Source organism: Vicia villosa, unplaced genomic scaffold (assembly GCF_029867415.1).
Source record: "Vicia villosa cultivar HV-30 ecotype Madison, WI unplaced genomic scaffold, Vvil1.0 ctg.002494F_1_1, whole genome shotgun sequence".
In the NCBI taxonomy this organism is placed as follows: Eukaryota; Viridiplantae; Streptophyta; class Magnoliopsida; order Fabales; family Fabaceae; genus Vicia; species Vicia villosa.
In genome coordinates, this window is record NW_026705946.1 from 128145 (window position 1) to 200233 (window position 72089).

General features: G+C 36.0%; 2 protein-coding genes and 1 non-coding gene across 3 annotated transcripts; all 3 read left to right on the plus strand.

The window, feature by feature from the left end:
- The first annotated feature begins 29637 nt into the window (after nt 1-29637).
- On the plus strand, nt 29638-29744 carry LOC131638967 (small nucleolar RNA R71). Its single transcript, XR_009294819.1, has one exon. It is a non-coding gene; the product is annotated as a small nucleolar RNA R71 (small nucleolar RNA).
- Nucleotides 29745-51630: 21886 nt separating this feature from the next.
- On the plus strand, nt 51631-53538 carry LOC131638964 (uncharacterized). The gene is made up of 5 exons (XM_058909489.1): nt 51631-52192; nt 52421-52530; nt 52644-52995; nt 53104-53156; nt 53266-53538. The coding sequence occupies exons 1-5, from the start codon at nt 51631-51633 to the stop codon at nt 53536-53538; spliced, it is 1350 nt and encodes a 449-aa protein (XP_058765472.1).
- Nucleotides 53539-54817: 1279 nt separating this feature from the next.
- On the plus strand, nt 54818-55940 carry LOC131638955 (late embryogenesis abundant protein 3-like). The gene is made up of 3 exons (XM_058909480.1): nt 54818-55316; nt 55406-55560; nt 55651-55940. Exons 1-3 carry the CDS (start codon nt 54960-54962, stop codon nt 55661-55663), a joined length of 525 nt encoding a protein of 174 aa, XP_058765463.1. The 5' UTR covers nt 54818-54959; the 3' UTR covers nt 55664-55940.
- Nucleotides 55941-72089: the final 16149 nt, after the last annotated feature.

The window sequence follows — 72089 nt, forward strand, 5'->3', positions numbered from 1 at the left end:
CATGAAATTGAAAGATGAAGAGATTGCATACAAAGCATACATAACATTACCCAATCATGCAATCCTATAAGAATTTGGATTCTAACCCTTACCTCTATTCAAACTCCTCCAATCTTCAAGAATCTCACAGTCCTCTTCTCTTCTCTCTTCTACTCTTTCTCCAAAATGAATGTTATGAGAACTAACCTAATTTCTCTCTTAGTATCTTTATCACATAATTGGGCTTAACCCATCCAACTATTATTTTTAACTAAATTAGGCCCATTAGCTATTATCTTATTATTCTACTAATTACTCAAATAGCTAAATTAACATAATATCACATAATTAATTAATTATCACTCCAAACAATAATTAAATAAAACACACAAACAATTATCAAACATCAAATAATCTTAACTAAATAAAATCTAATAAAAATAGGGTGTTACAACCTGCATGGAAGAACACCTAGCTTGCGATGGGAAACGTTCTCGCCGCGAGCTCGAGGCCCCAACCGCAACCTCGACCTCGTCACGCATCGAGACTTGCTTTTGTTTCCTTGATCTGATCCCTGCACTATCAAATGGCAAATAGTAGTCGAGCAATCCCAAATTTAACATGCATCACATACACGTGCAAAATACTCAACCATGTAATAAGGCATACGAAGTAAAGGCGATTAATAAATACGGACCACAAAGGTTGGTGTTGTCCAAAAATTACAAGTTAAAAGCACGCAGGCCCCAAAAATTTGACGACCATAGCCCCTTGTTCAAACAGAAATAAAATAAAAGGAACGCATGCCAGAAAAAATTTGGCTCACAGGCCAGTCAAAATACAGTCAAGCATCACCATCCTCAGGTTGATCGTCCATAGCTGCCAGCTCTTCAGGGACCACGATTTTCCTATCCATCACCTAATATAAGGGGTCAGCTCCCTCCATGACAAGATCGACATCAGGTTTAACGACCCTAAGCTGCTCCACCGCGATATTGAACCAGCCCCACGATCTCTAGACAATCTTGCTCGAGTTCCCTAATCCTCGAGACCAGCTGGGCACGAGTCGAGAAGGCCCTCCCCCCTTCAGTCTCATCCTCCACAAGAAGTACAAAATACTCCAACTCGACAATCCGATTACGCAGTTGTTACGCTCCTCTGTCACGGTCTTAAGCTCTTTGGTCTTCTTACTCAAGTCATCGACCAACCCGACCTGGATTTTGTACTTACTCTTATAATTTTCAAAGTTCAACTCAATTTGATTAAAATGCTCCCCGAGCTCCTAATACTTAGTCTAAATTAGCTGAAAATCTTTCAAAAGAAAAGTCTTTGCATCATTTAGGGCAAGGGCAGCCCCCATAACCCTCATCATGGCCTTGGCATCTTGTGAAAGCTCCCTCCCCCTAGCTTCCTTGTCAAGACTCAGGATGTTTCTCGCTTCCTCCTCTTGTATAAGAAGGGAATTGTTCCCGATAAAGAGCCCCTACAAAGATGACAAGGGGGAAACACAAAGGTCTCTGCGGAAGCATCCTCCTTACCCTCGGGTTGGCCGACCAGTGAAGTATCCTCGATCCTTTGCTTTTTAGCAGGCTTCCTTTGCAAAACTGGACTAACTTCAGCCGACGACGGAGAATCGTAAGGAGTGACAACCTTGGTGTCAGTAGCAATATGAGAGATAAGATTTTTCTTAGGGATCACGTTGGCCCCCTTTGAGGCCTGCAATTTGACCATACGCTCATGAAGGTCAACCATTTAACCTACAAAAGAATGTGGTTAGCACGACAAAAAGAAAGTCACATACGTGCACATAACAAGCATATATTATACCTAGAAAACACAAAACTTCCCCGTCTAAAGACACTCGAGGAGCGCCTTCGTGCTTATATAACGAAGAGCGTAGACCGGCTGCCCATAAGCATTGTAAATTTTTTTCTCATCAGGAGTCGTGCACCGCGCCGGCGCAAAACCTTGAACATATCGCACTAGCTGCTGATAGGAGACACGGTCCTGGTCATTCAAATCTTCATCTTTAACCCTTTCAAAATGGTCATACTACCGTTCTAGAGGAAACTTGCATTGAAGCCCCCTCTTCAACTCCCGATCCTCCTCGTACTCCACTGACTCCATTATCTCCACATTATATTACTCTCAGGTTTTCAATTAGAGTATACTGAACATGAGCTACTTTTGGCCAGTACTCCCCTATTTGCTTCTGGCATCGCTTCTCTAACTAAGGACAACAAAAAATATGCAAATATATTAGATTGCTAAGGCATTGGATTCTCCCTGGAAGACATGTCAAAGGAGTATAACATGCATAATATTGTATGTTGGAACAAGACTTGTTTTGATCAATATTCTTAGTTTTGATGATAACAAGGATATGAATTTTGTATGAGATAATGTGGTACTCTAATACTATGCAATTTCCGTTTCAGGAATTATATAAAGAGTATGCACAAAATCAGCGCAAGAAGCACTGACTCAGAAGGTTCAGCATGCAACATCAGAACATGGTCTGGCAAGACATCAGAAGATGGTCAAGCGGAATCAGAACATGGTTCTATGGAAGCATCAGAAGAACTTGAGATCAGAAGCAGAAGCACTGAAGTTCTCATGGTATCACGCTCAGAAGCACTTCAAGGTCAGAAGACAAGAAGATGCTCTGCACCAAGCTGTTTGACTTTGATGACATTCAAACGTTGTTTACACAAACATCAGATCAGAAGCAAGTACTAGACTAGCAGGCTACGCTGACTGACAAAAGGAACGTTAGAAGCTATTAAAGGCAACGTCAGTAGACACAGCGGAAACAAGGCTCGAGGTAGTTGACAAAAGAGTGAAACATTAAATGCAATGCTGTACGGAATACGCAAAGCATTAAATGCTCCCAACGGTCATCTTCTCAAACACCTATAAATATGAAGTTCTGATGAGAAGCAAAGGTTAACACACAACTGACGAATTCAAACAACACTTGTGCATTAAACTGAAACGCTGTCAAATTCAAAAGCTCTCAAACTTCATCATCAAGCTCACTACATTGCTGTTGTAATATTTTAGTGAGACTTAAGCTTAAACTTTAAGAGAAATATCACAGTTGTGATTATAGCTTTTCAGAAGCATTGTAATACTCTTAGAATTTGTTTACATTAAGTTGTAAGAACTAGAGTGATCAGGTAGATCAGGATACTCTAGAAGACTTAGCAGTTGGCTAAGTGGAAAACCAGTGTAATCAAGTGTGATTAGTGGATTAAATCCTCAGGTGAGGTAAATAACTCCAAGGGGGTGGACTAGGGTAGTTTAGTTATTAACGAACCAGGATAAAAATCATTGTGCAAATTGTTTTTATCTTACAAGTTTTAAAGCTACACTTATTCAAACCCCCCCTTTCTAAGTGTTTTTCTATCCTTCAATTGGCATCAGAGCGCCGGTTCTAAGGTGCAAGCACTTAACCGTGTTTAGAAAAGATTCAGGAAGAGAAAAACGCTTCAGTAAAAGATGGCTGGTGAAATTCCAACAAACATACCTGCATCTACATCTGGCTCTGCTGAGCAATACAATGGAAATGGTAACAATGGTTATACTAGACCACCAGTATTTGATGGTGAAAACTTTGAATACTGGAAAGATAAACTGGAAAGTTACTTCCTTGGTCTAGATTGTGACTTATGGGATCTTCTGGTGGATGGTTACAAACATCCAGTGAATGCTACTGGCGTAAGGCTTACAAGACAAGAAATGAATGATGATCAAAAGAAGCTTTTCAAAAATCATCATAAATGTAGGACTGTTTTGCTGAATGCTATCTCTCATGCTGAGTATGAGAAGATATCTAACAGGGAAACTGCCCATGATATATATGAGTCATTGAAAATGACCCATGAGGGAAATGCTCAAGTCAAGGAGACTAAAGCTCTTGCTCTAATCCAGAAATATGAAGCCTTCAAGATGGAGGATGATGAAGATATTGAGAAGATGTTCTCAAGATTTCAAACGCTAACTGCTGGATTGAGAGTTCTGGACAAAGGCTACACCAAGGCTGATCATGTAAAGAAAATCATCAGAAGCTTGCCCTGAAGATGGGGCCCAATGGTGAATGCATTCAAGATTGCAAAGAATCTGAATGAAGTCTCATTGGAAGAGCTAATCAGTGCTTTGAGAAGCCATGAGATAGAGCTGGATGAAAATGAGCCTCAGAAGAAAGGTAAGTCTATTGCATTAAAATCTAATATTAAAAAATGCACTAACGCTTTTCAGGCTGAAGAAGTAGATTCGGAAGAATCAGAATCAGAAGAAGAAGATGAACTGTCCATGATCTCCAGAAGGGTAAACCAACTCTGGAAGAGCAAACAAAGGAAGTTCAAAAACTTCAGAAGTTCAAAGAAATTTGAACGAGGAGAATCTTCTGGGGGCAGAAGATCTGACAAGAAAAAAGTTGTCTGCTATGAGTGCAATGAGCCTGGACACTTCAAGAATGAATGTCCAAAACTTCAGAAGAAGAATCCCAAGAAGAAGTTTCATAAGAAGAAAGGGCTTATGGCAACATGGGATGATTCTGAATCAGAATCAGAATCAGACTCTGAAGGAGAGCAAGCCAACTTTGCACTGATGGCCACAGTGGATGATGGATCAGAATCTACATCAGAATCAGATTCTGAAGAGGTATTTTCTGAACTATCTAGAGATGAATTAGTTTCCAGCTTGACTGAACTTCTGGAACTCAAGGCTCACCTTAGTATCAAATACAAAAAGCTGAAAAAGCAATTTGAATTTGAAACTAAGAAGCTGGAAGTGGAAAACTCTGAACTGAAGGAAAAAGTTTTAAAATTATCCAATGATAGTGGATCTCCTTCTAAATCAGAAAAATTCATTCCTAGTCTCAATCATATTCTGAAAGAATATGACTCGAGCTTCAGAAAGTTCCTATCTAGAAGTATTGGCAAAAGTCATCTTGCTTCTATGATATATGGTGTTTCCGGAAACAGAAGGTTTGGCTTTGGCTATGAGGGTGATACCTCACATAAATTTGAACCTGTTAATGATTTGAAAATCACATACAAGCCATTGTATGATCAGTTCAAATATGGCCATACACATGATATTAGGCTCACTTCACATGCACAGAGTTTTAACATTGTACACACCAAGAAGCATGTGACACAACCTAAGAAATATCATGATGTCAAACCTAAAGAATAACATGTTGTTCCTCCTGTTAATTATCATGCTAAACCCAAGTTCAATCAGAACTTGAGGAAAACTAACAAGAAAGGACCCAAGAAATTGTGGGTACCTAAGGAGAAGATAATTTCTGTTGCAGATATCCTTAGCTGCAAAGAGGACAAAGCACAAAATGTCATGGTACCTGGACTCTGGGTGCTCGCGACACATGACGGGAAGAAGGTCTATGTTCCAAGACCTGGTGCTTAAGTATGGTGGAGAAGTCAAGTTTGGAGGAGATCAGAAGGGCAAAATTATTGGCTCTGGAACCATAAGTACTGGTAACTCTCCTTCCATAACTAATGTACTTCTTGTAGAAGGATTAACGCATAACTTATTGTCCATAAGTCAATTAAGTGACAATGGTTATGATATAATCTTCAATCAAAAGTCTTGCAAGGCTGTAAGTCAGAAGGATGGCTCAATCCTATTTACAGGCAAGAGAAAGAACAACATCTATAAGATTGATCTTTCAGATCTTGAGAAGCAGAAGGTGATTTGCCTTATGTCTGTTTCTGAAGAGCAATGGGTCTGGAACAGAATATTAGGACATGCTAGTTTGAGAAAAATTTCTCATATTAACAAACTAAATCTGGTCAGAGGTCTCCCAAATCTGAAATATAAATCAGATGCTCTTTGTGAAGCATGTCAGAAGGGCAAGTTCTCCAAACCTGCATTCAAATCTAAGAATGTTGTCTCTTCCTCAAGGCCATTAGAACTTCTGCATATTGATCTGTTTGGACCAGTCAAAACAGCATCTGTCAGAGGGAAGAAATATGGATTAGTCATCGTAGATGATTATAGCCGCTGGACATGGGTAAAGTTCTTAAAACACAATGATGAGTCTCATTCAGTGTTCTTTGAATTCTGCACTCAGATCCAATCTGAGAAGGAGTGCAAAATCATAAAGTTCAGAAGTGATCATGGTGGCGAATTTGAGAACAGATTCTTTGAGGAGTTCTTCAAAGAAAATGGTATTGCCCATGATTTCTCTTGCCCTAGAACTCCACAGCAAAATGGAGTTGTAGAGCGAAAGAATAGGACTCTGCAAGAAATGGCCAGAACCATGATCAATGAGACCAATATGGCTAAGCACTTCTGGGCAGAAGCAATAAACACTGCATGTTATATTCAGAATAGAATCTCTATAAGACCTATTCTAAATAAGACTCTTTATGAATTGTGGAAGAACAGAAAGCCCAACATTTCATATTTTCATCCTTTCGGATGTGTGTGTTTTATTCTGAATACTAAAGATCATCTTGGTAAGTTTGATTCTATGGCACAAAAATGTTTTCTTTTTGGATATTCTGAACGCTCTAAAGGCTACAGAGTATACAATACTGAAACATTGGTTGTAGAAGAATCAATCAATATCAGGTTTGATGATAAGCTTGGTCTTGAAAAACCAAAGCAGTTTGAGAATTTTGCAGATATAGATATTGACATATCAGAAGCTGTGGAACCAAGAAGTAAAGCTCCAGAAGCTGAAAGTCTCAGAAGCAATGAATCAGAAGATCAAGTTGCTGCATCTTTAGAGAATCTCAGGATTTCTGAAGAGCCAACAGTCAGAAAATCTTCTAGACTCTCCTTAGCTCACTCAGAAGATGTGATCCTTGGAAAGAAAGACGATCCCATCAGAACAAGAGCATTCCTTAAGAACAATGCAGAATGTCAATTAGGTCTTGTTTCTTTGATCGAGCCAACTTCTGTTGATCAAGCTCTAGAAGATCCAGACTGGATAATTGCCATGCAAGAAGAACTAAATCAGTTTACAAGGAATGATGTATGGGATTTGGTTCTTAGACCAAAAGGATTCAACATCATTGGTACTAAGTGGGAGTTCAGAAACAAGCTCAGTGAAAAGGGAGAAGTGGTAAGAAACAAAGCCAGACTGGTGGCTCAGGGATATAGTCAGCAAGAAGGGATTGACTATATAGAAACCTTTGCACCAGTGGCCAGGTTAGAATCTATTCGCTTATTAATTTCCTTTGCCACTCAACATAACATCACTCTGTATCAGATGGATGTTAAGACTACCTTCTTAAATGGTTATATAGATGAAGAAGTCTATGTCCATCAACCTCCTGGTTTTGAAGACTTTAAGTCTCCAGAACATGTTTTCAAACTTAAGAAATCATTGTATGGTTTGAAGCAAGCTCCTAGAGCTTGGTACGAAAGATTAAGTTCTTTCCTTCTAGACAATGGTTTCACTAGAGGACAAGTGGACACGACTCTTTTCTGTAAAACATCTAAGAAGGATATTTTAATTTGTCAAATTTATGTTGATGACATTATATTTGGAACATCTAATGCTTCACTTGGAATGGAATTTGCTAAGTCTATGCAGGCTGAATTTGAAATGAGCATGATGGGTGAACTCAAGTATTTCCTTGGGATTCAAATCAATCAAACTTCTGATGGAACCTATGTTCATCAAACGAAGTATGTGAAAAAACTTCTGAAGAAGTTTAATCTTTCTGAAAGCAAAGAAGCCAAAACTCCTATGCATCCAACATGTGTTTTAGGTAAGGATAAGGTAAGTAAGAAGGTAGATCAGAAGTTGTACAGAGGTATGATTGGATCTCTTCTATACTTAACTTCTTCTAGACCTGACATTCTATTCAATGTGTGTGTGTGTGCTAGATTCCAATCAGATCCTAGAGAATCTCACTTAAAGGTTGTTAAGAGAATTCTAAGGTATCTGAAAGGTACTACTAACGTTGGTTTAGTCTACAGAAGATCTAAAGAATACAACTTAGTAGGATTCTGTGATGCTGACTATGCTGGAGATAGAATTGAAAGAAAGAGTACTTCTAGAAGTTGTCAATTTCTTGGAAGTCATTTGATCTCCTGGTACAGTAAGAAGCAAGCCACCATAGCTCTCTCAACTACAGAAGTAGAATATGTTGTTGCTGCTGGATGTAGCACACAAATGCTATGGATGAAGAGTCAGCTAGAAGATTATCAGATATATGAGAGTAACATTCCTATCTTCTGTGATAATACTTCTGCTATATGTTTATCTAAGAATCCTATCTTACATTCCAAAGCTAAACATATTGAGATTAAACATCATTTTATGAGGGACTATGTTCAGAAGGGTGTTCTTTCTTTGAACTTTGTGGATACAGACCATCAATGGGCTGATATCTTTACAAAACCCCTTGCTGAAGATAGGTTTAAGTACATTCTGAAGAATATCAGTATGGACTTATGCCCAGAATGAGAAGATGAGAAGATCTTTGTATGAATACCTTCTGAAATATGTTAGGACTAGGCAGCTATAAGAAGTTCTGATACTAATCAATTAGAAGTTCTAATTATGTTATTACTAACGTTTCATTATCTAAGTTGATTCAGAAACTCTTTTAAAGCAAAACAGCTGTCACCAGTCTTTCCAGAAAATGAAAACGTGTTCACTATTTTCGGACAAGCATGCGTGCCGTTGAGGAGACGCCGCCCTAGGTAACTGTGCAAATTATTTCACTTTGTCACATTATCTCTCCTAACGTCATTTCTCATTAAATGCATATTGATGTCATTTTCTTTTAAACAGTTTTCTTTTTACTTTATTTTCTTTTTTCTTTTTCAAACCGTTTAAATAACTCGCTTCATCTTCATTTCATCTTTTTCTCTCTCTCTCTCTCTCTCTCTCTCTCTCTCTCTCTCCATTTGTGCATCTCTCTCTTTGCATTCGTCTCTTTCAAACCCTAGTCTGTGATCTTAAACCAAGCAACATCATCATGAATTCTTCCTCTCAACTAGTATACAACAAGTACAGATACGCTCCTCTGAAGACTTGCTCCATTCCTCAGTCAGAACTGGAAGTTCTCTGTGAGTCCTCAGTGGACTTTGAAAATATGAAGGCATATGGTTTCAAAACTGATGCTAAACTCATGGCACAGGGATGGTCAAACTATCTGGCTAGATTGGCTGGACCAATTTGTTAGACGCTGGCCTTAGGATCTAGAGGGGGGTGAATAGATCGTTCACAGTTTTACGGAGTTAAACGACTTTTCAGCGGAAGTGATTCTGAATCGACTCGCGTCTATTCCGAACCACTATCGAAACGATTGTATATGTGTTTAAAAACCAGTCGAAGACTTGAGATAAGTGATAAGAGTATATGTTGCAGAATCAAAGCGTTGCTCTTATTGAGAATCAGATTAACTTTTTGTATGATGGACAATGTTTGCAATGCAGTAAGAGTGATAGAAACAAATATACAAACACTTGGTGATAATGATCAAATTGAAGGTAATTCAATGTGTGGTGGATTGTGATGTTTATGTAAGTTCTTAATTCACAATCTTAACACTCGAATCGTTGATCAATTTGCTATTATAACCAAATATGAACAGAATGTAAATGAAAAAGTAAAAGCGACAAGAACACGATATTTGTTTAGGCAGTTCGTCGATCGTCCTCGCTACGACTACGTCTGCCCCCAATTCCAAATTGAAATTGGGTAATCTTTCATTAATGTTTAAAGTAGTATATACAAAGAAGATAACAAAGCGATAAACGATAAACCAATTATGTCGATCCTTTGAATCTTCTTCCCCCTTAATCTTGAGCAAGATCAAGGTTATCCAAGAGCTTCACTTTGATTCCCTTCTGCAGTGTCTTGATTCCTTGAACTCCCCGTTCCTCAATCGTTACACTCAGCCGAATCCTCAATGAACGCCTCTTGATAAAAACCCCCAAGAACCACCCGTCGTGGAGGACAAAACCCGCAGATTTTATTCACCAACAAACCCCACAAACCTTCACCCACTAGGAATCTTCAATTCCGTTCCATGGACGTTATCGAACTCATCACTAACCCGCAACGCAAGAATGATTATGTGTAATTGTGTTGGAGATGATGAAGAACGAAGATGAGAAGCGTTTGTGTATCTTTCAGTCGTTGGTGTTACATTGAATAATTGAACCTTTGATAATATATATGATAGCATAACAGTTGGAGATGAGAGAAACAGAATTTTTGGCATTCTTGATCAGTTAGGTCGACCTCTTGTAGTGCTTAGGTCGACCTAGCAGAGCTTGCAGAATTTTGCTCCCAGTTAGGTCGACCTGTTTAAGGAGTAGGTCGACCAGAATCTTCTTCAAATGCATTCTGGGGACATTTTCTCAGATTAGGTCGACCTAGTTGTTGTGTAGGTCGACCTAGCAGAGGTATATGGATTTTTCTTCATTTTAGGTCGACCTAGGTTGACAGTAGGTCGACCTAACTGCTGCTTTTCTGCATTCTTCTTGTTTTGCTTGTGTTGAGTCAACCTATAAGCATAATAGATCATCCTGTACTATCATGAGTGATCAATGCTTGCTTTTCTTTGAGTTTTCTGCTTCCGCATTGTTGTTTGAATGCTTATTTGAGTTTGCCATGAATCAAAAACATCTTTGAGTGTAATCTTGTTTTCACATACTCCCCCTTTTTGATGATGGCAAACCATTCGTCGAAGCTTTGGTGATAAGTGATAAGGACTCACCAAAGCTCCCCCGTACATTCAGCATCTATCTCTCAACCAAGCAATCTCTTCACAAAGCTCCCCCGTACACTCAGCATCTATTGCATCTATCTCCCCCTTTGACAACATCAAAAAGAGAAACAAAGAGACAGAATAGGAGAGTAACAAGAGAAATATAAAGAAGATATCGGCATTCATAGTAATAGATAACATGTAGATATTGAACCAATAAGAGCCAATCATGTTTTAAAGAAACACCACAACATACATAGTAGTCCAAGAGATTTATAGAAAATAACACAAAAAGTACTACATCATATAGAATTTTAACATAATGCTTAATGAAATGAAATGCAATGAAATGATGATGTGATGAAGAATCCATCCTAACGCCTGCCCCTTCTTCCTCTTCCTCTTTGAAATGTGTGAGGCCGATCTTCTTCAATTTGTTCCAACAGATCCAGCACAGACATGTTAAGAGTGTTGAAGCTTTGACTTATGTTTGCATGACGATGCAATGCCGTTTCCTCAAAATGATTCTGTCTTAGAGTAGAGTTGGAGGCAAAAGTCTCAAAATCGCTTTTGTGGTCTTGAACCAAACTATATAGCGATTGATATTGACGTTGTTGTTCATCATACCTATCTTGTTGAAGCTGCTGCATGGTTTGGAACTGAAGCTGCTGTGTTTCGAAATGTTGTTGTTGTTGGAGTTGCATAGCTTCAAGCATGGAGATGATGTTGGACTGATCAGGAGGGGGTGGAGCCTTGTATCCCCAAGGAATTTCTTCCTCTTGAGGAGGTACATATTGCCAATTTGAATCCATGTCATTGGCTGCATCTTCCATGTTGTGATCCTCATCATTGGCAATTTCATGATCATTGCCTTCTTCTTCATTCTCAGGAATATGACCAAATTCCGTAGGATCATCGTAATTGTAGATGACTTTTCCCGACCCTTTTTGAATGAGATAATAGGTTTTCCTACTTGGATCCCAATGATATCCCATGAGGGTTAAGGTTGTTTGAGAGAAATCTTGATTCTGTTTCAAGTGAATGTACGGCAATCCATCAAGATTCATGCCAAAGTGGTTCACAATAGTTTGAATAATCGAACCATAACATAAAGTCGTAGTCTTCTGCTTTATTTCCTCAAACTTAGCAGTTAGAAAGTGTGGCCAATGCACACGAGTTCTGTTTTGAATCAGATACATTAACACCACTTCGTTACGTTCAATCCTTGAAAATCCCCCTGCTCGTGGTCGGATTACCCTTGAGATGATCCAGTTGAGAAGCCTAGGATCTCTTCTTAGATGCCCAGCTGTGATTGATTCATTTTGCTTGTCAAGAACAGCAGGATCTTTGAGAATGGATTTCATATAGGCGACATGATCATAATTTCCCGGAATGTCACCGTCTTCAATGCGAACTTCATCTCCCAAAAGTGTAAGCCCGAATATACTTATCCATGCCCGTTTGTCGACAATATGGAATCTTGACCCCATTTTAAATCTGAAATTACAGCCCTCCTCTCTTGTGAAACCAGCATAGAATGCCCTAATTGTATTCTCACAATACGGTGTAGCACATTCCAAAAGTGTATGAATATTTTGATGTTGAACCAAATCGACAACATTTGGAATATGCATGTGCTTGGCAACATGTTGATTATAGATATATTGTTTGACAACCTTCCTTTTCATTTGCCACTTTTCAAAATTATCTTTGCAATCCGGATGAACAAGAGTTAAAGCACTTACCGGTTGAGAAGATGAACTTGATGCAATTTCCTTTCCCTTTCTTGATTTTGGAGCCATTCTTGCTAGTGATTTTGTGTGAGAAGGATGATTTTGGACAATTTTGAGTTTGAGGAATTAGGGTTAGCCGTACCAAATGTGATGAGAATGAGAGGGAATGAAAGAATGGAATCTTTTGAATGAATGAGAATGGGTCGGGTCGACCTAACAGACCCAAATCTGGAAAAATGACAGCAGTAGGTCGACCTAAAGTGAGGCTGGGTCGACCTAACAGAAGTAACAAAAAAAATGACCAATTTAGGTCGACTTAAATTATGAGTAGGTCGACGCAACTGGACCTTTTTAGTTTCTGTAAAGAAAATTCTTCTGTAGGTCGACTCAAATACAGAGTAGGTCGACCTAAGTTTCCTTAAATGATGAAAATGCCTTAGAAATGTTTCTATATGATGTATTTTTGTTTTGTCATTTGCTTGAATGCCCAAACATTGTATGTTATGAATGAAAATGATGAACACATATACATATGTAATTGAGAAGAGTAGATAAGAACACATGAAGTCACTATAAGCATGTTAATTGATAGCATATTATAGCATCAATAAAATTTTTGGAAGTGAACAATAAACATGTTACCGCTTTCTCAATATGTAGGTGTTTTGTCATCATTGTGTGGAGTCTTCTTGTTAGTGTGCCATACTCCTAGATTTGATGATGAATTGTTTTGATGGAATGTTTCACAGCTTGATTTGCTTAATTTTTGCGAAAAACTCATCTAGTATCGATTACTTGATGTTCTCCCGGATGCGGGACATGGTCCCAAACAATATTCTGCTAAGAATAGGTTTAAAATCTCTTTGCAATGCAACTTGCCAATTTGCACATCAAGTAATGCGTCCTTTGTGTTTTTCGGGTTAACTGTATTTGTGATGTATCTTATACATTTGTGATGGCCAGGTCACCTACATTTCCTCTGCCAAGTATGGTTCTTCAATCTGTCTTTATAGATGACATACCAAGAGTGGTATGTCTTCCTTTATGTGTCTTGAGCACCAGCTGTCAAGGAACCACCACCTTTCGGCGATGTCAAGACACTTTTCCTGCAAAATTAAATTAGAGTGGAAGGTCCCCAATCTTCATTGGGTCCTAGATGGTGAGTACATAATTTGTTGCACTTAGGCAACCATTGAAATACTCCTTTAGGAACTAAAATTCTCCTAAATTTGCATTTTTCAATGGTATGTCCCTTTTTGCAACAATAATGACAGGTAATATGATGAGAATATGGAGTTTTGCTAGTTGATACTTTTGGTACAAAAGTGTATTTACTATATAAAAGAGTATACGATCTTTTGAACTTGTTTGGATCAACCGCAAAGGTCACTTTTGGTCGTAGAGCCTTGTCTAACTTGGCTTTTAGATCTCTTACTTCTTTTTGCCAAATGTGACATGTCTCACAACCAAACCATGATGTAGGATCTATTTCAACTTTGTCCTTTTGAATGTCTAGCATAGATTGTTTTAAAGCTTCCATATCCTTTTCGGTTTTCTCAACTTTTGATTCAAGATATTAAAATATTTTCTTATTTGAGGCCAAAAGTTTGAAAGCTTTAATTGCATCTCTATGTAATTCTTCAAAAGCAAGTTTTAGTTGAGAATGAGATACCTTATCTACGAGTTCAGGTTTAAGATGACTTACAGCTTTCTTTTTCTTGTGTTGATGAGCCATGAAACATAGGTTTGCTGATTCTTCTTCATCGCTTGATGAGCTTTCACTAGATGAATCACTTTCCCATGCTATGTAGGCTTTTTGGATTTGTTATGACCTTTGCTTTGGTTCTTCTCCTTTTCTTTCTTAAGGTATGGACAATCCGGTTTGTAGTGACCGGCTTTCCCATAATTGAAGCAAAGACCTTTGATTTTTCCCTTGTTGTCGTCATCTTGTTTGAACATGTTTGATTGCTTTCTATAGTTGATCAAGCCTTTGTCAGAATGTTTTTCTCCATTTTTCTTTAGATATTTGTTGTATCTTCGCACAAACAGTCCCATTTCCTCATCATCGGAGTCTTCGTCATCACTTGTGTCACTATCCTTTGGCTCTCGTTTTGAGGTCTTGGAGCTCGAAGCTTTTAGAGCTATTGACTTCTTCTCTACCTCTTTCTCCATGTTCTTTTCTTTCTTTGTCCTTTTCTCATGCATGTCAAGGCATTTAAGGTGTTGTTCATGTTCCTCTAGTTTACCAAATAGAGTTGTGATGTCTAAAGTGTTTAGATCATTTGCTTCCTTTATTGCTGTAAATTTGGGTTGCCATTCCCTGTTCAAACATCTTAAGATTTTGTTAGTAGCAACTGCATTGGAAACAGGTCTATCAAGAGAATTTAACCGATTTTTCAGATGAACGAATCTCTTCTGCATGTTTTCGATGGATTCACCATCTTCCATGTGGAAGAATTCGAACTCTTGAGTTAACGTATTGATCCTAGCTAGTTTGACATCATCCGTTCCCTCGTGGGCAACTTGCAATGTGTCCCACATAGCTTTAGCTGATCTACAATGGGAAACGCGATAGTATTCATCAACTCCTAGAGCTGAGATTAGAATGTTTCTCGCTTTCCAATCGTATGCATATCTCTTTTCATCTTCAGCATCCCAAGTATTTTCTGGTTTTGGAACAACTGCACCAGCTGCATTTGTCATGGTGATCTGAAAGGGACCATTGACAATAGCTGTCCAGATGTTCCTATCAATTGCATTGATGTGGACACACATACAATCCTTCTAATAGCCATAGTTTTCACCGTTGAAAACTGGAGCTCTATTGTGAGCCCCTTTAGGTCCGGAAGCCATCTTTCCAATAAGTGTTTCACGTAGCACGGAATAAACCAGAGCTCTTGATGCCACTTGTTAGACGCTGGCCTTAGGATCTAGAGGGGGGGTGAATAGATCGTTCACAGTTTTACGGAGTTAAACGACTTTTCAGCGGAAGTGATTCTGAATCGACTCGCGTCTATTCCGAACCACTATCGAAACGATTGTATATGTGTTTAAAAACCAGTCGAAGACTTGAGATAAGTGATAAGAGTATATGTTGCAGAATCAAAGCGTTGCTCTTATTGAGAATCAGATTAACTTTTTGTATGATGGACAATGTTTGCAATGCAGTAAGAGTGATAGAAACAAATATACAAACACTTGGTGATAATGATCAAATTGAAGGTAATTCAATGTGTGGTGGATTGTGATGTTTATGTAAGTTCTTAATTCACAATCTTAACACTCGAATCGTTGATCAATTTGCTATTATAACCAAATATGAACAGAATGTAAATGAAAAAGTAAAAGCGACAAGAACACGATATTTGTTTAGGCAGTTCGTCGATCGTCCTCGCTACGACTACGTCTGCCCCCAATTCCAAATTGAAATTGGGTAATCTTTCATTAATGTTGAAAGTAGTATATACAAAGAAGATAACAAAGCGATAAACGATAAACCAATTATGTCGATCCTTTGAATCTTCTTCCCCCTTAATCTTGAGCAAGATCAAGGTTATCCAAGAGCTTCACTTTGATTCCCTTCTGCAGTGTCTTGATTCCTTGAACTCCCCGTTCCTCAATCGTTACACTCAGCCGAATCCTCAATGAACGCCTCTTGATAAAAACCCCCAAGAACCACCCGTCGTGGAGGACAAAACCCGCAGATTTTATTCACCAACAAACCCCACAAACCTTCACCCACTAGGAATCTTCAATTCCGTTCCATGGATGTTATCGAACTCATCACTAACCCGCAACGCAAGAATGATTATGTGTAATTGTGTTGGAGATGATGAAGAACGAAGATGAGAAGCGTTTGTGTATCTTTCAGTCGTTGGTGTTACATTGAATAATTGAATCTTTGATAATATATATGATAGCATAACAGTTGGAGATGAGAGAAACAGAATTTTTGGCATTCTTGATCAGTTAGGTCGACCTCTTGTAGTGCTTAGGTCGACCTAGCAGAGCTTGCAGAATTTTGCTCCCAGTTAGGTCGACCTGTTTAAGGAGTAGGTCGACCAGAATCTTCTTCAAATGCATTCTGGGGACATTTTCTCAGATTAGGTCGACCTAGTTGTTGTGTAGGTCGACCTAGCAGAGGTATATGGATTTTTCTTCATTTTAGGTCGACCTAGGTTGACAGTAGGTCGACCTAACTGCTGCTTTTCTGCATTCTTCTTGTTTTGCTTGTGTTGAGTCAACCTATAAGCATAATAGATCATCCTGTACTATCATGAGTGATCAATGCTTGCTTTTCTTTGAGTTTTCTGCTTCCGCCTTGTTGTTTGAATGCTTATTTGAGTTTGCCATGAATCAAAAACATCTTTGAGTGTAATCTTGTTTTCACACAATTTACCCTGAACTAGTGAAAGATTTCTGGGTTCATGCAACCGTCACTCCAACCGCCATTATCTCCTTCGTGCTAGGGCATGAAGTTGTGATAACTGATAAGTTAATCAGGAAGCTGTACAACTTGGCCGATGAAGAAGGAGTCACTGGTCCCCTTCCTGGCAGAGTTTATTGGTTCCAGGTTGAGAAGCTGATTTCGTGTGTTACCGGTACTGATTCAAGTCTAACTGGTACCTTGAAGCCGTTTTATCAAGTTTGGGCTGATATTATTCTGGGTTCTCTTCATCACAGAAAGAAATTCTTCTCTTCATCTTACATCAATCCTGACCACAAGTACACTCTCTCCTGCATCGGAAGAAGAATTGAAATCAACATCTCCAACATCATTTTTGAAAATCTGAAGTTGGCTATTGAAGAGTCAAGAGATGACGAATGTGCAGAGTATCCTCATCTCCAAAGAAATGTTGTTCCTTTCGCCAGAATGATCTCAGACATTCTGATTGAAAGTGACCTAATGGACTCCCTAAGGGCTATTGGAACACCTAACTTTTTTAGAGTTACTCGGGGTTCTATCTTAAATGGTCTTGACTTGCTGAGAATGGAACTTGTCAAGGAAATAACTGTTGTTCCCTTTGACACTGAATACAGAAGAATTCCTGTTGCAGGCTTCTCTACTTTATTTCAAGCAGAACTTTGCCAGTCTGTTAAATTCTATTTAGAGGCTTCTGTAAGAAATTCATCGTCTATTGATCCTGCATGGATTCGTGGAAGAGTGCTTCCTTCTCAAGCTGACCTCAAGAAGGAGGATAAGAAGAAGCGAGAGAAAAGGCTAAAGAGAAAGGCTGCAGAAGAAGCTGTCATGAGAGAAACAAGGCAGAAGGTCACTTATGACCCTCTTAAGGTTGATTCCTTTGAGGCAATCAGAACAGGTAACTTCTCCAGGAAAGTGTACCAACCTCCACCTATCCAACCTTCCCCTTCTGAACTTCAAAATATCCTTACCTCTACAAATATTCCTCAATCACCTCCTTCTGCACAAACTCCTACCCCCATATCACCTTTACCTAATAGCTTGCAAACACCATCATCTTCTCAAGTTCTCAACCCTACCCCCTTAACTACCATCCTTTCCACATCTATAGATATACCTTCCTCATCAACCTCCTTCAGTGATATTCCATCTTCCTCAACCACTGCACCTCCATCTTCTCTATCCCATCCCTTAACCAACAGAAAATCCAACCCCTACTGCCTTCTCTACCCTGACTACAAATTCACCTTCAACCCTCCTGAACCTGAACCTATCATTTGTCTGGAGTTGTTGATCGCGACTTTACGTGTCTATAAATCTGATAACTGCAAGTGCACAGTCGTGTCGTGTAGTTTTAAAAGATATCGAATCCACAGGGACTATGAATCGATCTACCGTTATCTAAGGTTACTATGTAAAGCTAGGAGTACTAAAATTTCGATTGTTCCTAAGGGAAAGTGATTGTGAGAAAATAAAGAATAATAATAAAAGACAGGTATCAGTATGTATTTCGTTTAACTAAAGGTAATCCGAAGGTCCATTGGCTTTTGCATAATTAAATTAAAAATCTTTACTAATTCCATTGATTAAAAATCCTCGTCTCAAACTTTCGCTCTGTTGATTCAGACTACTATCCTAATCCTAATGTACGCTTTCGCCATCCCATTAGATTTTAGAAGAGCTTTTTGGAAACAATGTAATTAATAAAATGCCTATTTTACGAGGTTGTTATCTATTTAAATCTCCTAATCTCAAACTTTCGCTCTGTTGACTCGGAGCAAGCTAATAACCCTAACGTACGCTTTCGCCATCCCGCTCGAGTGTAAAAACAATTTTTGAAAATAAATAAGTTCCAATTAGTTTTAATACGCTTTCGCCATCCTTAAAACTAATGTCCTATGTCTACTATCTGGTTAAAGATCTCAAACTTTCGCTCTATTGATTTTAACCTTTGACCGTCCTAACCCCTCAAACTTTCGCTCTATTGGTTTTAAGACTTACTAATTAAATTAGACATATAAACCAAAAATAAGTGATAATTAACAAAACATAATTAAGCAAATTTATTTCGGATCCCTACGGTTAACTTACTTTACATACCGACACCTTTAGTAATTTAGCCAGACATATTAATACGATTAAACATGCATAAATCGGTTCGGTTCATAATAATAAGCATATTAAATGGCATATAATATATCATGCAAACAAATATAAATAAGGCGGTAAATAAAAACCTGAATTAAATAAATGGTAACTGGATCTTCAAGTACTGAACTTCCACCACAGGTTGGCTGGATCGTTCTTCGGAATTTAAATGGCAGAAAAAATAAAAACAAGGAAATAAAACAATAAATCTAACGTAAGGCTAGATCTACGAAAAGTTCACAACAATTTCCAGTGTAGAAATCGTTGTGAGAAAATAAACGGTTGAATAAAAGCAGAATAAAGAAAAGCGGTTCGCGGTACAATTTCGGCAGCACTTCGTTGGCAGGAAATCGGACAGGTTAAAGTGAAGTATCTGCCTCTATTTATAGGCGAGGCTTTGCAGTTGGAATCCGTGAATTGAGGGAGCTTTTCTGACTGGGACTTGGAGACGTGCGTCTCCGCTTCTTTAGGAAGTGCTTTGAACGACCTGAGACGTGCGTCTCAAGTGGAGGAAAAATAGGGGCATGGAGACGTGCGTCTCCCTTTTGCTGACGTGGCATAGAGAAAGTGGAGACGTGCGTCTCCACTTGCTTGTATAGTTTGGGCTACGCATCTTTGTTCCTTTGTGGGCTGGTTCGTCTCCTTTGGGCCTTTGGGTCTTCTTTAGCATATTTGGACCTTATTTGCACTCCCTTTTTACTTTAGCACCCATTTTTCATCTTTTAGGCATGAATAGTGGTCGTTTTAGCTCCATTTCTTCTCCTTTTCGCAATTAGTCATAATTAAAGTGTAAAACCTGAAACAAAGCAAATACACGCGTAATATCATAATAAATTAACATAATAAATGGAAAATGCTATAAATATCTATGGATTTTAAGCTAAATATACGATATAAAATCGTGTTATCAAATTCCCCCAGACTTGAACCTTTGCTTGTCCTCAAGCAAAATAATAAGATAAAGATAAATGAAACACACTTCCACCACGTCGTTCGGTCATACTCAGCTACATAGTGTTCTTATTTGGAAATAATGATAATGATTCTAGCAATAAACCTATAGTAACAACACTAAATAACTCCCGATATGCATACCAATCCGAATCATGCCATTATAGCTCGACCTTTGACTTGTCATCATGTTTCACCCTTTTCATTCGCGCGCAATCACATTAAGCCCATTATCTTAGCACTCACTTGTAGATTGTGGGGAATCGGACAATAGTCCTTCCTACCAAGTTCATTACCAGATGACTTCTGAACCAATCGACAGTGAGTTTTTAAATTCTTTGTATTTGAGATTTGCGACCGTTAGGTTAAATGATCTTGTGAGGATCACCTTACTTAGTAGGCACATTTCTTATTGTGGTTAAGCACATAATTATTATTATGAGGATCATACACTTATATTCATCGACTCTCTGCGTAGTTTGTATCTAAGACGGTGCCGACTGCTAGAATAAACTACTAAGGGTTATTTCAAAGCTTAAAGTCGATGGTTTTGGTATAACGGGTATTCAAATCGGTTACGCATACTTGGGGGTTTTAGAGTGTTGGGACAATAAGGATATTGACTATATTCAGTTTCAATGCGTTGAGTGTTTGAGTAGCTTCGTATTTCTCAAACGTGTGGGGTTTGCGTTTATCGTTTAGGAGCAAAAATTTTTGTTATGGCTCAAGAAAATGGAAGAAATTGAAATAACTACGGAATTATACATATAAGACTTAAATTCCATAAATATTCTTTATTGAATTAGAAAAATATTACAAGGAAGGGAAATAACTGAAGGGAAAAATAAAACTAAAGGAAATAGAGATAATATGACTCCCCCAGACTTAGATGATGCAATGTCCTCAGTGCATAAGAACTACTCCTCATTGTTGCGGTTTCGAGAACTGCTCGCGCCTCTTGTACGAACACGGCGACGTCTATCAGGAGGAGAGTCATTCACACGAATGTCAAGATCATGCAAATATGTAGCAATTTCAGTGTATTGACTTTCGTTCCTAATAGCATAGTCACGGTGCTCCTGTTGCATCTCTCGGATGAGCCTAATTGTTTCAGTTTGGTTTGTCTGCATAGCTTGAACGAGTTGATCTTGGCGTTGAATAGCAGCATACATGGCTTCAAGAGTGATAGGCGGAGGGTTGTTTGGAGGAGGTTGGTTGACATCAGCTTGCCCTTGGTTGAGTTCTTCTTCATTTGCATCCATAGGTTCATTAGGATGTTCTTGTTGGTCATCTTGAGGGTTGTCTTCAATAAGCCTCCAACGTTGAACATAACGGATGTTGATTCTTTCAGGGCATGGAAGGATGACACAAGGAATAGGAACTTTGTTGACGACCAAAGTGTATCGGCCATCATGGCGGGGTGAAACCAAGTGGGAGTCACGGCAGTAGGTGAGATCGAGTGACTGAGCAGGCTTCATGAGATGTGAGAGTGAGAGGAGCTCGTCACCAAGACCTAAAGCACAGGCCAAGGAAGTAATAATGCCGCCAAGCAAGAATGGATTTGTAGCGGGGGCGTTGACTAAACCTTGGATGTGTTGGAACATAAACGGTGCGGCATTGAAACGGATATTGTTAAGCGCACAGTAAAGGAAAAATAATTCATTTTGGTTTACCTTGTGGTTGTTAGATCTCGCAAAAATAGTATGCCCCAAGACACGTTGAAAATAACGTATAGCGGGGTTTTGAATGTGAGAAGCATGGAGAGCTCTCCAACCGGTAGGATTTTCTCCAGTGAGATGGAACCAAAATTCAAAAGCGAGATCCTCCCAAGATCGACCATTGAGTTCTTGAAAGATTGAGCAGTGAGCAATTGGTGCATGATTAAAATGCAAATATGAAGCTACGACATCTTGATCTAGAGCATATTCACGGTTGAACACCCGAAATTGGATGCTACCGGTTGAGAGTGGTTGATTAGAGGGAGTGTCGTAGTTGAAAGAACTCAAAAATTCTAAGACGAGCGGCTCATAAGTAGGTACGGGTTCGGTACAAAGATGGTGGAGGCTAGATTTAGTGAGCAAACGGGTAACACCATCAATGAGACCCAAAGTTTCTAGACACTCGGTGTTCACAAATTTTGTGGGAACAACCGAACGTTCGTAGAAGGCGACATATTTTGTTCGTTGAGCATCATTGTCATCATCTCGGAAGATAATGTTTGAAAGGTCGGGAGGTGGTCGCTCGGGACGCTCACTACGGATGAATGAACGTGGAGGCATGGTGAGTACGGAAATGAAAAATAGAAATGTAGTGTAGAAAAATAGAGAATGGTATGAAAGTTGTGAAGAAGAAGAGTGGTGGTGGTGTGGTTTTATAGTGAGGTTTGAAAATGGTGTGGTTAATGGAGAATTAAAATGGATTAATGGTGGTGTTTGAAGTTTGAATAGAATAGAGAAGTGGGGAATGAATGGAGTTTAAGAGGTGAATGATGGAGGATGAATGAGGTTTATGGAGTTTAAATGGAATAAATAGGGGAAGAATGAGGAAGAGTGAATTTTGAAATTCAAATTCAAAATTCAAGAGGGAAAGAAAAATGGTCTGCGTGGTCAAATGCAGACTGCTGGCCTTGGGAGACGTGCGTCTCAGGCAGTCAGTCTGCTGGGGCAGAGCATGGAGACGTGCGTCTCCTGTCCCTTGATTCTTGTCAGCTGGTCCCACACAGATGGAGACGTGCGTCTCCTGTTGTAGGCAAGTGGGTCACGCATGCAAGTGACCAGACAGTGCTGACAGATACCATAAATTGTTCATCAGTTCAGAACAGTGTCGAATTTTAATACTATTAACAGCAAAAATGATAACCAGGCAAGTATATATAGCAGTCAATAGCAGTGTAATATAACACAGTAGTAGTAGTCAAAAGAATTTTGCATTTAATATTAAACCAGTACTGAGTGTTAACAGAAGCAGAAAGTAAAAGTGCAGAAAAATGAAAATCTAAACTAGTGAATAAAAATTGCTAAAACTAGAAATAAAATCTAATAGACTAATACGGTAACATCTAGCCACGTCTATTGTTGTGCTCATTAGACTGAATGTGTTTGAAAACTTCGTCGAACTGAGCATTTACGGTGTCGATAAAATCGAAGAACTGCATTTGCAAAGTGTGTAGCTCGTTGCGCACATGTTGTACATCTTGTTGTAGTGCAGTGATGGCTTGCTCGTGCGTATTCAGATTAGGCATTCTTTGATTCACCGATGCGGTAGATGTAGCGGGTTGTTGTTGCTCGAGCTCGACATCAGTCATATCAACAGTGTAATCATCAACGGAATTTTCAGAACGAGTTTCAGGCTCATACTCAGATATAGGTTCATCAACAGGAAGAGGTTCATAATCAGGAATGGGTTCATCAACAGGAAGAGGTTCATAATCAGGAATGGGTTCATCAACAGGAAGAGGTTCATAGTAACCAGGAGGTGTTTCAGGTTCAGATTCAGATGCAGGCATTTCCTCATCAAAATGTTCATAAGCTTGAGGAGTTTCAGGTGATGGCTCTCTCTCAGGAATCTGACCATAGTAAAGCCAGTTGGCAGGGTTGTGCACACTCGTCCTAGGATTCGGTAAGGTGAGCTGATACCAAACTTTGTTATCAATGAGCAATTCAAACCGATCAGGTCCAAGGTTACCGATGATACCTCGATTAAAGCAGAAATTGATGTCCATAGAGGTATGGGTACCATAAGGTGTCAATCTAAGCAAAGGCACTCTCATTCCTATGGCATTAGCAGTCATTGTGACAAATCCGCCGATCCTAATGGGTGAAACTTCGTCTTGCGTGATGCGCTCGAAGTTTGTTAGCATGAATGCGATGGCATTGACCGGGCGATTCTGAGAGGAGCAGAACATGATGAATAACTCTTCTCTAGTAACTTCAGTGACATTATCAGGCTTTCCAAAAATATAGTGAGCAAGGATCTTGTGAAAGTAGCAGAAAGCAGGATTGTGGATGTTCTCAGATTGAAATTCATTCTCTTCAGGGTTGTCGTTTCCAGTGATCTTGCCCCAGTATTTTTCCAACTCCCAGTATGGAAGATTTTCTTCAGCTACTTTGGCGTATGCATCCGGTCCATGAGGTAGTTCTAACATTTCAGCAAATTCTCGGATGCAGAAATTAAACTCCATACCAAAGAGTCTAAAGAGAATAACTCCTTTTCTCAGCCCTTGTCCACAGTTTGGAAGATAGGTCAGGGAGCTCAAGAATTCCAGAGTGAGCTTCCGGTAAGTGCTAAACTTGCGGAACAAGTGAGAACCAGTCCAACCAATTTGGTTAAGCAGGTGTAGGATGCTTTCTTCGATACCAAGTTTCACCATAGTTGGTTGGTGAGGATAGCAAGTCAACTCCATGTGTCTTTCAGCCAGCTTGTTAAATCTTGCTTCTTGTCCTCTACCACGGAACACAACTTCCATATTATCAACTTCTTGCATCGTAGTTAGTAGTTAAATGAAAAACCTAGAAGTTGAAAATATTAAGATTAAGTTAGAACTAGGCTAGTGTTCATTTTTTTTTTAAAATAAAATTAAATAAAACAAGTTATAATAATAATTATAATTATAAAAAGGAAGTATTTTCTCGAATTAAGAAAGCAGCTATAATTATAATAATTATTATAAGATGTATGAAAAAAAATAAGAAAATTAAAATTTAGAATAATTTAAAATAGAATAGTTAAATGAAAATTAAAGGTTAAAAATAAAAATAAAATAAAATAAAAATAAAAAAGAATAAATAAATGTGGGTTGTCTCCCACCAAGCGCTTTGTTTAATGTCGTAAGCTCGACGATTTTAAAATAGAAAACTATTTTTTCGAAAGAGCGGGCAGTTCGTCAAGTTTAAAAACTTCGATGTTTTCATCGTATTCGAGATGATGGTAATACTTAAGACGTTGCCCATTTACGACAAAAGGTTTGACGGTTTCTCCTTTGATTTCTATCGCTCCACTCGGAAATATGTTAGTTATTTCGAAAGGGCCAGACCATCTAGATCGTAACTTACCAGGAAATAATTTTAGTCTAGAATTAAATAAAAGTACTTTATCGCCTATGCTAAAAATTTTCCTAGATATACGCTTGTCGTGCCATTTTTTCGTTCGCTCTTTATAGATTTTTGCGTTTTCGTAAGCGTCTTGTCTAAGTTCTTCTAATTCGTTTATGTCTAGAAGTCGTTTCTCACCAGCGGCAGTGTAGTTTAGGTTTAAGTTCTTAATGGCCCAATAGGCTTTATGTTCTAACTCTACCGGTAGGTGGCATGATTTTCCATAAACGAGTTTGAACGGGGTAGTTCCTATTGGAGTTTTGAAAGCTGTTCTATAAGCCCATAAAGCTTCATTTAGCTTGGTTGACCAATCTTTCCTAGATATAGCAACAGTTTTCTCCAATATTTGTTTTATTTCGCGGTTAGATACTTCTACTTGACCGCTTGTTTGTGGATGGTATGGTGTGGCTATTCGATGATTCACTCCATATTTTCGAAGGAGTTTCTCAAGTATTCTTGAAATGAAATGGGAACCACCATCGCTAATTACCAATCTTGGCACACCGAACCTAGGAAAGATGACGTTTTTGAAAAGTTTGATAACTACTCGTGTATCGTTTGTAGGAGAAGCAATAGCTTCTATCCATTTTGAAACGTAATCGACGGCTACGAGTATATATTGATTTCCAAACGACGACGGAAACGGTCCCATGAAGTCTATTCCCCAGACGTCAAATATTTCTACTTCTAGAATGCCTTTTTGAGGCATTTCATCGCGTCTTGAAATGTTTCCAGTTCGTTGGCATCTATCACAGCTTAGTACAGCAAAATAAACGTCTTTCCACAGGTTGGGCCAGAAGAGTCCAGATTGAAGGATTTTGGCGCAGGTTCTAGATGTGCTATGGTGTCCTCCACACGGTGCAGAATGGCAGTGTGTAATTATGCTTCTTATTTCTTCTTCGGGTACACAACGTCTAAAGATTCCATCAGGGCCTCTTTTGAACAAGAGTGGGTCGTCCCAATAGTAATGTTTTAGGTCATGGAAGAATTTCTTCTTCTGTTGGTAACTTAGATCAGGAGGAAGCACATCAGCAGCTAGGTAGTTTACGAAATCTGCATACCAAGGTGCGTCAGATCGGGCTAAAGCTATTTCTGCTAATTTGTTGGTTTCAGAGTTTGGACGGTACGGTTCGAATTCATTTGCTTCTAATTAGGCGATGAGTCTTTCATAAGGGAAATCATCGTCAATTGGTACTTGTTCGGGTTTCAGATTTTCCAATCGAGAGAGGTGATCTGCTACGACATTTTCAGTGCCCTTCTTATCTTTAATTTCCAGGTCGAATTCTTGCAGTAACAAGATCCATCTCAAAAGTCTTGGCTTAGCGTCCTTTTTGGTTAGGAGGTACCTAATGGCGGCGTGGTCAGTGTATATGATTATTTTGGCTCCTACCAGGTAAGAACGGAATTTGTCTAATGCAAATACGACAGCTAATAATTCTTTTTCTGTCGTGGCATAATTCATCTGAGCTTCGTCTAGGGTTCTACTCGCATAATATATGACATGTAGTTTCTTATCCTTTCTTTGTCCTAGAACGGCTCCTACAGCATAATCACTTGCGTCACACATTATTTCGAAAGGCTCATTCCAGTCGGGAGGTTGCATAATTGGCGCAGAGATTAATGCTCGTTTAAGCGTTTGAAATGCTTCAGTGCATTTATCGGTGAAAATAAATTCGGCGTCTTTCATAAGTAATTCAGTTAAGGGTTTGGTTATTTTAGAGAAATCCTTAATGAAGCGTCGGTAAAAACCAGCGTGTCCCAGAAAACTTCTTATTTCTCTAACGGTTTTGGGAGGTTGAAGGTTTTCGATAATTTCGATTTTTGCTTTATCAACTTCGATTCCTCTATCGGATACGATGTGTCCAAGTACAATTCCTTGTCGAACCATGAAATGGCATTTTTCCCAATTAAGGACTAGGTTTACGCTTACGCATTGTTTAAGCACCATTTCAAGGTTTTCTAAACATGTTTCAAAACTTCCTCCACAGACAGAGAAGTCGTCCATAAAGACCTCCATTATTCCATCTAGGAAGTCGGCAAATATTGCCATCATGCATCTTTGGAAGGTCGCGGGTGCATTGCAGAGTCCAAAAGGCATTCGTCTATAAGCGAATGTACCATAAGGACAGGTGAATGTGGTCTTCTCTTGGTCGTCAGGGTGGATAGGAATTTGGAAAAATCCGGAGTATCCATCCAGATAACAAAAATGCGAGTGTTTAGCTAGGCGTTCGAGCATTTGATCTATGAAAGGTAAAGGGAAATGGTCTTTTCGGGTAGCTTTGTTTAGCTTCCTATAGTCAATGCACATTCTCCATCCAGTTTGGGTACGTTGTGCTACAGATTCTCCTTTTGCATTAGTGATTACAGTGACTCCTCCTTTCTTTGGTACGACGTGAACAGGGCTAACCCATTTACTATCGGATATAGGATATATTATTCCAGCTTCTAGCAGTTTTTGGATTTCCTTTTTAACCACATCGCTCATAATAGGATTTATTCGCCTTTGACGTTCCCTAGAGGTTTTACTATCGTCTTCGAGCATAATGCGGTGCATACACAGAGAAGGGCTTATACCTTTCAGATCTGATATGTTATATCCTAAAGCGGTAGGGTATTTTCTTAAGACATTAAGTAATTTTTCAGTCTCGGTTCGTCCTAAGTTGGCGTTCACTATAACTGGTCGGTTTAGTTATTCGTCTAGAAATTCGTATCTAAGATCGGTAGGAAGTGTCTTCAGTTCTATAGCAGGTTTCTTAGGTCCAGGTATAGGATCGGGAGTTAAGGCTAAGCATTCACTCAGGTGGTTATCTTGATATTCCTCACGCCAGTTGTCGTCTTCAAGAATTGGCGGCATAGGAATTCTTAGGATTTCGGTTTCCTTATTTGGTTCGGATTTTATTTCCTTGACACACTCGTCGATTATGTCAGCAGAACAGCATGTGTCAATTATAGAAGGTGCTTTTAGGAATTGGGAAAGTATAAATTCTATTTTCTCTTCTCCTACTTCGAAAGTAAGCTTTCCTCGCTTTACATCTATAATTGCACCAGCGGTTGCTAAAAATGGTCTTCCTAATATGATCGGGATGTTAGAATCTTCTTGGATATCCATAATGATGAAGTCAGTTGGGATGTAGAATTGACCTACACGAACAGGGATATTCTCTAACATTCCTACAGGGTATTTAACTGAACGGTCAGCTAGTTGAAGAGACATTCTCGTTGCTTTAAGCTCACCTAGATTGAGTTTCTTACAGGTCGAAAGAGGCATCAAACTAACACTAGCTCCTAAGTCGCACAAGGCTTTCTCTATGATGGTTTTTCCAATTACGCAGGGTATAGAGAAACTACCAGGGTCTTTCAGTTTTGGAGGCATGTTATTTTGGATGATAGCGCTACATTCAGCGGTAAGCGTTATAGTTTCGTTATCCTCGAGTTTCTTTTTGTTTGATAAGATTTCTTTTAAGAACTTAGCATACGAAGGCATCTTAGTTATGGCTTCTGTGAACGGTATGGTTATGTTTAACTGCTTCAGAAGTTCTACAAATCTTTTAAATTGCGCTTCGGTTTTTGATTTAGCTAATCTCTGAGGGTAAGGAATTGGTGGCTTATAAGGTGGTGGTGGAACATAAGGTTTCTCCTTTTCGGGTTCCACTTTGTTATTGTTCTCATCAGTCTTAGCAGTTTGTTCGTCAGTTGTTTTCTTTTGGGTTTCCTTTGGCTCTTGTTGTGACATGGGTACGTTTTGAGTTCTAAGATCTATGGGTCCATCGTAATTCGTTCCACTTCGTAGTGTTATCGCGTTCGCATGTCCTTTAGGATTGGGTTGAGGTTGAGCAGGAAACGTGCCAGCAGGGGCAGCAGTAGGTGCTTGTTGTTGAGCTACTTGTGAGATTTGAGTTTCTAACATTTTGTTATGCGTAGCTAAAGCATCTACTTTGTTCGATAGTTGTTTTAGTTGCTCGCTATTGTGGATGTTTTGATTCAGGAAGTCCTTATTGGTTTGTTGTTGGGAAGCTATGAAGTTATCCATCATGATTTCTAGATTTGACTTCCTAGGGGTGTTTTGAGCAGCTACAGGCGCTTTTTGGTAGCCAGGTGGTACAGCAGGTGCTTGTCCAGGCGCGTACAACGCATTGTTGTTCTTATAAGAAAAGTTCGGGTGGTTTTTCCATCCAGGGCTGTACGTGTTAGAATAAGGGTTTCCTTGAGCGTAATTTACTTGATCAGATGGGACTCCAGTCAAGAGTTGGCATTCAGCAACTACATGTCCAGTCAATCCACAAATCTCGCAGTTAGGTGTTACAGCGGCAGCGGTGGCTGAAGGAGTGATGGTTAAGTTCTCGATCTTTTGAGTTAAAGCGTCTACTTTAGCGTTAACGCGGTCTATACCACTTATTTCGTACATTCCTCCTTTGGTTTGGGCTTTCTCTAGAGCGGCTCGTTCTCCACCCCATTGGTAATGGTTTTGTGCCATGTTCTCTATGAGTTTGTATGCTTCATCATGGGGTTTGTCCATTAATGCTCCGCCAGCAGCGGCATCTATAGTCATTTTAGTGTTATATAAGAGACCACCATAGAAAGTATGGATGATCAGCCATGGTTCGAGTCCATGATGAGGGCATATTCTAAGCATGTCCTTGTAACGTTCCCAAGCTTCGAAGAGTGATTTGTTATCTTTCTGGGTAAATCCGTTGATTTGACCTCTAAGCATAGCAGTTTTGCTAGGCGGAAAGTATCTCGCTAAGAATACTCTTTTCAACTCGTCCCACGTAGTTATGGAATTGGAAGGCAGGGACTGAAGCCACGCTCTCGCTCTATCTCTCAAGGAGAAAGGGAAAAGGCGTAATCGAATAGCTTCGGAACTAACGTTGTTGGCTTTGATAGTGTCGGCGTATTGCACGAACACAAATAAATGGAGATTGGGGTCGTCTACAGGGCTTCCAGAGAATTGATTCTGTTGAACAGCTTGGACCAACGAAGGTTTGAGTTCGAAATTGTTTGCCTCAATCGCAGGTGGTGCGATACTTGAATGCGGTTCAGCGCGCGAAGGAGCGGCATAGTCTCTAAGAGGACGAATAGCAGCCATCTCTAACTTCGGGATGATTTGATTAATTTGATCAGTAAAAATCAATTCCTGATTAATCGGAATTTCTGCTACTTCGGGAAGATTGCGAGCTCGACGTTTGACGTTAATGAAACGTTCGATCTCGTTAATTCGTTGTATTAAATCTCCTCCTTGTGAACGAGTATTTGGCATACAATCGTTCAGAAAGAAAGGGAAGAATTGTCCTAGTCTCTACGGTGTAACAGTGAGTTACGATATCGACTTAAATAGTCCCCGGCAACGGCGCCAAAAACTTGATCGCGACTTTACGTGTCTATAAATCTGATAACTGCAAGTGCACAGTCGTGTCGTGTAGTTTTAAAAGATATCGAATCCACAGGGACTATGAATCGATCTACCGTTATCTAAGGTTACTATGTAAAGCTAGGAGTACTAAAATTTCGATTGTTCCTAAGGGAAAGTGATTGTGAGAAAATAAAGAATAATAATAAAAGACAGGTATCAGTATGTATTTCGTTTAACTAAAGGTAATCCGAAGGTCCATTGGCTTTTGCATAATTAAATTAAAAATCTTTACTAATTCCATTGATTAAAAATCCTCGTCTCAAACTTTCGCTCTGTTGATTCAGACTACTATCCTAATCCTAATGTACGCTTTCGCCATCCCATTAGATTTTAGAAGAGCTTTTTGGAAACAATGTAATTAATAAAATGCCTATTTTACGAGGTTGTTATCTATTTAAATCTCCTAATCTCAAACTTTCGCTCTGTTGACTCGGAGCAAGCTAATAACCCTAACGTACGCTTTCGCCATCCCGCTCGAGTGTAAAAACAATTTTTGAAAATAAATAAGTTCCAATTAGTTTTAATACGCTTTCGCCATCCTTAAAACTAATGTCCTATGTCTACTATCTGGTTAAAGATCTCAAACTTTCGCTCTATTGATTTTAACCTTTGACCGTCCTAACCCCTCAAACTTTCGCTCTATTGGTTTTAAGACTTACTAATTAAATTAGACATATAAACCAAAAATAAGTGATAATTAACAAAACATAATTAAGCCAATTTATTTCGGATCCCTACGGTTAACTTACTTTACATACCGACACCTTTAGTAATTTAGCCAGACATATTAATACGATTAAACATGCATAAATCGGTTCGGTTCATAATAATAAGCATATTAAATGGCATATAATATATCATGCAAACAAATATAAATAAGGCGGTAAATAAAAACCTGAATTAAATAAATGGTAACTGGATCTTCAAGTACTGAACTTCCACCACAGGTTGGCTGGATCGTTCTTCGGAATTTAAATGGCAGAAAAAATAAAAACAAGGAAATAAAACAATAAATCTAACGTAAGGCTAGATCTACGAAAAGTTCACAACAATTTCCAGTGTAGAAATCGTTGTGAGAAAATAAACGGTTGAATAAAAGCAGAATAAAGAAAAGCGGTTCGCGGTACAATTTCGGCAGCACTTCGTTGGCAGGAAATCGGACAGGTTGAAGTGAAGTATCTGCCTCTATTTATAGGCGAGGCTTTGCAGTTGGAATCCGTGAATTGAGGGAGCTTTTCTGACTGGGACTTGGAGACGTGCGTCTCCGCTTCTTTAGGAAGTGCTTTGAACGACCTGAGACGTGCGTCTCAAGTGGAGGAAAAATAGGGGCATGGAGACGTGCGTCTCCCTTTTGCTGACGTGGCATAGAGAACGTGGAGACGTGCGTCTCCACTTGCTTGTATAGTTTGGGCTACGCATCTTTGTTCCTTTGTGGGCTGGTTCGTCTCCTTTGGGCCTTTGGGTCTTCTTTAGCATATTTGGACCTTATTTGCACTCCCTTTTTACTTTAGCACCCATTTTTCATCTTTTAGGCATGAATAGTGGTCGTTTTAGCTCCATTTCTTCTCCTTTTCGCAATTAGTCATAATTAAAGTGTAAAACCTGAAACAAAGCAAATACACGCGTAATATCATAATAAATTAACATAATAAATGGAAAATGCTATAAATATCTATGGATTTTAAGCTAAATATACGATATAAAATCGTGTTATCAGTTGTTCAGAAGTGAAGTGATTAGCATGCTTGACCTTCTGAGAGATGCTTTCCTCTATAGTCTTGATGATGTTTCTACGAGAAACCTCTGGAGAAGCTTTCTCCAGGATTTTCAAGTAGGAGCAATGGGAGTTCAGAAGCGACTAGTGGCTGCTGCCCCTGGTCATGCTGGTTACCTTCTGGAGGGTGATAATGGTATCTACTACCATCCCCTCAGAAACAGGGTTGTTGTTGAGGAGAAGCGATACGTGGTTGAACTGGAAGAAGCAAGAATTGCTGCTGCAATGGAAGCTAATCCTTGCAGGGAAATTGTGGTCTGGAAACCTCAATATCCTGTTCTGCTCGGAGATTTCAGGACTCTCTTTGACTTTCTGAGGGAAAACCCTTCTAAGGAAGACCCAAGCTTGGTCATTCCAAAAGTTGTTGACCCACCAGAAGTTGAAGGTCCTTCTGCTCCTAGGAATCTTGCTGCCATTCTTCAGGCACTTGAGAATGGAGATTCTGAGGTTCCTGCTGCAGAGTATGGAGATGCTTCTATGGAAGAAGCAGATGCTGATCATGTTGCTGAAACAATTCCTGTTGAGAAAAATCCTGCAAATGACCTGATCATGGAAGCTGCGGATCAGAATGCCATCCCCTTGGAAAGAAGTTGTGAAGCTTCTTCTGATGAACCTTCCCGTCTTGCAAGGACTTTGGAAGTTATTCAGAAGAACCAGGATGAGCAGAGATCAATCAACGCTGAGTTTCGTGCTTTCATGGAAAGGCAGAATGAGAGCAACAGTGGGATTCATGATATGCTGGCCAAGATCATGTCGATGCTAGGGTCATCTTAGATTGAGTCTTAGACTGTTTCTTTTTTGCTTTGCTGCATCTGTTTTTCTTTACATCTTCTATTGCCTTTCCTCTTGTACTTCTGCACTTTTTCTCCATGCTTAATGAAATTTATCCTTTTCTTCTATGTGTTTGTCGTGTTTTTCATCTGAATCTTTTATGTTTTTGATGTTATGACAAAAAGGGGGAGAAAAATCTGATAAATGATCTGATTTATTTTATCAGTTGCTGGGAGAAAGGCTCCACATTTCTAACAGAACTTGCAAAGTTCTATGTCTTTGAGTGTTGTCTTGCAGGAATTGAAGACCCTCTTTAAAAGCTCAACATGAGAAGCAAAGAGATGGGGAAAAGCAATTCTATAAAGAATCAAGCTCTTGGAAATTGAAGCAAGCTGAGTGCTATAAAGCTTCAAGAATCAGAAGCAAGAAGGAAGAATGTTCTGATATTCTGATGATAGAATATACTTTCATTCTTATTCTTTATATGTTCTGATGCATGTTTTAGTTACAAAATATGCTCTGAAACATTTTATGTCTGTATGCTCTGATACATAATTATATGTTCTGATACATATTTTATGTTCTGAATCATTCATGCTGACTTTTGTCGTTTAGTTTGTTCTGTAACATTTCAGGATGCAGAGAAGCTCTGATGATGCTCTGGTACATTCAACAATGTTCTGATACAATCTAGCATGCAATGACTCAAGAAGATATTCAAGCTCTGAAGCTGTCCACTGGAAGCAAGAATCAGAAGCTATGAATATTCTGAAGATCTAGGAAATTCAAGTTCTGAAGCTGTCCTACGGAAGCAAGAATCAGAAGCTGTGAATGTTCTGAAGATCTAAGCATATGTGAAAGTCTCTACTGAAATACTCAGGGAAGTCTTTTATTTATAAAAATTCTCCTAGTATTTATTTCAGGGGGAGATTATTTATCTCAGGGGGGAGATTGTTAATCTCAGGGGGAGACATATTCACACATTGTCTATATGCTTATGCTATAGCTGTGTAATTATCGTTAGCCGTCTGATTTTCTGATCGCAAATTCATATCATTTATGTATGTTTTTGTCATCATCAAAAAGGGGGAGATTGTTAGAACAAGATTTGTTCTGATCAATATTCTTAGTTTTGATGATAACAAGGATATGAATTTTGTATGAGATAATGTGGTACTCTAATACTATGCAATTTCCGTTTCAGGAATTATATAAAGAGTATGCACAAAATCAGCGCAAGAAGCACTGACTCAGAAGGTTCAGCATGCAACATCAGAACATGGTCTGGCAAGACATCAGAAGATGGTCAAGCGGAATCAGAACATGGGTCTATGGAAGCATCAGAAGAACTTGAGATCAGAAGCAGAAGCACTGAAGTTCTCATGGTATCACGCTCAGAAGCACTTCAAGGTCAGAAGACAAAAAGATGCTCTGCACCAAGCTGTTTGACTCTGATGACATTCAAACGTTGTTTACACAAACATCAGATCAGAAGCAAGTACTAGACTGGCAGGCTGTAAACTCAGTTTTTTGGCAACGAACTGACTCCTTGCTCTTTTTTTTTTTTGATTTTTTTTTATATTTTTGCAAGAGTCGCCACCGACTTTTATTTTATCCAAAAAAGGAAAGGCATAAAAGAACAGGAAAGACCTTTTGACAGATTTTGGGTTCGGGAGGTTGGTTATACAAAGGGAAGGTTTTAAGCACCCTTTGTATCCATGGTTATCCATGGGCTCTTAATTGCTTAGCTCACTTTTTAAATGCTTTATTGATTTGAAAATAGAAGAAGTGAAGATGGACAATAGGTCACATAGGTCTCTGAAGAGTTTCACCGGGAATAATGTCCTTCAAATACCAGATGAAAGTTTTGAAAATAGATGAGAAGTTTTGAAAATACGTTGTTTGAAAATGAAAGTGTTTGAGCAAGCAATTAGGAGTTATCTACTCTCAATTTATAAGATCTTTCCTATGCATTTAATACTTTTCTTAAATGATGGTATGATTAAAAAAAGTAATAAGAGGGAAAACCATAGAGGTGCAAGTGTGCAAAGTGCTTTTTTTTTAAAGTTTTATCTTGATTATTAATGTTTTAGCTCAAAGGTAAAAATATGGTCCAAGTGGACAAAAGGAAGATGACGGAAACATAAACAATTGATGTTGTGTAACTCAAAAGAAAGTATTTTTTATCGTATCCATAGAGACTGGAGTGATATTACTATTAATCTGAGTATTGAAAATCCTTTAGAAGTTTAAGATTTCAAAAACTTGGTTTAATTTAGTAAGATTCTTCTTTGTAATAGACTATAATTAAGATGCAAATTTTGTAACAGAAATTATAGAATCTTTATAAAGCTTGCAGGGATTGGTTTCCTCTACTGTTAGTATATATTTTTAACTGATATATCTTTTATACTCATGCTATCATTCATATCTCCATATACTTTTCAAAAGCGACGTGTATGTCTACATGAAGTTTTCTTGTTCCTTCAGTTTATTCAATTGATGATCTCTCACTCGAATTGAATACACTGACGGTGATTTAAGTACGAATATTCACTATGGATCTCAAATATAATTCTATGTCTAGCAATTAATATTTGAGTAATTAAATATCTTTTGCTCAAAGAATTGGAAGCAATTGTCATTAATCAATCCAATTCATGAAATATGGAAATTAAGATCAAGATATAATTGATAATCATAATAGCATGCTTGTATTAAACTGATAATCAGAAGATATACATACTTTTTCAGTAGAGTAATCCAATCCCTAGCAAGATAGAGAGTTAGTTATCCATTGACATGATAACTTGTACAAAAGGGAAGAATTTGGGATGGATGAACATCAATGATGATTCCTCAATCGTTGATGTGAATCCAGCTCGATTCTCCAATTCTCTTCTTCCTAAGTAATCTTATAACTTATCAAAAACTATCCTTAGAACAAAAATCTCAGATCCCCCTTCTGCTTCATACTTCTGCTCTTTTTATACCAATTCCAGCCGCCTGATTTCGCTACGCGAAATAATGTTCGCTACAGCGAATGGTTGCTTAAGGTTTAAGAATTCAAATCTGACCGTCTTCAGTTAATCGCCACATTTCGCTATAGCGAGCTGTTATTTCGCTAGAGCGAACTGTCTTCGCTGCTCCTCGCTACGAGCGAACTGGGAGAGGTTGCTTCTGTTTCCATTCGCTACAGCGAATCGGGGTTTCGCTGTAGCGAATATCCTTTTCGCTTCCCTTCGCTGCAAGCGAACTATCAGAGTTTGTTTCTGTTTGTGTCTGTGTTCTTTCGCTGCAGCGAATCGGGGCTTCGCTGTAGCGAACTCTGCTTGATTGCCCTGCTTCGCTGATGTTCGCTATAGCGAATATTCTTTTTCTTCTTTTCTTTGTTTCTGGGTGAATTCGCTACAGCGAATCGAGGCTTCGCGTAGCGAACTATCTTTTGCTGGTGTTTATCAGAGCCTTCTAGATTTTGACTCTTTTTGTCCCTTTCTTTCTCAACCTGCACAAATGTAATAAAAGTCAATGTATTTCTTTTCTTACTTAATTTGTGCTTTTAACTACAAATAATTGAGTTGTTAGTGTCACAATGGTGTTTTTGTGGATATTATTTTAACAATTTGTGGCTTGTTAACAACAATGCGTCCAAATGGACAAAGAAAAAATAGCGGAAGCATAAATAATATGTCCAAATGGACAAAGAGAAAATAGCGGAAACATAAATAATATGTCCAAATGGACAAAGAAAAATAGCGGAAACATAAATAATATGTCCAAATGGACAAAGAGAAAATAGCGGAAACATAAATAATATGTCCAAATGGACAAGGAAAAATAGCGAAAATATAAATAATATGTCCAAATGGACAAAGAAAAAATAGCAGAAATATAAATAATATGTCCAAACGGACAAAGAAAAAATAGCAGAAATATAAATAATATGTCCAAATGGACAAAGAAAAAATAGCAGAAATATAAATAATATGTCCAAATGGACAAAGAAAAAATAGCAGAAATATAAATAGTATGTCCAAATGGACAAAGAAAAAATAACAGAAATATAAATAATTTGTCCAAATGGACAAAGAAAAAATAGCAGAAATATAAATAATATGTCCAAAAGAAAAAATAGCAGAAATATAAATAATATGTCCAAATGGACAAAGAGAAAATAACATAAACATAAATATGATAAATGATAAAATAAAGTATAAAGCAAGAAATATAAAGAACAATATAATAAAATGCGGAATTTAAAGTTATTTGTTAGTATGTTAGCACGAGAATCATCTTGAAGCTAGTCAAGTATATCCACGATGTTAGTGAAGATCGATGGTGAGTGAATGATGATCTCGGATTTAAAGTTAAATAAAATTTATCAGAAGTTTGATAGAATCATAGCAACTACACGATAAATTTTCAAAAGTCTTAAATCAACTACATACAATCTCTGCCATATTTGATCTTTTATTCCAATTCGGAACAAAGAAAAAGATAAGAAATAATATCAAATAATATACAAAAATAAATATAAAACAAATTAAACTTAATTCATTCTTTTTGTGATTTTTTTGGAATTGATTTTAAGTTAATTAACAAGCTAATTAAACAAATAATTATACAAATAATTAAACTTAACAAGAAAAATATTATTTTATATGTCAAAAATTAGATTATAAAAAATATAAACCTAAATCTAAAAGGAAAATATTTTTGGAGTTTTTTGATTGGTTGAAAATAATTTAAAAAAGCAATATTTACATAATTACTAATTAATTAAACAAAATAAATTAATTATGAAAAGAAATAAAATATTTTTATGTTAAAAATTAAATAAATATTTTATCAACTTAAAACTAAAATTAAAACATTTTTTTTGAGAAAATGAAAATATGCATAAATATGGAGTTTTTAATTCATGAACTCCTAACACTACTACATATTAAAAATTACATTGTACTTACTCTATGATGTCCCAAGAGTGGAATAGAGTGATTGAAATTGATTGAAAGTGGCTATTTGAATGAGCCTTGATTTTTACAAGTTTCTTGAAACTTTTGCAAAAATATAAACTTAAGCTATGACTTTGTGGTGATTGTTGTTGTTCTTTGTGTTCCTCCCCCTTTTTTTCCTCTTCTTGAATGAAGAAAATGAAGCTCTATTTATAGGCAAAGAGATATGATCATAAAGCCTTGCAAGTGGAAATTGTCATGATTGATTTTGTGGAAAAAGAATGAAATATTCTTTTATGCTAGGTTAAAAAACTTAACCATAGTTTAATCACTCAAGTATTATTCTCTCCAAACTTGCAATAATATCTTTAAGCATCTTGAATTGGTCTTGATTGGCAACCATAAGCATCTTTGATAATATCTTTGAATTATCTCACTTTAATTAAACTTTAAATGAATAAAATTTAATTAAAATGAAATAAAAATGTCATGAGTCATGGATATGTTGTGAATATCTTTAAACATATGAAAATCAAGATTGAATCACAAAAGAATTGGCCTTTTTGAAAAAAAATCAAATTTTGGTCATTACTTGTTTCATGCATTTTTCCAAAAAAGGTCAAATTCATCAAGGCATATCTCCTTCAATTTTGATCCTATGAAAGTGTTCTTTTACTTTTTGGAAAGCCCAAGATGTCCTCTACAAGCCACTTTGGAAGCGTTTTTGCATTTGGAGAAGTTATTTTGATGATATGGGCTTTGACAAAAAACTGCTTTTTGTTGACTTTGAAAATGACCTGTAATGTTTTGGCTTATATATCTTAGGCGGAAACATTTCTTGACCTTGGTCCCAACATCAAAGTTGTAGAGAATTGAATTTCCTTGAGAATGAGCTTTGGTTGGAATTTTTCTTATAAATTATGAGAGGGTTATGGTCGGTCAAAGTTCAGTTGACTTTTAGGTGAAAAACTCTAATTTTGCAATTTTGAGTTTTGTCGATTTCTGAACTTTTCTTGATGAATTATGATCAACCATTGATCACATGATGAATCTTTTGACAAAATATGGATGTTGACAAAAAATTGCATTTTTGACTGTCTGTTGACTTTTTGGTCAAACTGGTCGTCTGTTGACCGTTTGAGTTGTTGACTGTGCGTCCGAACGAATCGAAGTTTGAAAATTTTCCTGGTGGTACTTTGAGATATATGGAGATCCATGAAATCCATTTGAGGTCTCAAAAACTCGTTCTCCTGAAAAAAAAAACAAAAACCCTAGTTAGGGACTGTTTGTGTAGGAGACAGTTAGGCGTACCTGATTTTTATGCAATGTTGAGTCTCTGTTGATCACGTGATTATCAGAAGACTTCTAGAACAAAATCTTGGAAATTTGAAGTGCGAAAAATTGATTTGACTGATGGTACAAACACGGAGAATTGCGCTTATAGCGGGTTTGACTGGTAACTAGCAGTATAATCTGAAACCCGGACTCCGCGCCTGCAAATTTTAATTCTGTACCAACTGCGTCAGCATTATTTATCTGAAAATAAATCTGAAATAAACAGTGTATGAAGTGATAAACAGTATTTGGCGTTTATGTAAGAATAAATTTAACAGCGAACCAAAATACTGTATAAAAAATTCTAAAAATTGAGTATTCATAAAATCAGCATATTTATGAAATAAAAATCCAAGATTGTATAAAACTCCAAATTTTTAGACAGAAGTCTTTTGACTTCTCTTTGAAAAAAAGACGCGAGCAAATTTTGGGGTATAACAATAATGATCATAACACTTAGAAAATGATGGGATCTCAGAGGTCAAAAATTGGGATGCAAAAGATGCCCCTATTTAAGTTTTTTCTATCCGGAGATGTGAAGATTGTAAATCTTCGTTTCGATGTGATTGAAGAGACTTAAATATATATAAAAACACAATTTTTGAACCTGAGATGCAATGTAATGCTTATGATTATGAATGCATATGATTTCCACGAGATGGAAACAGGACACCACAGGGGAGAAGTAAACAGACTTCGTTGGGGAAAAGGTATGCGTCATCTAGGAATAGAATCGGACTTCACAAAAGAAAGAAACAGTCGACAGAAGCTTTCAGGAGTAAAACGTGAAAGGAACTCTGGACAGGAAATCAACAGAGACGTTCAGAAAGAAAAATCTCTGGAACCCACATCAGAAATAATTCAAGAGTAAAACATGAATGAATTTGGAAAGGAGTATAAATTGATAGAGGCATTCAAGAGTAAAACATGATTGAACATCATCATAGGCAATCAAGACTAAAACATGATTGAATAGTATCAAAAGCAATCAAGAGTAAACCATGATTGGATAACATCATAGGAAATCAAGACTAAAACATGATTGAATAGTATCAAAAGCAATCAAGAGTAAACCATGATTGGATAACATCATAGGCAATCAAGACTAAAACATGATTGAACATCATCAAAGACAATCAAGAGTAAAACATGATTGGACAATATCAAAGGCCATCAAGAGTAAAACATGATTGAACAACATCAAGGGTAAAACATGATTGAGACACCAACCGAGACTAAAGCACGATCAAACAACATCAAGAGTAAAACATGATTGAATATAAATAAAGATCAATCAAGAGTAAAGCGTGATTGAATAATATTAAAGGTCAATGCCAAGTAAGTTGGACTTTGATCTCAAGGTAAGATGTTGATAACAACAAGACTTGGAAAAATAAAAATGAGCACGAGTTTGTTTCTATGCATGATGTTAAATTTTTCTATGCATGATGAATGCTCAATGCAATGCAGTTATTTATGACAACTGAGATTGACTCTTTTGTGAGGCAAGATTGGAGCTTTGATTCCTCAACACGGAAATTCTACCAACTCTGCTTCGGAAGATGCTTGAACAAACTTCTTGTCACACTGATAACTGTATTAAACAAATGATCCTTTGAGAAGGACTGATAAACTATGCTTGGGGATTGGTAAAGAAGATTGCCCCTGATTGAATAATTGTTGCAAGCTAACTGATCATGGCTTCAGTTGAACTATGTTGGGGATGAACTGATCATGGATTCAACTCTTGAAATGAATGTTGGGAAGACTTGCCATAGTATACATCTTGAAGAGGATATTCTGATCAACAAATCTTGACTAAACATATGAACAACGGGATCTTGAAGTAACGTGCCCCTGATAGGATCACTGATCAAGTTTCTCGACTGTTTGAACTTCCTTAAAGATGAGTGCTTACTCGCAAATAAATGTTCATTCAAGAATGGTAATTTTAATGCAATGCTCAAAACATATTTTTTGAAGTCAAAATCATTATTGGAAAGATGTTATATATGTAAAGAAAATGGAATTATTGGTCAAAACACAATGGTTTGAGAAATTCAAAGTAAAAGTATGATATCAAAACAAATGATTGGCAAATCTCTTGGGAGTCAGCTTACGCAACCTTGTTGTAGTATGCTTTCAAAATAAACCTTGCTTCAATTAGGGCTTTTGAAGGTTGTAACATGGTCAGGTTCACGGTTTAAAAAACAAAAGGTATAAGGCTCAAAATTTTTGTAACCCACCCCATCTTCGTGATGATCTTCAGTCCTAAACTCAGTTAATTCAAAATATGCATTCAGGTTCTAAGAGACTTCTGCAATTTTATCTGTTGTGATGATGATAGTTCACAAGCCAAGAAAACTTAGTGATGGTAGTCACTTCTTCCTTTTGATAGTCACAACATTTTGTGGTTCAAGAATTTATTGACTTATCTCTTCTTTTTTCCTTCTTTTGATATCCCTAACTTTTGCCTGAACTGTTTATTTTGAACTTACAGTCAGCGGGATGCCTTAATTTTTGCCTAAGTCATTTTTGATTTTGACTTAGCAGGATTTTCGTCGATTTTCTTTTTTGATACTTTTTTTTCTGAAAGATAGTGACTACCTTGCTTAATGATTATAATGAACCATCATCGACTTTTGCTCGGCGTCTCCAACATTTCTTTGATGTAAGCTGAGGAAAGCTTGTGATTAAAACACTTGTTGAAAGGTGTATTGAATGATTCTCTTAAAATAGAATGCACAACCAAATTAACTGGGAACTACCCTGCCCCGGGTTAAAATGTGGGTTATTTCGTATAGAAAGAAACACCAACTTCTAGGCTCAAAGGGGTTGACGAGGGATTAACTTTCTTATTTCTCCAGTGTTTGGGAATTGAAACAATGCCTGTACATCGTCAGCAAAGTTTTATTTGAAAGCATACATTTCAACAACCTGGGTATTTCGTTGTCATCATCCTCCCTCCAATCTTTGCATAAAACACAAGTTTGATAGAGAAAGCAAAATAGAAAAAAAGTTTTGTAAAAGAAGCATAAACATAGACATAGTAGATGAAAATGAATTCAAACACACGATGCTCATTTCATTAAAACTAACATTTAGGAATAAACAAAGTTTAAAAGAAAACAATACAACTAAGAAAATGCAAATAGTAGGGAAACATGGCCTAGTGACTAATCAATGACGAGGATGAGTTATCCTGTCTTAATACACTGGATTTAGGGAGATAATTGTCTCTGACCCGTTTTCAGCCATTCTGATTCGGCAAAGGATTAGTGACAACATTGGGACCAACATTCTTAAAAGATAGCATCTTTGATCTAACCAACTCTTGAACTCTGGCCTTCAAAGGGAAACATCTTTCTAAATCATGGCCCGCTGCCCCTTGATGGAATGGACAATGAAGATCAGACCTAAAACCATCTGGAAGAGGATTCCGAGGAGGAGGCATAGATCTTGTTGTGATCAATCCTTTATGAACCAATGCAGGATACAATTCAGTATAAGTCATAGGGATGGGATCAAAGTCAACCCTATTACGAATCTGATTTTGGTTAGCAACCTCAGGTCGAGGAGCTTGAACTCGCACAGGAGCAACAGCAGCCACATAAGGTTGATCACCATTATGAGGTCTATGACGAGATCTTCTGTCTTCTGACACAGCATTAGTCTCATTTTTCTTCTGGAAGTTTCCATAAGGCTTCCTCGCCCCACTAGAGGATTCAACAACATGAGTAACTTTCCCATTCTTGATTCCTTGTTCAAGTCTCTGACCAATGGTTACCAAGTCTGTGAAGTTGGAAGATACACTACCGATCATCTTCTCCCAGAAGAAAGGTGAGAGAGTATCCATAAACATGCCTGTTAGTTCCTTTTCAACTAAAGGTGGTGGCTCTACTTGAGAAGCAAGCTCTCTCCAGCGTTGAGCGTATTCCTTGAAAGACTCTTTCTGGAACATGCTTTGTAGTTGGCAGCGATCAGGTGCCATGTCCAAATTATACTTATATTGCTTCATGAAAGCATCAATTAGGTCTTGAAAACAATGAATACGACTCCTCTCGAGTCCCATATACCATTTTAGCGAAACTCCGCTCAAACTATCTTGAAAACAATGGATGAGCAGTTTGTCATTTTGAGTGTAAGCAGCCATTTTGCGATAGTACATGATCAAATGGCTTTTTGGACAGGTGTTTCCTTTGTATTTCTCAAATTCAGGAGTCTTGAATTTTGCAGGCATGACGACATCAGAAACCAAACACATATTCTTAGCAGCAACCCCAAAGTAATTATTGCCTTCCATGGCTCTCAATCGCTTTTCCAAAGTCTGATACTGTTCTTTGACATCTTCAATATCTCCAGCATCCCCTTGGCTTCCATTCTGGGAATTGGCAGCTTGGTATTCAAATAGAGGATTCTCATAAGCATGTTGAGCAACAGTATGCACAATGGGCTGAGATTCAGTCATGATAGGAGCACGAATAACTGGGTTTGAAGTTTGACCCATCACAGGTCATGATGATTGACCAATACCAGGAGTCTTCTCATAGGGAGGAGTAAAATCAGGTGGCAAACCAAACTCAGGCCATGTTGAAGGTGGTTGTTGAGTGGGTTGAGGGTCAACATCAGCACTTGGGACTTCAACAATGACAGTCTTTTGAGGCGGTTCCCCTCTAGCATCAAAACTTGCAGCATTTTAGTGAGCTTGGTCATACTTGACTTCAAATCCTCTATTTCCATTCTGACCTCTACGTTATGTTGCTCTTGATACTCCATTCTTAATCTGACGTTGGCTCTAGTTCCGTACTTGTGTGAGGGAATCAGCTTGACGATAGACAGACAACTCTGAGGATGGAGACATCCAAGGATAAGTTTCATGGGTAACCTGGATGTATGTATGCAAATGATGCAATTGTTGTTTATATTATTTGAGTTTCAAAGAACTTAAGATATTAATTTGCAAACATTCAAGCATTGGATTAAAGCATTGATCAAGTTATCATCAAAATCAATCATCCATTTTGGTGGATTAGAGTTTTCACCCCATCAACACCCAAGATCCATTGAGTTTGATGAAACTTATGATGTTTACAAAAAAAGACCTCTGAGTTCATTGGAAATCAAAGGAAAGGATTTTTATGAATGTATGAATGCATGAATGCCACATATACAGAAATGGTAACACAAACATGGTGCACATAAGGTAGGTTCCAAAGTTCAACGTCACGAGCATGAGGTTAAAGAACCAAACATGGGATAGTACTAAGGGTTAATCACCTGCACAACATGTTCTACTGATACGTCAGAGTCCACATTCTTCTTTCGGATATTACCGGCTTGCACCACTGAACTTGTGAGCCAATAATATTCTCAAGAAAAACTCGTCTGCGTGTGATTCTCCGCATGACAACTAATCCAAGTCTACACCTGAATAGTTTCTGCATCACAATTTAAAAAGGCCAAGATGGGATAATGGGTTCTACAGCCAACTCAGCTTCTACAGTTCAATGAAAGCAATAATGTTTTCGCAACTGAACTTGCTAAACATATACTACTAGCAAGGACCCTCCACTGAGCGGAAGGATTCTCATGACAGCTTGTTAAGGACTGAACTCCTTGTATGCCATACACGACTATACCCTCCACCTAATTCTTATGTGTACTTAATCCGGGTTAGGATTTGTCCATAATGTATCTCAAGTGACAGAACCACACATATATCCAGAATAGCAAAAAATAACAAAATAAACATGTATAAGCAAATATTAAAGTGATCTAAAACTCTAAGGTAACCCCTCTTTTAAAAAAGATTTTTCAACTCCCCAGCAGAGTCGCCAGTTCTGTAAACTCGGTTTTTTGGCAACGAACTGACTCCTTGCTCTTTTTTTTGTTTTTGATTTTTTTTTTATATTTTTACAAGAGTCGCCACCGACTTTTATTTTATCCAAAAAAGGAAAGGCATAAAAGAACAGGAAAGACCTTTTGACAGATTTTGGGTTCGGGGGGTTGGTTATACAAAGGGAAGGTTTTAAGCACCCTTTGTATCCATGGTTATCCATGGGCTCTTAATTGCTTAGCTCACTTTTTAAATGCTTTATTGATTTGAAAATAGAAGAAGTGAAGATGGACAATAGGTCACATAGGTCTCTGAAGAGTTTCACCGGGAATAATGCCCTTCAAATACTAGATGAAAGTTTTGAAAATAGATGAGAAGTTTTGAAAATACGTTGTTTGGAAATGAAAGTGTTTGAGCAAGCAATTAGGAGTTATCTACTCTCAATTTATAAGATCTTTCCTATGCATTTAATACTTTTCTTAAATGATGGTATGATTAAAAAAAGTAATAAGAGGGAAAACCATAGAGGTGCAAGTGTGCAAAGTGCTTTTTTTTTAAAGTTTTATCTTGATTATTAATGTTTTAGCTCAAAGGTAAAAATATGGTCCAAGTGGACAAAAGGAAGATGACGGAAACATAAACAATGCGTCCAAATGGACAAAGAAAAAATAGCGGAAGCATAAATAATATGTCCAAATGGACAAAGAGAAAATAGCGGAAACATAAATAATATGTCCAAATGGACAAAGAAAAATAGCGGAAACATAAATAATATGTCCAAATGGACAAAGAGAAAATAGCGGAAACATAAATAATATGTCCAAATGGACAAAGAAAAATAGCGGAAATATAAATAATATGTCCAAATGGACAAAGAAAAAATAGCAAAAATATAAATAATATGTCCAAATGGACAAAGAAAAAATAGCAGAAATATAAATAATATGTCCAAATGGACAAAGAAAAAAAAGCAGAAATATAAATAATATGTCCAAATGGACAAAGAAAAAATAGCAGAAATATAAATAATATGTCCAAATGGACAAAGAAAAAATAATAGAAATATAAATAATATGTCCAAATGGACAAAGAAAAAATAGCAGAAATATAAATAATATGTCCAAATGGACAAAGAAAAAATAGCAGAAATATAACAAATGGACAAAGAAAAAATAGCAGAAATATAAATAATATGTCCAAATGAACAAAGAGAAAATAACATAAACATAAATATGATGAATGATAAATAAAGTATAAAGCAAGAAATATAAAGAACAATATAATAAAATGCGGAATTTAAAGTTAATTGTTAGTATGTTAACACGAGAATCATCTTGAAGCTAGTCAAGTATATCCACGATGTTAGTGAAGATCGATGGTGAGTGAATGATGATCTCGGATTTAAAGTTAATGAAAATTTATCAGAAGCTTGATAGAATCATAGCGACTACACGATAAATTTCCAAAAGTCTTAAATCAACTGCATACAATCTCTGCCATATTTGATCTTTTATTCCAATTCGGAACAAAGAAAAAGATAAGAAATAATATCAAATAATATACAAAAATAAATATAAAACAAATTAAACTTAATTCATTCTTTTTGTGATTTTTTTGGAATTGATTTTAAGATAATTAACAAGCTAATTAAACAAATAATTATGCAAATAATTAAACTTAACAAGAAAAATATTATTTTATATGTCAAAAATTAGATTATAAAAAATATAAACCTAAATCTAAAAGGAAAATATTTTTGGAGTTTTTTGATTGGTTGAAAATAATTAAAAAAAGCAATATTTACATAATAACTAATTAATTAAGCAAAATAAATTAATTATGAAAAGAAATAAAATATTTTTATGTTAAAAATTAAATAAACATTTTATCAACTTAAAACTAAAATTAAAACATTTTTTTTGAGAAATTGAAAATATGCATAAATATGGAGTTTTTAATTCATGAACTCCTAACACTACTACATATTAAAAATTACATTGTACTTACTCTATGATGTCCCAAGAGTGGAATAGAGTGATTGAAATTGATTGAAAGTGGCTATTTGAATGAGCCTTGATTTTTACAAGTTTCTTGAAACTTTTGCAAAAATATAAACTTAAGCTATGACTTTGTGGTGATTGTTGTTGTTCTTTGTGTTCCTCCCCCTTTTTTCCTCTTCTTGAATGAAGAAAATGAAGCTCTATTTATAGGCAAAGAGATATGATCATAAAGCCTTGCAAGTGGAAATTGTCATGATTGATTTTGTGGAAAAAGAATGGAATATTCTTTTATGCTAGGTTAAAAAACTTAACCATAGTTTAATCACTCAAGTATTATTCTCTCCAATCTTGCAATAATATCTTTAAGCATCTTGAATTGGTCTTGATTGGCAACCATAAGCATCTTTGATAATATCTTTGACTTATCTCACTTTAATTAAACTTTAAATGAATAAAATTTAATTAAAATGAAATAAAAATGTCATGAATCATGGATATGTTGTGAATATATTTAAACATATGAGAATCAAGATTGAATCACAAAAGAATTGGCCTTTTTGAAAAAAAATCAAATTTTGGTCATTACTTGTTTCATGCATTTTTCCAAAAAAGGTCAAATTCATCAAGGCATATCTCCCTCAATTTTGATCCTATGAAAGTGTTCTTTTACTTTTTGGAAAGCCCAAGATGTCCTCTACAAGCCACTTTGGAAGCGTTTTTGCATTTGGAGAAGTTATTTTGATGATATGGGCTTTGACAAAAAACTGCTTTTTGTTGACTTTGAAAATGACCTGTAATGTTTTGGCTTATATCTCTTAGGCGGAAGCATTTCTTGACCTTGTTCCCAACATCAAATTTGTAGAGAACTGAATTTCCTTGAGAATGAGCTTTGGTTGGAATTTTTCTGATAAATTATGAGAGAGTTATGGTCGGTCAAAGCTCAGTTGACTTTTAGGTAAAAAACTCTAATTTTGCAATTTTGAGTTTTGTCGATTTCTGAACTTTTCTTGATGAATTATGATCAACCATTGATCACATGATGAATCTTTTGACAAAATATGGATGTTGACAAAAAATTGCATTTTTGACTGTCTGTTGACTTTTTGGTCAAACTGGTCGTCTGTTGACTATTTGAGCTGTTGACTGTGCGTCCGAGCGAATCGAAGTTTGAAAATTTTCCTGGTGGTACTTTGAGATATATGGAGATCCATGAAATCCATTTGATGTCTCAAAAACTCGTTCTCCTGAAAATAAAACAAAAACCCTAGTTAGGGACTGTTTGTGTAGGAGACAGTTAGGCGTACCTGATTTTTTTGCAGTGTTGAGTCTCTGTTGATCACGTGATTATCAGAAGACTTCTAGAACAAAATCTTGGAAATTTGAAGTGAGAAAAATTGATTTGACTGATGGTACAAACACGGAGAATTGCGCTGATAGCGGGTTTGACTGGTAACTAGCAGTATAATCTGAAACCCGGACTCCGCGCCTGCAAATTTTAATTCTGTACCAACTGCGTCAGCATTATTTATCTGAAAATAAATCTGAAATAAACAGTGTATGAAGTGATAAACAGTATTTGGCGTTTATGTAAGAATAAATTTAACAGCGAACCAAAATACTGTATAAAAATTTCTAAAAATTGAGTATACATAAAATCAGCATATTTATGAAATAAAAAATCCAAGATTGTATAAAACTCCAAATTTTTAGACAGAAGTCTTTTGACTTCTCTTTGAAAAAAAGACGCGGGCAAATTTTGGGGTATAACAATAATGATCATAACACTTAGAAAATGATGGGATCTCAGAGGTCAAAAATTGGGGTACAACACAGGCTACGCTAACTGACAAAAGGAACGTTAGAAGCTATTAAAGGCAACGTCAGTAGACACAGCGGAAACAAGGCTCGAGGTAGTTGACAAAAGAGTGAAACATTAAATGCAATGCTGTACGGAATACGCAAAGCATTAAATGCTCCCAACGGTCATCTTCTCAAATGCCTATAAATATGAAGTTCTGATGAGAAGCAAAGGTTAACGCACAACTGACGAATTCAAACAACACTTGCGCATTAAACTGAAACGCTGTCAAATTCAAAAGCTCTCAAACTTCATCATCAAGCTCACTACATTGTTGTTGTAATATTTTAGTGAGACTTAAGCTTAAACTTTAAGAGAAATATCACAGTTGTGATTATAGCTTTTCAGAAGCATTGTAATACTCTTAGAATTTGTTTACATTAAGTTGTAAGAACTAGAGTGATCAGGTAGATCATAATACTCTAGAAAAGTCTTAGAGGTTGTCTAAGTAGTTTGTTCCTAGAGTGATCAGGTTGTGATCAGGATACTCTAGAAGACTTAGCAGTTGGCTAAGTGGAAAACCATTGTAATCAAGTGTGATTAGTGGATTAAATCCTCAGGTGAGGTAAATCACTCCAAGGGGGTGGACTGGAGTAGTTTAGTTAACAACGAACCAGGATAAAAATCATTGTGCAAATTGTTTTTATCTTACATGTTTTAAAGCTATACTTATTCAAATCCCCCCTTTCTAAGTGTTTTTCTATCCTTCATTATAATGATGACTTGTTTTAAGGTTAGAGACTTAGAGTAGTCGACTTAAGCATTTGAGAGAGATGCAAATGGAATTTATTTGTCATTTTGTCAACAAAGATATTAAGGTTATCAATATAAACATACTCCATTCTTTTAAAAACAAAATTGTTGAAATAAATTTGCTACAGATTAGCTACTCCCTCCGGCCTTATTTATAAGCAAATATTCCATTTTTAGGTTCATTGAGTAATGAATGTATCTGGTCTATTATGTAGACCAGATACATTCATTACTCAATGAACCTAAAAAAGGAATCTTTGCATATAAATAAGGTCGGAGTAGTACAATTTTAGCTACTGATTAGCTACATTTTTAGCTACCGATTAGCTACGGAATTTTATGGGTTCAAGTGTAATGTTGACCTCGGCCATGTGGCATGCCACGTCAGCTTCTGTTAATGACGTTAGACATGAGGGACCAAAAGTGTGGACGAAAAAATTTATGAGGATGAGTCTTTGAAGAAAATTTTTTGAGGAGCTAAAAACGAAGTTAGAGATATTTAGAGGGACCAAAAACTTATTTAACCCAAATATCTATCCTTAAAATATTTTACAAAATCCACATTTTTTTTTTTTTTCCTTATGCGTTTCATCTTCTACAAAATGTGTCTTATTTTAATATTGCCTATCTTTTGATTTTGGCTCTTGAAATTTCACGTGACTCTATTCTATTTAATGTATTAGCTTTCAAAATAAATGATGGTCCTTGGAAATATATAACGTCACAGTCACCGTCACCGTCAGACTTTATTGTTAGCTGTTCCAAATTCCAACTTCCAAAGTTTAGATGTTTATAATATGATAAACCTTTAAAATAATATTAAAAGACTTTATAATATAAAATGTTTTCGAATGTGTCCTATCATTGCTATGGAAAAATTAAAGTAGCAAAAATATTACAAATTCTTAACTTTTTCTTCTTCACATGAGTAACGGTGACAATAAAAATATGTTATATTTTTTTTATTGTTTTTATTTCTTAAATATAATGTTTATATATATATATATATATATATATATATATATATATATATATATATATATATATATATATATATATATATATATATAAAAGAATACTTTTTTCAATACAATAAGCTAAAATTATATTACAAACACATGATTATATGTTTAAAGAAAAGTTATTTATCTTTTTTAATTAGATTTATTTGTTTTTTTTATAAAAATTATGTTTTTAATTTTACTTATTTATTTATATATATTTATAAGATATTATTTTTCACTCAAATATAATATTTTTAATTTTACTTCTTTATTTGTTTTTTATTACTACGTGTTTTAATTTAAAAAAAAATATTTGTATTATTAAGTTTTTTATATACAAATTATTTGATTTAACTTTTTTTTGTTAATTGGACAGATGGCTTGTGGTAGTAGTAGTAATATGCCGGTTCTTGTGAGAAACAAGAAAGTTGCAAAAAATGTTGCTGGTCAAAGACAAGATGTGGGATGGCAATATAGCACTCCCGTAAACGATGGATCAAGAAAGATCAAGTGCAACTATTGTCATAATGAGTATAACGGCGGTGTTTTTTCGATTTAAGCATCATTTAGTAGGGACAAATAGTAATGTTGAACCCTGCATATCTGTTCCTGATGAAGTTCGCAATGAAATGTGGACCATTGTTCATAAATTGCAAACTCAACTCATCAAGAAGAGAACTCTAAGTGAAGATGTAGTAGAGGTTGATGTAGAAGATGGTAAAAGAAAAAATCTGAATCTTCAAGTCTTGCAAATATTTTCAAGAGGAGGATAACTTCTCAGTCAACTATCAATGATGCTTTTAAGAAAAAAGAAAAAGAGGATACTGACCTACAAGTTTCAACTTATTTTTACAACAATTCTATCTCCTTTAACGTTGTAAAAGATGAAGAATTTATAAAGATGTGTGAAATGATTGCCCGATATGGTAAAGGATATAAGCCACCATCTTATCGTGACATTCGAGGTAAACATTTAAAGACAAAATTTGAGTCAATAAATAGCATATTGGTGGAGCATAAAGTTGCTTGGAAAAAATTTGGATGTACAATAATAAATGATGGATGGACTGATCAAAAGAGGATAACTATCATAAACTTTTTAGTCAATAGTTCTATGGGAACTTTCTTTTTAAAATCAAATGATGCATCTGGCATTTCAAAGACATCTGATAAAGTTTTCAAAATGCTGGATGACATCGTTAAGGAAGAGGGGGTAGAAAATGTTGTTCAAATTATAACAGACAATGCTGCAAACTACAAGTTGGCTGGACAAATGTTGATGGAAAAGAGGAATATGCTTTATTGGACACCTTATGTAGCTCATTTTATTGATATAATGTTAGAGGATTTTGAGAGCAAGATACCTATGCATAAGGAGATTATTGCTTCGGGTAAAAAGATCACAACTTACATTTATGCTAGGACGGGTCTTATAACTTTGTTGCATCATTATACTGCAGGAGGTGAATTGATATAACCTGGTGTCACTCGCTTTGCAACATCATATTTGTGTTTGGGTTGCTTGAATGATAAGAAGGGAGAATTGTATAGGATGTTCACTTCTAAGGAATGGAAGGATAGTAAATTTGCCAAGACAAAAGATGGGAAATTGGTTAAAAATATAGCCACAGATATGTATTTTTGGAAGAATTTGGTTATTTGACTTAAGGGTGCTTTTCCATTACTTAAAGTCTCACGTATGGTGGATTCTGATGAGAAGCCAACCATGGGCTATATCTATGAAGCAATGGATCAAGCAAAAGAGCAAATTCAAACTAGCTACAATATTAAGAAAAAAAATGTATAATTTTATAAAATATCTTAGATTGATTTACTTCATATAAACAATATATAAGTATTTATTTATGAACTAATTTAATCTTTTCTTTCTTAAGCTACCAACCTTTATGGAAGATTATAGATAACATATGGGACAAACAGTTGCATAGGCCTTTGCATGCTGCGGGTTACTATCTTAATCCAATGTTGCATTACAAACCTAATTTCAAAGCAGATAATGAAGTTAAACAAGTGATGTATGCATGTTTAGAAAGGATGATGGGAGGAGACATGGGTATGGTGAATAAAATTGATGGTCAGCTTGAGAATTTTAAGAGTAGAAAATGGTTCTTTGGGAGTGAAATAGATCAACGTGGACTAGAAAACAAGACACCAACTCAATGGTGGGAATCTTACGGTGATACACACCCAGAGTTGCAAAACTTTGCTATTCGTGTGTTAAGTTTGACCTGCAGTTCTTCTGGATGTGAGAGAAACTGGAGTGCTTTTGAGATGATATGTTTTCAAATTATCATATATATTTTTTATAGTTACTATATGTTATGCATTTTAATTTAATATTTCCCCTTTTAAGGTTCATACGAAGAAAAGAAACAGGTTGAAACAAAAGACTATGAACGATCTTGTGTATGTGATGGTAAATACATGATTGACCAAGAATAAGGCTGAAAGGAAAAAGCGAGATATAACAATCGATGATTTCCAAGATGATGATGATTGATGGTGTGTTGCTGAGGAAGAAAATGCAGGTGGTAATCATGTAAATGTGGCTGATTTAGATGAAGATTTGATGCAAAGTACTGGTGTTAAATCAACTGCACATGTAGATGAATTTGATGTCCTTGAAATTATAGAAAGTGACAATGAAGAAGAAAATGCAGACGAAGGTGATGAAGATGATAATGATGATAATGATCATGGTGGAGGAGATGATGAGATTAGTGAAGATGAAGGAGATGACATCATGGGAGATAATCCAAATTATCGGCGTATTTGTGATTTGTACTAGCCTTTATAATTTTGAGTATTTTATTTTATAGACTTTGTTATTTTAGGTTTAAGATTTGAGACTTTTAATTTTATGTTTTTGATTTAGACTTTATGGATTTATATTTAATATTCAAACTTATGCACTATTCAATATATAATATAAAACATTTTAAGTATTATTTTTTGGTAAAATCTTACGATTTTAGTTACAATCTTATATTTAACGATTTTGTTAGCATCTATCGATCTTATAAAATTGTGTAAGATCTTCCGATCTTAATTACGATTTTATATTTTACGATCTAAATGTCCCCTCTCGATTTTATGTAAGATCTCGATTCTGGCAACATTGGCTTTAATTAAAACACACATTTCTAGCAAGGATCTCAAGTGATAATGAACAATGTGATAGTTCCATTCAACGATAACCATCATTTATGTGAATGTTGTATGTTCTACAAACGCCGCACGCCATCGTTTCTGTAAATAACATTGGTTCCGCCATTCCGCAAACTGCATGCCATGGTTTCCGTGAAGATCGTCAGTTCTGCCAACACCACAGACCATTCTTTCTGTGAATGTCGTCGATTTCGCTAACGCCGTCAGTGTTGTCGGTTTTGTGAACATTAGCGAGAAAAGCAAAAATATTCTCAAAATAAAAAAGATTGAGAAACTCAAATAACTAATTAGTTACATAGATTGAAAATGAGAAACGAGTGTGGCTTTGCTTCAATGAAAGAGAAAGTAAACCGGTTTATAAACCAATTCACAAAAATGGTATCCGATTTATTGGTTTTGGATTTCATTTAATTTAAATTTAACTTTTTACAAATAGACTGTGCTTTTTAAAAATGGTACATCTTGTATATGGATCAGGAAAATCAGTTTTTTGAACACCCCTACTTACATGTTCTAAGAATCGAGATACTGCTCCTAGATGAAAAAAGTTAGCGATAGAGGATATATAATTTGCACACACAAACTGAATTTTAAATTGAACTCATTGTTGTCTGAGTTGAGGTAAGTCGAATCAGACCCTATTCAATTACAATGCTTGAGGTTCATTTACTCCATGCAACAGTCGGTGGAGATGTAGAAAAGAAAAGAAAGTAATTGCTTAATTTAGTTCTAGAGAACATGCTTTGTCTTTTTTATAAAATTCCTTTTCACACGTGTCATGCTGCATGCATGTTGCTGCTTCCAATGCCACCTGTACCTCTAAACATGGAACGACCATCTTTCCAGACACGTGTAAAATCTCCATTCAATTAATCTCCTATACATAAACTCAGTCAGTTATAAGCAACACAGATTTGTAAAATCTCCAATATTCATCTTTTTGTATCCACTAATTTCTTCTATATAGACTCACTCAGTTATAAGCAACACATATTAAGACTAAGGTTGTGAATAAATCAATCTAAACCAAAGTGTAGAATCATGAGTCAAGAACAGCCACAAAGATCACAAGCAAATCAGTTTCCCGAGCAACAAACAATCAAACCAAGAGACGCAGCTCTCATGCAGGCAACAGAGAATCAAGCCTTAGATCCTGATTTGGTTTTTTACAAGAATGCTATAACCATTGGAGAGGCGCTGGAAGCTTCTCCTTTAACTCCAGCTGGTGATAAGCCGTTGGATCAGAGCGATGCCGCTGCTATACAAGCTGCGGAAATGAGAGCCACCGGAAAAAATGAAACTGAGCCGGGTGGGTTGGGAGCCATAGCTCAGTCAGCTGCAACTCGGAACTCTCGTACTATGCCTCTGCAGAAAACAACACTGGCTGATGTTGTATCGGTAACTTCAATTTCAGAACTATTCATTAGTATAATTTACTAGATTATGCTGTATGACTGAAACGGTTATGTATAATGATTTGAATGGAGGATGCGAGGGAGAAGCTGGGAGCAGACAAGGCTGTAACACGAGAGGACGCGGAGAGAGTGATTGGAGCTGAGCTTAGAAACAAAGATGACATGAGAACTACACCGGTAGGTGTGGCTGCGTCGATGGCAGGAGCCGCCACGCTCAATCAATACAGGTTAGAGTTTCTATTATATTATTCATAATATTATATTTGAATTTGTTCAATTTTTGCCATGTAATGGCTTAAGATAGCAAATATGTGCAGGAAGAGTGGGTAATATGTTGTGAAGATGAAGATTCTAAGTTGTTAAGGTCAGATCAATAATGGTGGCTAAACAAATCAATGAAGACTGAGTTTTAGAGTCTAAGTGCTGTTTGTAAAACTACAGTACCCTTACTGTCACTATGTTTTACTTGTAAAGAAATACCTTTCCTTTTGTAGAGGTTTTTTTTTTTTTGGGTAAAGAATAATTTATTCTACTATATGTACATATTTAGCTTGTGTTTTTACTGGGTCAATTTTCTTAGTTTAAATGAATACAGGAACTTCTCATATTCTGCATTTTGAATTACATTAGTTATTCTTAGACATCCAATAGCTATTCTACCCTTTGAAAGATTCGAAGTAATTCAAGTAAGTAGTTGTCAAGAGTGTCATTTGGCCTATTGAATTCATGACTTGTGTAAGCCCAATAAAAAAGATGAAAGTTTTAGCACACTTCTCTCGATTGGGGCAAGGCGTTTCAATCTTATAGATAAGCTTATTTCTCCATCTCTTTTTAGATACATTTAATAAATAATGTATCTGGACAACATATTATCCAGATACATTATTTATTCAATGTATCTAAAAATGGAATATTTTCTTATAAATAGGACCAGAGGGAGTAGTAGATTTTTTAGTTAAGGGGTTGGTTAATGTGAATGAGTTTCTTGAATTAGCCAAGAAGAACAAAAACCTTTGTCTCATATAAGGTAGATTTTAAGAAAGTTGAAAGCATTTGATTATGTTAGTTGGTCTTTTTTACTACAAGCTTTTAAAATTTGGTTTTAATGATAGAGTAATGTTATTCATACACTCAATTGTTACACCAATACTTATACCCAACACTACTTTACAGTAGTCACTAAATTTGGTTAATGCAGTGTAAAAACTTGGTTAATGCAGTAATGAAGTTGGTTAATGTAACATCTAGGTATTAAAAATAATTTTTAGCAGTCACCAAACATGGTTAATGTAGTGTAAAAATTTGGTTAATGCAGTAATAAAGTTGGTTAATGCAACATCCAAGTATTAAAAATATTTTTTAGTAGTCATCAAACTTGGTTAATGCAGTGTAAAAACTTGGTTAATGCAGTAATAAAGTTGGTTAATGCAACATTCAGGTATTAAAAAATATTTTTTAGCAGTCATCAAACTTGGTTAATGCAGTGTAAAAATTTGGTTTAATGCAGTAATGAAGTTGGTTAATGCACGTTCAGGTATTAAAAATAAACGTCCTTACATGAATAGTATTCGTCCGTACATGAAGAGTTTTCGTCCGTACATCAACAATGTCGTCCGTACATGAACAATGTCGTTCGTATATACGGTGTAGGTGTAAAATTTGGTGTAAGAATAACATTTCTGTTAATAATAAGTGGAGGGTAAATTTATGCTTGTGTTGGTAAATTTAATCTAGTGGTCTTTCTTAATGGTTATCCGACTTAAGAAATTAACATTCAAAAGGGTTAAAACAAGAAACCTTCTAGCCTTTTTTTTCTTTTCAGGTGGTTAAAGGGTTGTGGATTTGCATATGTTCTCAAGGATTAGAGTGTTATACCCATGGTTGGCGGTCTCCCATCTTAAGTATGCGGATGATACCATTATCTTTGGTACATTAAGACGGGTCAGGTTGATGTGCATAAGGTATATCCTTATGTACGGTGCATAAGTCTTGTACGAGTAATATTTAAATTGTTCCGAGTAACATTTTAGTTAGAAACGAGTAATAATATCATAATCCAAGAATAATATATGCATTATTTGTACACATCTATTAATTATGAGTAATTATTAATTATGAGTAATGAGTACACTATTCTGAGTAATATTTACACCATTCTGAGTAATATCGAATTTTAACTATTTTGATTAATATATTCATTGTTCTGAGTAATATTTATACTATTTTGAGTATTCTGTATATTATTTTGAGTAATAAATATAATACTTTGAGTAATATAAACAATATTTGAGTATTTATGCACCGTGCATAAGGATATACCTTATGCACATCAACACATCCCCATTAAGACTATTCTTTGCGGGTTTGAGAGGTGAACTTTTATCCTGTCTTTTTATATCTAGTTTGTGAGTTCCTAGAAGCCTAGAATGAGAGTGATTCTCCTTAACTCTATGTTTAATGTCATTCTTATATTGTATTTATTTATTTTTAAATTAGAAGAAGGTAGCTAAGGTTCATCAGAAGTTTTTGTGAGGAGGTGGGAAAGGGACATTCAAGATTGTCCGGGTTAAGTAGGTTAGTGTGTGTAAGCTAAGAAAGTTAAGGGGCTTACTGTTCGTTACATTTTCTGGGTTAATTTGGCCCTCCTGGAGTAAGTGGAGATTGCCATTGATTTCAAGTGCTTTTTATTTCTGGTGTGAAAACTTTTTTGCCATATATGGAGTGGATGTAAGTATAGAATCCAACCTAAGAAAGGTCAATTAAGTTTTAAGAGTTTTTCATTATTTGACTAATGTTATGGTTCTTTTTATTTTTACAGAAAGTTATGATGAAGAAATGAACGAAAATGCAGGAAGATTAAAGTGCATTAAAGAAAATGAGACAAGATATATTTTGGTTCTCCTTTCAAAACAAGAGTAACTCAATCCCTACGCATCCCGTGAAAGATTTCACTATGATAGAAATTGTTACAGCCTTACACTAAGACTCTCTTCAATTTTCTAACACAATCAAGAAAGCACACCACTTGTTGGTTTTATAACACACACAAAGAAAGAACCCTAATTTCTCATAACTTTTATTGTTTCCATAAACCTGGCAAACAAGTCAAAGTAATGATATAAATAGTTTTGAGTACAAATGAATTCGATTACAGATGAATTTTGATATTTTGATAATTTTCAAGATTCTAACTTTGTCTTCTCTTTCAAAATAACAAGTAAGAATATAATCTCTAAGCACTCAAGAAAATTTTCTCTGATATATACAAAAATTATGCATAGATGAATTGTTTGAAAATATTTGATGATAAGGGTGAATTAAAATGTGAAAAGTTCTCGTTATATATACATTACAAGATGCCTCTAGAAAGAGTGACAATGTTTGGAAAAATGATATAAGAATTTGCAATAATTTGAAAAAGGTATCATAATTATATGCAATTAAGAGGTATCAAAATGGTTTAGATTTTTCAAAATTTTCGCAGGTGTGACCAGTTGCATATTTGAAGTAATCAGTCACACTGTAACAATAAAAAAATTGCAGGTAGAGATATGTTGCAATCGTCTACACATTTCATGTAACTGGTTGCAGTAATGTAATTTTTGGAATTTTGTCTTCAAAAAGTTATGTTTTGATTGAGCGTGATATATGAATGATTGAGAAATTTTTAGACAATACAAGATGAAGTTTCTTGAGCATTTAAAGATTATATAAACATATGAATTTCTATTTGAGTCCTTGACCAATTATCCAATTTAAGACTTGAACATAAGCAACCCTTATTTTGGATATTTTTAACTCTTGAACACTTTTCCTTCTTGATAGTCACTTTATCTTCATCAAAACATATTTCAATTAAGATTGATTTCACAATGGCCTTGGCTTCTTCTATCTTGGCTAGGTGAGTCGGTTCTTTTTTATCATCATCTTCTTAATGAAGGGGAGTTACCTTTCTTGGTTCCAAAATTGAGGATTCCTCACATTGATTTAGGGACGGTATCCATTTGATATTTGGATCTGGCTTCCTCACTTTTTCTTGTGAGACATTTGATTAGGGATTACTCATCTTAGAGATATATTTTTGAGGTTCTACACTATTTCCGATTAGCGTGATCTTACCGTTGGGGAGGTTGGCAGGTGGGAGGGGAATTTTGGGTGTGGGACCTTAAGTGGATGGTAACTTTTATCTTTGATCATGAGCTTGTTCTTATTAATTACCTTCTTTTGATAGTTAGTGATTTCATTATTTTCCCATCAAGTCACCCTAGAGAAGCAGCCTATGGGATTATTCCCCTACTTAGGTAACTTGGGTACTTATGTCACTTTGTTCGAATAGATGGAGCGGGGTAATGAATACTATTGAATTGGTATCTTGCTTATGATCTAGATCGTTAATATATGAATAAATATTTCTATAAGAAATGGGTTTTCTCCCAAGGTTTCAATTTATTCTTTTTGTTGCCTCTTTGGTAATCATTTTTTCTTGGATTTTAAACTTCCCCTTCCTCGCTCTAGCTTTAAATTTTTTCGTGATCTCCTTTCCTCTTTACTCGGGTATTTTATTGCCTATTTCCTTAAGAGAATGAGGTTCTTCTCATTTTAAATTTTAGGAGTAAATATTTATTACAGACTTGTTGTCAGTAACTCATCAGATACATTTCAGTGCACGCGTAGGATTAAATAGTTTTGATAACAATGACCATCGAGGATAATTCTTGGGTGGACCCACAGTATTTGAGGACACCCTATAAATATACCTAGAGGGACCATAAAATAGAGGATACCTTTGAAGAGGGGTCTCCTTCGAATTGGTCAGTTTCAATTATCTATACACACAAGAGAGTATGAAATAAGTTTGAAGGGTTTTTTATCTCTATCTACTCTGTATCTTTGTAAAGCTAGATGTACGACTTCCTTTGACTAATTTTGAAAAGGAAGTGTTGTATAATCTTCACATTCTTCCGTCGCAGCTTCATCCATGTGCTTGGGGCTTTTTGAGAGATTTCAATATTGGTACAAATATCAAGGAAACATGGATTCGGCTTCCCTGAATCTCCTCTTTCACCTTTTTGAAGTTTATTCTCCTTTAAAGAGTCAAGGTTGTGGGCTTGTCTCTCATTGTCAATTCAAAATTTAAATCTTCCGTTTTTATATTGACAGTTGGAAAGATTTCAAGGAGTGTTACTTCTTAGTTTCCCCCTTTCTCTTTATGCTCATAATGAGTTTTGCATCACCTTTCTTCTTCTTTTGCTCTGAAAGTTGTTTCAAGCGGAGGATGCAATTTTGGTTATCAGATCACATATTCTAGAAATTTAAAGATTACTTTGTCCCTTATGATTCCCTTAACGATGTGAAAAATACTATGAAATAGACATTGCTTTCCTTTTCTAATTCAGAGATACATTGTCGAGATATTGTTGAAGCAAAATCTATGGACGAAAGGAGAGAAGACTTTTTGGTATGGACCTTGTATTTGCTTTTTATAGTCTGTGATCTTGCATGTTCTTTTACTAGCTAACTGCCTTATTCTTTTACAGATGATCTCAAAAATAAAGATTCCCCAGCTATTAATGTTATGCATGTGCAAAATATTGGGGTTCCCTTGGGTGTGTTGGTGTTTTCGGAAGGTCAGAGCAAGAAAAATCACGACCTGCCTGCTAAAAATGACTGAGGCTAAGTAGTCATTTATGGAGGTTCTGCAAAGAATAAATGCTCAAAATAGCTTGGTCCTACTTTAGGCATCTATTTGAGAGATACTCTAATTCCTACGCCCTTTATGTTGGTTGGTCCTAGGCTTGGGACCACAGCGGAGATGAAAAAGTGTTTGTAGGTCAACAACCATGAGCGGGTTCTCTAGCTTTCTTCTGTTGGAAAATCAAATTCGCTTCTAGAACCTGCTTATCCGGTCTTACGAGACGCTTCCTTTATGAATAAGCTGGCAGAAGGTCAATCAGAGCTTCCATTCCTTGCCTTCTCGTCTAAAGATGTTAAGGATTTTAGGGCTCTTTATGACTCTTCTAGGGCAAAAGTGGCTAGCTTGGAGAAGGATTATTTCATTTCACAAAGTCGTATAAATGAAGTTTCTTCTTTCTTAGATAAAGTGAAGCAATCTGGATCACATACTGCCTTTGCTGGTCACATACTTGAGCTTGAGGAGATGTTTTAAGAGAAAGATCAGGGTACTCGACATAAGTAATTTGAGTCAGAGGCTTTATCTCCTGTTATCCATAATCTATGCTTAGAGCTTAAGGAGAAGAGACTCGACCAATTAAGGATCTATTGGGACATTCGAGAAGAACAAGTCACCCTAGGTAATTAGTTGCGAGATTTCCAAAGATGACATGAAAGAGGTTGTCTTTCATAATACTTTGGCCCTGCTAGAGTCCTTAGTATCGGGTCTTCAGGCTTTCCATGAATCATTCTCTTTAGCGTGACCATAATCCTTATGTAATTTTCAATTTTAATGTATCAAATGATGTTTATCACACCAAGTATTTTGTTGTAATTAGCTTTGTTGTCCTGGTATCATTATATCTATTGCATTTGAACTGTTCTCCAGTTCACAAAGGACCATTCCACGGCCAAGGGTAAGATCCATGTCACTTCCCTCGAGGCTTGGATCAATTTGTGGTGGACGTCTCCGGGTTTTATCCCTTACGCCCTTGGACTGGCTAGAGTAATATTTTAATTTAAAATAAAAATATATATTTTTAGAAAAATAGAAGGAGTAGGGGTGTAGGAGAATGGAGGGGTGAGAGGAAAATTGAAATTATTAGACTGAATAAATAGATAAAGTGAGGAAAAGTTTTGTACGGTACGAGCAAAACTTGGAAAAAAGGCAGATCTAGGAAGAATCCCAAAAGGCCAAAGGGTTTCATCGATCGTCAAATTCAAGGTAAATGGGAGGGAGGATTATTCATATATGGGTTGCTAAAAAGAGGGATAGTGATGGTTCCTTACCCTTATGTCTTCTCTCTTTTCCTTATTTGTGTGATTGTTGTGTTTATCGTCAAAAAGGGTTTGGGCAAAACCCTTTGAGGCGGTCGATTAATGAGGTTTCCCTTTATTCTTATGAATATATTATGAAGTTGTATAATTTGTAAACTGATATGGGTGATTGATGCCTTGGTGTTGATTGATGATATGTGTTACGCCTTTTGGAAAAAAGTGTAAAAATTGAATAATTATGTATGATTTGCGTGTCACTGTTGATTTGTGTTTTGGGAAAAATCATGTAAATAACAGGAAATAATAAAAAATGGAAATCAGATCAAGTCGGGGGAAGACACGCCTGATTGGCGGCAGCGTGAAGCCGCGCTTTAACGGCGGTGGCGCGATGCCTCGCCTAGTTGATAGTGATCGAGGCGCGTGCAGCACGAAGCTGCAGTAACGCTGCGCAATCGCGCGCGAGAATGGAGGCCACGACTCAACGTCAAGGATGCAGCCGACGGCAGCCGCACAATAGTGGCCTATGCTACGCAGCATATATGAGCGCGTGTCGCAAGTGAGCCACATTTCGGCGGCGATTTCGGCACGGTGGTCGGTGATTTGGACTGCAAGCAGCGGTTCGACAATTTATGTTCCGGTTCGGGGAGTTTAGAGCAGTTTGTGATATCGGTGACCTTTCGTTGCCTTTCGATTAGTTTAAGAGTCATATTTTATTTGTTTAGAAATCTGACATGTTCAGAGTTATGCTGACGAGTATTGAGATAAGGCCAGAGTATGCTTGTGAGTAATTGTGTTCTTACCCTATTGATGAGCTTACATGAGTAATAAGATTTTTACCCTGCTGATGAGTAATTATGAATATTTGTGTAATTTCTGTGCTATAATTGTATAAACATGTTGAGTTAAGTAGTTTAGAGAGAAACTATAATGTTGGCCTTTCATTGGCAAAATTATGGGTTCATTGAGGAACCGTTGTCGAGTATGTGTTTTATTGTTAATTTTTGAAATTCATACACTTTTGTATATCAGAGATATATAAGACTTTGGTTCAGTGAGGTCATGGTTTAGAGAGGAACTAATGACGGTTTGAGATTCAGAGAGGAATCAGAGATATGGATAACTCAATAACATACCTCGGACATCTAAATCTTTGTACCAGATGCATTTTGGAGGAGAAATACATTGTATTACATTTTCATTGATGATTATCTAATTGTTGTGAGTGAGATTGTGAAAGTTGTTGTTAAACTATCCTAACTGTTTACATACACCATTAGCATTATGAACGTATTTCTCACCATATTTTTTTTGTTGTGTTGCTCATTTTGATGATGATGCAAATACGCAAATAGAGGAGCATTAGATACTGCTATTTTGGAGGATTAGCGTAGATGTCTACTTCTCTATGTTTATCATTTTGAATTTAGTTTCTCATAGTGTCGCTCTAATATGTAACACTGGGACGGGATAACCTTGTTTTGCTTGTATTCTTTTTTTTCTTGAGAGTTGTTGAATATATTTTCTTATGTTTGATTTTTGAGTTTTGAATTACTATGAGACATTCGGTTAAATATGTTTTGAATTTTTCGCTGCTTTATTTCAAAACGTTTTTAAAAAGAGGCTTCATGAGAGATGTGTGACACCCTTGCTAAATAAATATATGTTTTATGTGATTTTATTTAAATAAGAGTTTATCAGGGTGGGGATGTTACAAAGTCGGTGTCAAAGAAGGTGGGTCCATTCGGCCTACGTTATTAACTAGTTTGTGCCCTTGTATGCGACATGTGTGTGAACACTGTTGATACTTGTTTTCATTATTTGATATTCTATATTTTTATTATGATTAGTTAACTTGTCTTGGATGAGTAAGAAATGGCTGGAAGGAATGATCGTGCGATTCTTGGTGCTTAAGAAACAATGGCTCATGTGATGGGGGAAGAGAATGTAGGTTTTCATGCTCAACAGAATCAACATAGAGTGGTTGATAAGTTTGGTGGGCTGGGAATGTTTCAGAGGAACAATCCACCTATGTTCAAGGGAAGGTATGATCCTGAAGGTCCTCAGACTTGGCTTCCAGAGATGGAGAGGATTTTCAGGATTATGGTGTCCGCTGATGAACATAAAGTGTCGTTCGGGACACATATATTATATGAAGAGGATGAGTATTGGTAAGAGAATACCCGTCATAGGACGGAAGCTGCATGTACTGCGATTACTTGGGTGATTTTCAAGACTCAATTTTTGGAGAAGTATTTTCTAGGTGATGTTCGCAGCCAAAAAGAGATTGAGTTTTTGAAGCTGAAGCATGACTATGGCTGACTATGCAACTAAGTTTAAAGAGTTGGTCAGATTTTGTCCTCACTATAATGGTGCGGAAGTAGAAGGTTTTAAGTGCGTGAAGTTTGAGAGTGGCTTACGTCCTGAAATCAAGCCATTTATTAGTTATCAAGAGATCTTTCGTTTCTCAGTGCTGGTAAAAAAATTCAAAATCTATGATGAAGATAGCAGATCCAGGCCTGCTCACTAAAAGAGTGCTAGTGAGAAGAAGCGTAGGAGTCAAAATAATGGTAAGTTGTATGTGACTCTAGCTGATAAAGGAAAATAGAAGTTCCGACAGAATACCGCAGGTGGGAAAGAAACAAATGGTGGAGGTGTTACTGCTTCTCTTAAGTGTACTAAATGTGAAGAATTGGGTCATCCTGCTTTAGAATGTACTGCCATTAAGTGTTTTAAGTGTGGGAAACTAGGACATCGTGCTACAGAATGCAAGAGTGCAATGGTTATTTTCAAGAAGAATAGATTCATTTGGAAATATTTTCAAGTTATTTTCAAGAAGAATCCATGACTCTAGGAACCGAATCTAGAAACTATGAGTCGATGGTTGCATAGTGTTGACCTGCTTGATGTATTGTCTCGTTGGGTTGGCACAAAGACCTCACTTAGAATAAATCCTCTTGAGCCCATTGTTGGCTTGCAAGTTATTTTCAATGATAACAGTATTTTCAGATAGGATATGTGACTCTAGGAACCTTCTTAAAACCTTAGAGCACGGTATTATTGGAATCATTGTGTACCAAGTATCTAGAAAACTTCCTATCATAATGAACCAATACGCAAACTATTTGAACAATGTCGTACATTCCCTTCTTGCATCCATACATAGCATAAATTTGCATTTCAATTTTAGCATTATGCATTTGCATTCATCAACATGCATTCCTATTTCCAAAATCTAAAAACTCATTCCATTCTTTCCCATTTTTAGAAAACTAAGCAGTTAACAAGACAAGTTAATTATCCAACACTCGTTGAGAACGTGAAACTTATCTCGAAGAGCTATCAATAAACTTCAGCAAGGCCATATATTGTTAAGAGAGGCGGTAAACCATTTGCAATGCCAGTTAGACCTAGTCATTGAAGCCCTGCAAGATTTATTAAGGGAAGGTAACCCTTCACTAGATGTCGCAACTAAAATGGTTAATCCCCAAGGTCATTTGGGGATGATGCTGCACATGAGGCAAAGAGCACTCTTTAATCCTATTAATATCCCTTATAGTGAGATCTACCAACATCTGCTTCGGAATTCATTGGTGACTCCCGGACCTCTTGATCCTTTGACATCACCATGCCTGCCATTATACAACTAAAAGGCCACATGTGAGTACCAAGAAGGGACAATGGGGAATTGCTTGGATACTTTCATGGCACTCAAGGCAAAAGTGCATGATCTGACCAGTTAAAAGATGTCGATTTTCAAAGAGGAATGGCTAGATGTCGAAAGTAACTCTTTGCCCAAACACAGTGAATGGAGCCAATATGGGAAGCTATATCCTAAAGCCGTTGGATCATACGGGAAAGCTCATTTTAGATGATGATAGTCACTAGGAATTTATCATTTCTTTTTGCAAAGTTTATTTTTTGTAATGTGTTTTTTGCATTTGAACTTTGTTATTCTTAAAATCACAATTTTAATGAAATGAGAATTGCATCTTTTGAATCAATTATATCATGTTCACTCATTTTTACTTCCTTTTATCACATAAACATACAAAATAAAAAGCAAAAAAAATATCAATATTACTCCCACTTCACTTTATGTATCAGCTTTTGTTAAGCAAATTGGAGGAAGAATAATGAAAACAAAATACCCAATTTGCTGAATGTATGCTTTTGAATAAAACTCTGCTGACGATGTTAGAAATTGTTTCAAATTACCAAAAACTTGAGATATAATGAGATAATCCCTCGTCACACCTTTCGAGCCTAGAAGTTGGCGTTTCTTTCTATGTGCAAATGAAACCTTCAATCTTAACCTGGGGCAGGGTAGTTGTTCAGTAAAAATGACTAATGCATTTGAATTCCAACAAAATCATTCCATCTATATGGGAATCATTCTAAATACCTTTTAACAAGAGGTTCAACCACATCTTCTTCCTTGTAGACATCATAAAGTGTCGAAGAAATCATAAAGAATCAAAAAGCTTACAACAATTATTTCTCTTGAACTATCAACATGGCTGCCACAACCCCTTCAACTCTTTCAAGTTAAGCGAAAAAATGTCATATAAGTTGTTCCAAAAATCAAAACAAAAAAAAAAGAATCAAAGAAAATGTCCGCTAAGTCGAACATGAAAAATGACTTAGGAAAAAATTAGGTCAACCCGCTGGACTGAAAACTCAAAATAATGGCCTACGCAAACGTTAGGGATAAAATGAAAAAAAAAACAGAAAAGAAGGATCACCAAAAATCTTGACGAAAAAAGCAAGAACAAGCTTGTATGATTACTAAAGAAAAATAGGTGACTTCCATCTCAAAAAGCTCAATGATTCTCAAACCATCACATAATCTACAAATCCTTTTGGAAATTGAATGTTTGTGTCGAAGTAACTAAACGTTGGACTAGAGATCATCAAGGAAATTGGGTTGGGTCAGATTTTCAGCCCTATATCCTTTTATTTAAAAAACCATGAACCAAGGCCATGTTACAACATTCAAAAGACCTAATTGAAGCAAGGTTTATTTCGAAAGCATACAATAACAAGGTTGCGTTAACCTGACTCCTAAATGTTTGCTGATAACTTGTATTGATATCATGCTCTTGCATCATCTTTCACACCTTTAATTTCTAAATCATCACTGCACTCTAATCGGAGATTCACCCATTGTATACCACAATATCATTTTAATAAATGATTCGATACAAAACATGACGAGCATTGCATTAAAAATAACAACTTTATCTGCAAGTCAACACTTAGCACCAAGGAAGTTCCAACAATGGAAAATCAGTTGAGGAACTTAATTGTTTGTAAGTGATCTCTTCAAGGGAAAATCTCTTTAAAAATTGATAACACTCAGGGTAAAATTGCCTAAAGACGCTGTAGAGTGAAGCGCAAACCACTTTAAGAACCAGTCAACATGGGGAAAATCTCTTCAAGACTTAGTGAACCGTTCCAAGAATCGGTTAATCAAGAGCAATCAATTTCAAAGTTCCAAACACTAGGACCCGCCATCTTAAGATAATTAGTTGTTCCCAAACTCCTATTGATGCATATTTCTTCAAAGACTCGGCAATATGGGGGAAAGATAAGACCAAGACCTCTCCATACCAACAAACTACTCAAGCAAACCCTATCATACATCAGGAAGTACTAAGCTTAAGAAAGGGTGTCAAGAAATTATACTTGCACAACATCCTAACAAAGGTACCTTTTCCCTCGACAAAGAGCCTTACAAAAGAACCCTAATCAATTTTAACCTTTCGTGACCACCACAAGCGAACACGTTGAAACATTCAATTAATTATCCCGAATCATATATCTTGCCTTACTCATCATTTTAATTAACCATGTTTGCATTGCCTTTGCATCAAACCATGCATGTCATCTCATTCATGAGGCATCTTCCCATAGTATTTATAATCAGAAAGCTCAATCTTGCTTGGCCATTTTCCAATGAAAAACTAATCCCTGCCTAACATATTTACCCCAAAGTCCAACATTCATTGGCACACATCCAACAATTCATTATATGCATGGATCAGTCATTACATGCATCATTTCATGTGTATCGTATCCATAATTGTGAAGTACAACACTAAAAAACCAAAGGCATCTCACGCATCAGCACAAAGCATGCATGCATATCATAAACCAGTATTCGGTAACCGTTAATAGAAGTTCATAATAATCCCCAACAAATAAATTTTCAATCATTCATTTCGTGTTAACCTTCATCGGCTTATTGGTTGAAGTTATTTGTTTAGTGTCATCGTTGACCCATTGGTTGAAGTTGATCACTTATCCTCTTTTTAGCCTTCGTGAACCCATTGGTTGAAGTTGGTCATTTATATTCTTGTCAACCTGAATCAACCTGTTGGTTAAGGAAAGCTTCTCGTCAACCATCATCAACACATTAATTGGTGTTGGTTATAATTTGTTCATAATCCTTCGTCAATACCTTAGTTCATGTTGGTTTCCTTTTGTTCATTAACCTTTTTCAATACATTAGTTGATGTTGTTTATCTTTTGTTCATCGACCTTCGTCAATACATTAGTTGATGTTGGTTATCTTTTGTTCATCAACCTTCATGAATAGATTAGTTGATGTTGGTTATCTTTTGTTCATTTACTTTCATCAATACATTAGTTGATGTTAGTTGTCTTTTTTTCATTGACTTTCATCAATATATTAGTTCATGTTAGTTGTAATCTATTTGTTCACCTTCATCAATACATTAGTTGATGTCGGTTGTCTTTTTTCATTGACCTTCATCAATACATTAGTTGATGTTGGCTGTCTTTTGTTCACCGACCTTCATCAATACATTAGTTGATGTTGGTTGTCTTTTGTCATTGACCTACATCAATAAATTAGTTGATGTTGGTTGTCTATTATTCATTGACCTTTGTCAATACATTAGTTGATATTGGTTGTCTTTTGTTCATTAACTTTCACCAATACATTAGTTGATGTTAGTTGTCTTTTGTTCGTTGACCTTCAATAATACATTAGTTGATGACATTTGTCTTTTGGTCATTGACCTTCAATAATACATTAGTTGATGTTGGTTGTATTTTTTTTCATTGACCTTCATCAATACATTAGTTGATGTTGGTTGTCTTTTGTTGTTGACCTTCATCAATACTTTAGTTGAAGTTGGTTGCCTTTCGTTCATTGACTTTCTTCAATATATTAGTTGATGTTGGTTGTCTTTTGTTCATTTACTTTCAACAATACATTAGTTAATGTTGATTTTCTTTTTTCAATCTGAATCAACCCATCGGTTGAAGACGATTCTTTGCTGACCTTCGTCAATAAATTAGTTGATGTGTGTTGTTAGTGTCGGTGCCTTTCCCCAGTGAGTTTTCCCATTTACCTCTTTTGAATTCCCATTGGAATTCCTTGGCTAAATCATCCCATTAATCCCCGTAGAGTTTATTTTCCGTTTTCATATTCCTAGCAAGAGAATCCATACATTCATGGCATAACACATTATCTCATTGCATCAAGGGGAAAAATTCAGGTATGTTTGTATTTAATTACCTTCTCTCGTTGATATCATAAAGACCAAAGTCATTCATACTATCTGACTAAAGATAATTAAATAGGGGCAACTATCATACTTCAAATTTCCCCCAAGGTTATTCATTCATCGCATTTGTATCATTGACCAGTCGTTCATGCATTAAGTAAGGTCATTTAAAAGTTGACATTAGGTCAATTTCACTTTATTTAAAATCCAAAAAATTTCACTTTATTCCATGCATTTTCATTTATTGCATTGCTTCAGACATTAGGTATTCAATTGAATAGAAGATACGGGAGGTGGTTCTACCACTAATGAAATGTTTATTTTTAGGTGTTTAACATATTCAAAGCTACGAGATCTGGTTCTACCACTGATGAAATAAAATCCTACAACAGGTTTATTTATGTTGATTTTTAATTTTAAGGGTTGTTCGTTAGGGTTTAGTAAATTGTAAAAGTGATATAGGGTTTGAGGTTTTTTTTATTTGTGTTGTTATTGTTTTAAAGAAGTTTGATTCAACAATTTGGTTTTGTGAACTTTAATTAAATTTAGATGTGTTTTGATTTTGGTTGTGTTTTGATTTTAAGGTTCAACTAAGTGATGGAAGGAAGGGTGATTCTTCTTTTTAAGGTAATATTTGTTAAGATTTTGACACTAACATTTGAATCTAACCTCGAAGTTATGTTTGTTAAGATTATCATTCTTCTTTCACATAGTTGTTTTCTAATATGCATAATTTTGTTGCAATTGGTTTCTATTGGTTATTATACCTGAAACTATCTTTAATATTTCTAGATCTGGATCTATTTTGCCTGATATCTTTATGGTTATACTTGGAACTGTATATAATGTTGCCTGAGATCACAACAATTATGGATGAAGGTATAATTTCTAGTTGAAGTCTCATTCCATGACAATTTAATTTGTTTCTTCCTTTTTCACAGTAGTTGTTTGTTAGTGGATGTGAGATTCTATGTTTAAATTTTTAACGTATTATTTTTGTAACAACTTTGGACTCTCTTGTTGAACTCTCTTGTTGAACAAATAATAATTGATTTTTTCATGATTGATGATAACAGGAAGCTAGTCGGTTATGCTTTTTATTTTCACTTTTGTATTTGTTTAATCTTAAGATTCTCTATATATGATTTGGCTAAGGTTAGTATACATTTTTTTTTGTTTATCATGATGTCAACATAATGTATGAATATGGTTTATTTTGATAAGAATGGATGATTAATTTTGAATTTATGAATTTTAATGTTAGAGAGTAAAATCAAATATTAATTATAAGAAATTAGTTATGGTTTTAATATATTAAATTTATGCTTTAATATAAAATTCTAATTAACCTTAAATAGCATTAAAAAATTTGGTTATTGTTAATATTTATTAATTGTAGTTATTGATTTATTAGTTGAATGGTAGTTATTGTACTATTATCACTTTCTTTTAATTTTTAAAGATTTTGTATGAATCCAGTTAGAGGAAGAATGGAATCACAAATAGTGTACTATTATCACTTTCTTTTTTTTACAGGTTTTGTATGAATTCAGTTGGAGGAAGAATGCAATCACAAACATTGGACATAACAAGATTATTCTCAACATATGAATGCTCTCAAATTTGAATGTAAAATATTATAGATTTGAGTATCACTAAATAGTAAATACTATGTTTTATTAACTATGTTTTTTTAATGTTTTATTTTAGATAATTTTAAGAAAAATTTAGATTTAATCAATATTTAATTTCATTTTTAATGAAAATATATTAAATGATACAAAAGTAATTAAGTTACAAATTTAAATTTTAAAATGAAAAATTAATGATTTAAGTTGGGTCACAATTTTAAATTGGCCCAGTAACTAATATGACTAACTTAAATTATAAAAAAAAAAAAAAGAGATCAACGGATTTGAAAATTGGGCTTAAAATTCGTTATGGGCCAATAAAATGCTAACAAAAATAAATCGAACCGGAAAAATCGAATAACAAAACGGTCAGAAGTTGGGCATGCACTTCTCACCTGTGGGTTGGCTCGGTTCAGTAGTTTGGACCCGAACTGAACCGTTGTCCACCCCTAATTGTAACCACACTAAACCATCAAAATGGAAACTCACTACAACTGTGACTTCTCCCTCCCATAACAACACATCTCCGCCACCACATCATTGCTTTCCGGTTCTGATGTAGGTTCAGCTGGTGGAAGGGGCAGGTGGCAGATTGTTTGGTGTTGGTTATAGGTTTTTCAGCAGTATGTTTGTTTCTTCTGG

Excerpts from the sequence above, each read along its gene's own strand:
- LOC131638964 (XM_058909489.1), top strand. The coding sequence starts at position 51,631 with ATGTGTGAAATGATTGCCCGATATGGTAAAGGATATAAGCCACCATCT. Across the intron at positions 52,193-52,420 it reads GCATCATTATACTGCAGGAG|TCTCACGTATGGTGGATTCT; the intron begins GTGAATTGATAT and ends CATTACTTAAAG. Across the intron at positions 53,157-53,265 it reads AAGACTATGAACGATCTTGT|GAAGAAAATGCAGGTGGTAA; the intron begins GTATGTGATGGT and ends TGTGTTGCTGAG.
- LOC131638955 (XM_058909480.1), top strand. The coding sequence starts at position 54,960 with ATGAGTCAAGAACAGCCACAAAGATCACAAGCAAATCAGTTTCCCGAG. Across the intron at positions 55,317-55,405 it reads CACTGGCTGATGTTGTATCG|GATGCGAGGGAGAAGCTGGG; the intron begins GTAACTTCAATT and ends ATTTGAATGGAG.